The following is a 70,416-nucleotide window of genomic DNA, read 5'->3' as shown; positions in this document are numbered from 1 at the left end:
AAACAAATATATTAAAAATCTATTAATATATCAGGCCAAGTTCAACCCTGATGTGACTCCATTGTCCAGTGGGACAAATGAGGCCCACACTTGGGATAAATTTTACCCATCATGATTCATTATGACCCACACAAAGGTATCATCATCCTGTTTGACAGAGCTGGTCAAAATTTGTTTAATGCAGAGCTCTTTTGTAAAAAAAAAAAAAAGGCTTTTAAAAAAAAATTACCATTGAGCAAAAGAAACCATTAATGTTTTGCTAAAAAAATTTTTTATCCAAAACATTATAAAAAATCTTATTTCAATAACCATTTTGATCACTTTGTTTACCAAATACTTTTCATAAGCAAAAGTCTTTACCAATAGTTTTTGATAAATATTTGTATATGAAAATGTCATGAAAACTTTTAGGAAAAAAGTCCATTTTGACACCTGTAAAGCAGAAAAAAAAAGTTGAAATGTTCGCATTTGTCATTAAAAGAAATAGTGTCATTTTTAGAACAATCTAATACCCGTGTTGTGTATCTAAAATGTTGCTATTTGCAGCCCATGTTGGGACATTCAGTGCAGCATTACATAGCTTGATTTCATGTTTACAATCCTGATTTTGAGACGTCTCCAACTTTGTCAGTTTATGAAGCTGTAAATGTCCAACACTGTTCTAGACTCAAAGGGCTGCCTGATTACATGTCAGTTACTGCACTGCTCGTGGGACCCTGACTGAGCAAGGTACTTAAGTATGTGCTAAACTTGAAACACTGGTCCCACCAGTCACATGCTTAAAGCTAGGGATGTGCTGAAGTTAGATGCTGAATGAGGGAACTAGTTCTTACTACTAACACTGTTTGTATTTCTAATGTCTGCTCTTCAGAGATGAAAAACCTTGGATTTTTGGGCAGCAGCTTGGGGGATGGCAGGCTGATATACTTAGATGACGTCACCAATGTTCTGAGGATAGATGTAAGTACAACATAGAAAATGTCACTGAATTAACTGTGCACAGCTCTGAATTTGCTGTGACCATAGGGGGCGACTTATATGGGCCCGTGGTGCCTGTGCTCCACCAATATTCAGGAACGTGGGCCTGGCTCCACCAATGTTTGGGCTCATATTTAATCACAGCTGTCCCGTCCATAAGACGGACCAGGGCAACCGCCCGGGGCCCTGCAGTTTGTGGGACCCCAGGCTTCAGGGGGACATGGAGTCCGAGGGAGTTGGTGGGGGGGGTTGGTGCTGGCCCGCCCTGCTCGGCCCCCATTCTACTCCTTCTCCCAAGCCCCCACCCCGCTTCTTTCTATCTTCCACCCCCTCCCCGAGTGATGCTGGGAGCTGGTGGAGCGGGTTGGACTATGGCTGGGTTGCTTGCTGCTGCTGGCACCAGGCACCCCTACTAAGCCCCTAGGCCGGCCTGCAGCCCACATCCCCCTGAAGCACGGAGGCCCTCCAAAGCACGGGGCCTGGGGCAGTTGCCCTGGTCCGTCCTATGGACGGGACGGCTCTGATTGGACCCGTTCTGGGCACCACCAAAATTATACAAACCTGGTGCCTATGGCTGTGACAATTCTAGGGGAATGCTGTCACCCCGGGGGCAGCCACGCAAGACCAAAACTGAAGCAGAATCTTCATCATTCCAGGGGAGGGAGGCAGGCAGGTCAAAGTGATGCTGAGCCGGGGATCCCTCTCTTCTCAACTGGGACTGTGCTGAACAACAGTTCTCATTAAACCAGTGCTTCTACAGGAGGGGGCTCACAGCGGGGTAGGAGAGAAGCTGAGATGTGGACAGTGTGTCTACAAACAAAGAGGATCCAGCTGCCAAAAGCTGAGTCTCGAAGGGAGCACATAATGGTCGTTAGGCACTACCACAGGCCTCAGGAGCAATGGCAGAGCTGCTCTGGATCCAGGTTGGGGAGTGTGAGTGGAGGATTCTTAGATTACAGACTCTTTTCTTAGGGTCTGATCTAATGCCCACTGAAGACAATGAGTGTTTTTACATTGACTTCAATGGGCACTGGATCAGGCCCTTCAACTGTAAGCTCCTTCAAGTGGGTATCATATCTTCGTATGTACTTGTATGTACAGCACCTAGCACACTGGGGTCTGGCCTGGGCCTGATTGGTTCCTGTGGGCAGTATCACAGTGCAAAGAATAAATAACAATATTTCTATTGCCCCTAATAGAAGCATATGTCTAGGGCCCTACCAAATTCACGGCCATGAAAAATGCATCACAGACCGTGAAATCTGTTCTCCCACCATGAAATCTGGTCTTTTGTGTGCTTTTACCCTATACTATACAGATTTCACAGGGGAGACCAGCGTTTCTCAAATTGGGGGTCCTGACCCAAAAGGGAGTTTCAGGGGGGTCACAAGGTTATTTTAAGGTGGGGGGGTCATGGTATTGCCACTCTTACTTCTGTGCTGCCTTCAGAACAGGGTGGCCAGAGAGTGGGAGCTGTTGGCCAGGCATCCAGCTCTGAAGGCAGCACCCCACCAGCAGCAGCACAGAAGTGAGGGTGGCAATACCAAACCATGCCACCCTTACTTCTGCATTGCTGCCTTCAGAGCTGGGTGACCGCAGAGCGGCAGCTACTGACTGAGGGCCCAGCTCCGCAGGCAGCAGCGCAGAAATAAGGGTGGAAATACCATACCATCCTCAGCCTTCAGAGCTGGGCTCCTGGCCAGCAGCCGCCACTCTCCGGCAGCCCAGCTCTGAAGGCAGCGCCACCGCTAGCAGCAGCGCAGAAGTAAGGGTAGCAGTACCGTAACCACCCCTACAATAACCTTGTGACCCCCCCACCCCACCTCCTTTTTGGGTCAGGACCCCTACAATTACAACACTGTAAAATGTCAGATATAAATAGCTGAAATCATTAAAATTTGTGATTTTTAAAATCCTATGACCTTGAAATTGACCAAAATGGACTGTGAATTTGGTAGGGCCCTACATATGTCCCCAGTGGAAAATCTCCTTACTCGGTTGGGGGGAGAGAAGTGGAAATTTGGCTCTGTTTGCCAAACTTTGTATAATGTGAAAAAAGCTTGGCAATGGAATAGTCTCCAAGTCTCCAAGTATATACATGGTTTAATCAACTACATGCTACAAGGATTCAGTAAACTGACAGAAAACCTCCCTTGCTCCAAAAATTGAGATATGCCACCTGAGATTGTAGCAGTATTTTCTTTTGCAACAACTGACTTTCCAAATGAAATCTTACAGAAATCCAAGCCACTCTGTAATTAATTCTGTTCAAACCATCCTAATTTGCCCACTGAAAGCTCACTGCCATTATGCAATTTCAGCAGCACCGGCTCCAGGGACCAGCGAAGGAAGCAGGTGCTTGGGGTGGCCAATGAAAAGGGGCGGCATGTCCGGGTCTTCAGCGGCAATTTGGCGGTGGGTACCTCAGTCCCTCTCTTCCTCTTTGAGCTGCCGCCGAATTGCCACCGAAGAGGAAGAGAGGGAGCGAGGGACCCTCCGCCGAATTACCGCCAAATAAGGAAGCGGAGCGATTAAGCTGCCGCCGATCAGCTTTAGCTTTTTTTTCTGCTTCGCCGCTTGGGGTGGCAAAAAAGCTGGAGCTGGCCCTGAATTTCAGTAATGGATAAATAGCATAACCCAAACCATATTTAATATTTCAAAACCTGACCACCTATTGCACTACCAGCTGCTTTTCTAAACTCCTAGTTCCGTTTTTTTGTTTTAGGGTTTTTTCCATATTGTGGTCTTGTACTGCAAAGTCTGGTGGGCTGCACAACTTGTTCTCCCTTGCCAATCTTTGACAGATTCTGCCAACTCCATGCCCACTTTAAAAGAAGGGTGGAGATTTTTAGGCAGCTGATGACATTCATCCTTTGTATATGCAATTTCTTCACCACTGTGTCCGTTGACATATTGTCTTTGGAACCATGTGCATGTATTTTCTATTAGCTGCATGCACAAGAGATAACTCCACATGCAAGGGACCTGAGTGCAAACTTTCATGTGCACAAATACAGGTTACATTTTGAAAATTTGGCTTCCATAATCAGGTTTCACAGCATTCCTGACTGGTTGGTAATGATCAATTATAATTCTTTTTTCCATCTTTAGTGCAAGGATGAATCTGTGTGGAAAAACTGCTATTGTTATGTAAGAGTGCTGGGTGTGGCCACGGAGACCAAAGGTCAGACTCCATCTTGGAAGTTGGGTTCTGGACTGCAGGCTGCACTCAACAGCAAGTTCCAGATTTCTGTTGTGTTCGAGTTATGTAATGACTAAATGCTAACTTAAGCATTAAATACAAGCTCTCCAGGCCTTAATAAGAGAACAACGCCAAATTCTCTGTGATTGGGAGTGACTCCTTATGATGTCCTCAGAGAGGCCTGCCTTGGGCTATCTAGGTGGGAAAGAACTCTTCAGATGGAGCCACAGCTCACCTCAGGTCCTGTTCTATTCAGGTTCTTATACAACACCCATCACCATAGTGTCTGAGTGCCTGTAGACAAATGCTTACATTTTAATAGCCATCATAATAAGAATATTAATAAATGTTTCTAAAAGAAACAAGAAGTTCTGAAACTTGTACATCTTATTAGGTAAAAGGATGGGGTCCTTTTGATTTCATATTTGGTTCCACTCCTCCGGTTGGAAATTCCTACGAACACCCTCCTGGTAAGAGGTGCAGTGAAGTATAAAATGATACATAAATTAACAGTCTGACATAGTTAGATCTTTCCCTGTACTAGAGCTCCTCGTGGTACTGAGGAGACAGGGGCGAGGCAAAAGGTGGCTGTAAAACATTTGTCTATTCCCCTGATTCCCAGGAATGCTGAGATCCAGTTTGGCACCCTGTGTAATTTACAGCAATCTCAAGATTGCTCTGAATTACACAGGCTTGTACCAGCCATCAAGCCACTACCTATGGCAGTGTGGGATTTCACCAACATTGTGCAATCTGACCTCAGCCCTCCATCCTCTGACACTGCCCTATCCAGCAGGCCTTGGGAGGGGAAGGTTAAAGTGAACTTTGCTGGCTATCTGTCAGCTGGAGATTATAGCCCCTTTGTTCTGCTACAGCAGAAAGGATCATTGTGATCATCTAGTCTGATCTCCGGGATAACACAGGCCATAGAACTCTCCCGATATTTGAAGTGACATTTGAGAGTTTCATTAAACTGTATTAAATCTGCTGTATCTCATCACCTATGAAAGGAGAGACGTTTCCTTGGAGACTCCCCTCCTGTGACCGTACAATCTCAACTGTAGAGGTCATATTCAGTCTGGTCCTTATGCAGGCGTGTAGTGGTAGAGGGTGCAGTGAGGAGCCTCCCCCTCTGTAAGGGCCCAGACAGCCCACGCAAGGGCTGGGCAGAAATTCCAGAAAGCACAGGGCTGGGCCATTTCTACCCCCCTAGAGAGCTCCTGGTGCTCCAAACAGAGCAAGGAGCAGCTCTGTCCCTCTACACATTGTCCAGTTGTGGTTACTGGCTTCATAGGAAGGGAATTAGATGATCACAATGGTCCCTTCTGACCTTGAGTCTATCATTATGTAGCACCCCATGAAGGAGGTGCATTCGTGTCCACACTCCCCCTGCACACCATGGAGCTTCAGGAGGCATTCTCCTTTCCTGGGGCTAAATGCCCTGCAGTGCTCCCTCTCAGGCTGGGCAGCTCCGCACTGCCCCTTACTAGGGCCTCCATGCAATGTGCAAGCCTGGCCCTTGGTGACTACAAGGCACATCACTCATTTCCAACTCAAATTTGCCTCTGACCCATGAGGATCCGGGGTCATAAGAACATAAGAATGGCTGTACTGGGTCAGACCAAAGGTCCAACTAGCCCAGTATCTGTCTACCAACAGTGGCCAATGCCAGGTGCCTCAGAGGGGGTGAACCTAACAGGTAATGATCAAGTGATCTCTTTCCTGCCATCCATCTCCACCCTCTGACAAACAGAGTCTAGGGACACCATTCAGACCAATTCAGACCTAGGAGAAGCAAGTGCTTATTCAAGCCAATGGAGTTGCACCTGGTCTGAAGCGGACCTCTAGTGTTGTTATCTGTCCCTCTGCTTACATGCTGCACATTATGGAGATGAGAAATGGTGACTCCTCAAACTGAAGTTATGGAAAACTTTATCCATGTTAAAAAGTAACCTCTCTGGTCTCATTTCAAATTTCCTCCACTGCTCTTTTTGCTGTAGTGATAGAGAGTCTCTTAGCCTCCCTTTTTGAAAGCTGCACTGTCCCACAGTCAGAGCAAGACAGGATGAGAGCCATGTCTCTGCTATTTGGTCCTTTCATTTTTGATGTCACTCTTCCCTTTCCTTTCTCCTCATCCCTTTCACCCCTAGCTTGGTACTTCTATCAATATCACCGCATCCTACAATACGGGAAACCCCCAGAGAGCAGTCAGAGGCCATTCTTCTGGATGTTTGTAGATAATCTGGTGCTGGAAAAAGAAGACAGAGAGACAGCTTCGCGATTCTTTAAGGTACACATAAAATCCAGTCCCTCCCCAGATTGTTTATTCTTCACATCATGTCTCCTTAGTGTTTAGTGACTGGATCCTTTTATAGTGATGTTTTTTGTGTCTTTTGGGAATGGTGTTCTCTGCAGTGCCATACAACAGAACCAGAACTGATTCCTGGTTCTTTAACCTCTCGCTTCCTGAGCTGTTGGTGTACAACAGGGGCAGTTTGTGGAGGAAGCAGAGTTCCTCTGGTCGAAGTGAACATCACTCCTTTTGAGTAAGGAATAGTGAAGACTCACATCATAATGTTTGGATCTGGATCTGAATCTCCCCAAAGTTTGAGGTGGAGGAAGAGAGATGGGGAGGGAATGAAGAGCCTGGGTTCTGATTTAGAGCTGTCTCTAGAGATTAAGCCCACATCATTCAATTTGGATCCAGAGCTGAACTTCCCAAAAATTTGCAGGAAGTTTTATGTGGAGTTCTCTGTTATGGACCAGTGCCAATTGACTTCCAAGTGAGTATACACACAGTATTTGTGCATGCCACAAAATTCAGTCATTCTCTCTGGTTTTGCTGCATTATAACTCACATGTGGACCGGGAAATCGCCCGTAAAGCCATTAGTCAGATGTTAATCAAAATGCTTTATATTTGTCAGGATACAACACTTGTCATCCAAGGATCTCAGAGCTTTTACAAACAATAACTGATCCTGACAACAGTCCTTGAAAACTAGTAACAGCTCTAATATCCAGTATTAAGGGGGCATGGATCAGTGTTCATGTCATGCTCCCCGTCAGTACCCGGCCCAGAACGGAGAAGCTAATAACCCAACCAGCGGACCAAATTCGGTGATGACTCCTGGTCACATGCCACCTGAGACACATTGCGCATACGCCAAAAAGAAGTAGCACTGCCACCTGTCCAATACAAGAAGCCTGACCAATGTCTGATGAGAGATGCACCTACTATTACAGTATTATTTACTGACTAGCAATAATGTATTTAGCATAATATGTACCTAATAGTAAGGCATTGTCCCATCCCCAATGAGTTTAGGTCTTGATTTGCTGAGTGGATGAACGCCCTGAGTTCCCCTTGACTTCAGTGGAAGTTGCAGGTGCTCAGGTCCTCTGCAAAACCAGGAAGCAGAACATACAGTACACCTGTCACACATGGGAAAGTGCAAGTCCAAAGTGGCAGCAATGCCCAATAAAATGATACATCAAAGGGTTCGTGCAATAGGTGTATTTTCTGGAGAGAACTGAAAGATTAATTTTGAAGGAAACTACCATTAGCATTAATTGCTAGATCAACAGTAAACATCTAGCAGCTTCCAACTGATTTCACACCATACATTTTGAGGAATTAATCCTTTAAAGTATGCATTCTTGAAGATACACAATTCTATCCCTTTTCTCTGTGCTGTAATGACCAATATTTAGATCAGTTGGTTTCCATCTAGAGCAGGGGTAGGCAACCTATAGCACGCATGCCAAAGCTGATTTTCAGTGGCACTCACATTGCCCGGGTCCTGGACACTGGTCCAGGGGGCTCTGCATTTTAATTCAATTTTAAATGAAGCTTTGTAAACATTTTAAAAACCTTATTTACTTTACATACAACAATAGTTTAGTTATATATTATAGACTTAGAGAAAGTTACCTTCTAAAAACGTTAAAATGTATTACTGGCACACGAAACCGTAAATTAAAGTGAATAAATGAAGACTTGGCACAGCACTTTTGAAAGGTTGCCGACCCCTGATCTAGAGATACTAGTAATGCTCTTCATACAGTAAGCAATTGTTTGTGCAACACTTACCTGTTGAAGTCAATGGGGCTGCTCGTAGAAGTAAGTGCTCACTAAAGCAGGTTAGAAAAAAAATGTAAATTTACAAGAAAAAAAACCCTCTCTTTTATAATTCAAAAGGAGTTGATCTGCTCTATAATGTTAGAAATATGGAAGCAAGTGTTGAGCTGTTCATAGAAAAATGGGGAACATTTTTTACAAAAGATTTAGCAAAATAATCCATTTTTTATTTTTGAATTTTCAAAATTTGAAATTATGTTTAAATTTCAAAATCTAGAAAATTCTGATCAGCTATTATGCTCTCCAACATGAAGGAGACTTGCCCAATTTACCCCAAAGGAGGGCTACAATCATAAGAGAAAACCAGCTAAGCATGTCATGAATCAGTAGACGTTGTTCTTAAATGTTCTTGGTAACCACCATACAATATAGTATTAACAGTTGGCAGAAGTTGTCTGGCTACTAAGACACTTGCATATTTTTCCCTTTAAAAGATGGAGGCAGTGACTATCCACAGGGAACATGCAGAAACTGTCCAGAATGCTGTGATCTTATGGAGCAACATACCATCTGTTAAGAGGTGATACAACAGTTTACTTTTAGGGTTAATTCTAAGTAATGGCCTGTCTCTGATCCAAGAAGTTGAAAACTAGTTTAGTCAGTAAAGTGGTTTCTAAAGTTCAGTGTCCTCAGACACTACAATGTGTCTGTGTCCCCCAACTACCTCTGGTCCTTTTACTCTATTTCTGTAGTTCTCACACACTCAAGTGATCTCCACTTGACTGGCCAAACTTGCATTCTGAGTTTGGAACTTGCTGGGAGAAGTTAAAATAGGTTCCATTCACACTTAAATAGCCTGATTAGAAGCCATCCTTTAAGACAGGCACTCCTGAAGCCTTACTCAGCCATTTGGGAATGTGAAGGTGGCAAAAGAAGCCTGCAGAATTCCATCTCTTACCCTCCAGTTCATCCCCTGGTTTCTATTATCCTCTCGGCTGCACCCTTTAAGAACAATGTACATTACCATCGGGGTTGAGAACTTGTATGCCATGTTTCAGTCTTGCATTAAGATCCAATCCTGAAATGCACTGAGTACCCATGGAGTACAGGTTTGGGGCTTTAGGGTTTTTCACATCCCAGGTATGAAACTTCTCATCATGGGCTTTATGATGGATACACCAAAGGAACCTCAGTTATATCCATTCATGTGTAAGATGCTGAAAATCAGCTATGCATACACTAGAAAATGCTTACAGGAGGAACACAGATTTCTCACAACCTCTGGACAAGACTTGCCTCACTTTCTGGTTTCCCAGAACATTTGTCTGCTAAATTGGCTTCCAAGAATTTATCATACAATGAATGCATTCCATGATGCAGATACTCACAGGCAGTGTCGTCACAACCGCTGGTTTTGCACACCAAGAAATTTCTGTTAGACAATTTTAAACTCTGAACTCTGTGAATAAGACATAATTTAAAAAAAAAACCCTTTACTGAAAGACATGAGCTTAAGGCTAATTTTTTTGCAATTGAATTATAGGCATATGGCACTAGTTCAATCAGAGAAAGCTCTGAGTTATAGTGCCAGTTATTACAACATCTACAAAGAATCCACTGCTTTAGAATATCCTTACACTTTTTACAACGTCTCAAAATACACTTTTTTCACACCATTAAACGGAGTAATCTCCTATTGATCAAGCTATCTACTAGTATGTTTGAAATTTAGAGCTCAATTCTGCAAACTCTTTCATGGATAAGTAGTCCTTACTCACGTAAATAATCTCATTGACACTGATGGGACTACTCGAGTAAGTAATATTTGCAGGGTAGTTCCCTTGCTGGGAAAAATAAAAGACTCGGTGACTGCCTCCTTCATAAAGGCCAGGGGTTCTCAAACTGGGGGTCAGGGCCCCTCGGGGGGGTCACGAGGTTATTACATGGGGGGTCCCGAGCTGTCAGCCTACACCCCAAACTCCGCTTTACATCCAGCATTTATAATGGTGTTAAATATATAAAAAGTGTTTTTAATTTATAAGGGGGGGGTCACATTCAGAGGTTTGCTATTTGAAAGGGGTCACCAGTACAAAAGTTTGAGAACCACTGATAAAGAGCAATCTGCAGGTAGTGCCTGACCCTGCAAGGTGCTAATCACGCTGGCCCTGATTCAGCAAAATGCTGGAGCACATGCTCAACATTAAGCAGGGTGGAAGGGTCACTGAAACCACGGGGACTCCTAACGTGCTTAAAGTTAAGCATGTACTTGAGTGCTTTACGGGATCAGGGCCAGAGTGCTCAGCACTTAGCAGGACTAAGCCCATACAGAAGAGATATTTTGAAGCACAATTTATGGAAGGAACTTCATGAGCTCTTACTTTTTGTTTGTTTGTTTTTGCAGCAAGTATTCTCCCTCAGACTTGGATCTGGATTTAGACCTCCTGGCAAAGGACATCCTCAAAACAAGACTGTTCTCTCAACGACCAGCCACCCTAGTGAGGAAGTTTTTTCTTCCCTTGAGAGAATATTTTAAATGTTTTTCATAAGAAGTTCTTCCCACTCCAGATCAATGATCTGGATTATCCCAGAATACTGAAAAGAAATTCTGTCACGTAAGGCCTGATCCAAAGCCCATTGAAATCAGTGGAATTCTTTCCGTTGACTTCAATAGTCTTTGTATCAAGCCCATGCTGCGGGATCGGTCTTTCACATTCTATTTCTTGATGTTGTATAACTAGCTCTCTTGTTTTGCCCAAGCATGTTATTTGCTTTCCTCTTGCTATTGGATGGGTTGCCGCACTCTCTTTTATAGATGTGACTCTAGGCTACATAAAGCCAGTATGTACATGCTGTCTTTGATTTGCTAGTTAACAGCTCATTGAGGCCTGGATCATACAAACACTTGGGGATGTGAGTAACTTTACTCATGTGAGTAATCTCATTGAATTCATTGAGATGACTCATTTGCAGAAAGTTACTATTATACCGAATCATTTGGAGGATCAGGATTTAAGGTAGAATTTTATTTAAAGACACCTAATGTTATATACTTTTTACCATAATACTAGAACTAGCAGGAAATGTTTTAATATCTCTTTTACCTAAATACTATAATAATAATAACGTAAGAGAAAATCTTTTAATATTTTATTTTTGCACACTTTTACCTGAATGCTATCTATTTATAATTAAAAACTGATTTGTGTGTTTAAACTTAAAAGAAGTCTGAACAACATAATGAATGTGAGAGATGAGCAAAACTCCTTAATCTAAAACTGTAGCACATTATTTTGTGTCTGAATGGAATGAAGCAAAAAAAAATAAATAAAGATTCAGCATATTGTAAGCATACTTGATAATGCTTTATCTTGTTTTAACAGATGTATATTTAAAATAAACATTGTTTTATTAACATTTCAGTAAAAATGGGAAACAAATAAGAATCAGAAAAATCAATCCAGTTCAGGGTTTACAAGAAATAGAAAATAAAGCAAATATAACAAAGAGCTCCGAGTACAATACTGTTACATGATGAGTGAACTCAACTCACCTTAGCTTCACTGGGAGTTCAGGGTGCTCAGAATCTCCCAGAAAGCGCACATCACCTTGCATTGCAGAATTGGGCTCCAAATGAACAAAAGGAAAACCGAATCTGACCCAGTCAATAGCATGTTAGCTACACTGCCATGTGATCACATGGGAAAGGGTATCCTATCCCACTTACAAAATTAACCTGGGGACCAAAGACCCTCAGAACAGGAAGATATACCGCCCATCCAACTTACTGAAGTTCATAGGCAGACCTGCTAAGTTGTTACTGATAGAGATAATGGAAGATTCTGAAACTTCAGGTTTAGAAACAAAATGAGCAATATTCTCCATCTAACCCCTGCCCGTATAAATGGTTACACACATGCTTAGCTTTACAACCATGACTTGTCCCAATGAGTAGTAAAGTTAGGCACATGAGTAAGTAAGTGTTTGCAGGAAATTGCGGCCTAATAGCATAATTTTCAGGGAGACTATGAAATCACAAAGAACACTGAATAATGACCTTCTTTGCCACTAAAAGTAAAGGCAGAACTACTTTAAGGTCAGAAGGGACCATCGTCATCATCTAATCTAGTCTGACCTCCTTCACATTTCAAGCCACAGAACCTCACCCACCCACTCCTGTAATAGACACCCCAGACTCTGGGTTTCTGAACTCCTTAAATCATGTTTCAAAGTCTTTAAGTTAGAGATAATTCTCCATTTACACTAGTTTAAACCTGCAAGTGACCCATGCCCCATACTGCAGAAGAAGGCAAAAAAAACCCTCAGAGTCCCTGCAGATCTGACTCCAGTGAAAATTCCTTCCTGCCCCCAAATATGGTAATCTGTTGGACCCTGAGCATGTGGGCAAGACCCACCAGCCAGACCCCTGGGAAAGAATTCTCTGTAGTAACTCAGAGCCCTCCCCATCTAGTGTCCCACCACCAGCCATTGGAGATATTTGCTACTAGCTGCCACATATGGGCCTTATGCCATTATAAGCAGTCTCATGATACTATCCCCTCCATAAACTTATCAGGCTCAGTCTTGAAACCAGTTAGGCTTTTTGCTCCCACTGCACCCCTTGGAAGGCTGTTCCAGAACTTCACCCCTCTGATGGTTAGAAACCTTTGCTTAATTTTTAGCCTACATTTGTTGATGGCCAGTTTATATCCATTTGATCTTGTGTCCACATTGGCGCTTAACTTAAATAATTTCTCTTCCTCCCTGGTATTTATCCCTCTGATGTATTTATAGAGAGTGATCATATCTCCTCCAGCCTTCATTTGGTTTAGCTAAACAAGCCAAGTTGTTTGAGTCTCCTCTAGTAAGGTAAGTTTTCCATTCCTCAGATCACCATAGTAGGGTCTTCTCTTCACCTGTTCCAGTCTGAATGAATCAGATGTACGTTTTGGAGATTCAGCAGATACTTGTACCCAGTGGTTCTAACACCACTATTTTGTAACTTCTTAATCGCTGACATTGTATTTGCCTAATAATTTCCATTTTTGTATACAAGTCACTGCTACCCTATTGTAATTTATGTGTGTACGTCTGTTGCAGCTGCTTCTGCTTTTCTGGTTGTGTGGGTGGGTAGTCATGGATGATGCACATGAGTAAGTAAAAGGAAAGTGTGTGAGACAGAGAGAGCGCGCAAGCATGCAGAGGAAGTGAGTATGGAAGCATGCTCCAGTGAGACCTTCCCGAGTGTGTTTCCAGGAAAATCTTCCATGGTCCCAAAGTTGCAGGGACAGATGTTCGACTGATAAACAATAATAGAGCAAGCGGACAATCTTATTGTGTACTTTCTCAGACACCAAACTAGGGTCTGGCTGAGAATTACATAGCACATGCAGAGAATAAAGCAAGAGAAAAAAGGCTCTTGAATTTGGCACTGCTACAGTGATGTGCTGCCAGTAGGTTTCTGCTGTTTCCTCTCTCTGCTTCTCTGCCAACCCCCTGTGTTCCAGGGGTCTGAGTGTTTGCAGAGAGAAGGACTAGGGAATAGAGTAATTCACTGATGTTATGTACACTTGCTGGGCCTATGTACACATTTTCTCCCAATAATATACTGGAAGTATGGACAGCACAGCACAGCACCCAACCTGTGAAATTTGCTCTGGAGTATATGCATGTTAATATCTTGTAGGAGACCAGGGGGTGGGGGGAAATTTGTTCCCTTGGGAAATTTGTTTAACAATGTTTGTCATTTGGTGCAATCTGGTGCATTCTAAAGGCAAAAAAATAATTGTTCTCCAGAGTAGTTTTGTTAGCCCTAAAGAGAACTTGCATTCCTGGCAAGGATGATTTAGCAGTACTCAGAGAAGGAAGTCCATTAGAACCATGAAAATAATCCCAACCCTCTCTTTAGTTTGGTGCAGGGGTGGGCAAACTACAGCCGGCCAGCCGCATCCAGCCCACCAGCCGTTTTAAACCAGCCCTTGAGCTCCCACTGGGGAGCGGGGGTCTGCAGCTTGCCCCGCTCCAGGGCTCTAGCCAGGGAGCAGGATCAAGGGCCACTCGGTGTGGCTCCTGGAAGCAGCGGCATGTCCCCCCTCTGGCTCCTACATGTAGGGGCCACCAGGTGGCTCTGTTCTGCATGCTGCCTCTGCCCCAAGCACTGCCCCCGCAGCTCCCATTGGCCGGGAACCATGGTCAATGGGAGCTGCAGGGGTGGCACCTGTGGACGGGGCTGCATGCAGCAGAGGGCTTGGCCATGCCTCCGTGTAGGAGGAGTCTTTTCTTAATCCTACTTGGTGTAACCCTTATAGAATAAAAGACTTTGGCAAACCGATAGAATACAACTAGAGGAGAAATAGGGTACGTCTACACTACGGGACTATTCCGAATTTGCATAAACCGGTTTTGTAAAACAGATTGTATAAAATCGAGTGCGCGCGGCCACACTAAACACATTAAATCGGTGGTGTGCGTCCACGGTCCGAGGCTAGCATCGACTTCTGGAGCGTTGCACTGTGGGTAGCTATTCCGTAGCTATCCCATAGTTCCCGCAGCCTCCCCCGCGCCTTGGAATTTCCGGGTTGAGATCCCAGTGCCTGATGGGGCAAAAATCATTGTCGCGGGTGGTTCTGGGTAAATGTCGTCAGTCACTCCTTCCTCTGGGAAAGCAACAGCAAACAAGCATTTCGCGGCTTTTTTCCCTGGATTGCCCTGGCAGATGCCATAGCATGGCAATCATGGAGCCTGTTTTGCCTTTTGTGACTGTCACCGTATGTGTACTAGATGCCGCTGACAGAGGCGATTCAGCAGCGCTACACAGCAGCATGCTTTTGCTTTTGCATGACAGCAGAGATGGTTACCAGCCATACTGTACCATCTACCAATCCATAAATTGGTAAAAAGATGATCATGGTTACCAGTCCTTTTGCACTGCACCATCTGTTGCTGTCATAAGTGCCCCTGGCTGCTCTTAGCCAGGGGCGCAAAAGCCAAAATTGGGAATGACTCCCTGAGTCAATCCCTCCTTTTTGGTATCTAAAAATAGAATCAGTCCTGTCTAGAATTTGGGCAAGTGTACTAGAGAACCACTGTATCATAGAACCAGAGAACACAGCTGCTCTGTGTCAGATCCAGCAGAAATTATAAGCTGTATGCTATTCACAGGGGGTGCTCCTGCAGCAACCCCACCTGTTGATTCCATTCTTCCCCCAGCCTTCCTGGGCTACCGTAGCATTGTCCCCCCACTTGTGTGATGAAGTAATAAAGAATGCAGGAATAAGACACAGTGACTTGTTAGTGAGAAATGAGTGGAAGGCAGCCTCCAGCTGCTATGATAGTCCAGACAAGACATTAAGAAGTGTGGAGGAGAGGAGCCCAGCATCGCGCTGCTAGTCCAGGGGCAATTGAATCTTTTCTTTACACATGAAAGGTGGGGGCTGATGGAGCTCAGACCCCTGTTGCTATGATGAGGACAGTTACCAGCCATACTGCACCATCTACCAGGAAAAATTAGGGCCAGGCGCCCTTGATTGACCTAACTGATGCTAGTCGGCATGGTTACCAGTCCTTTTGCACTGCCCCATGTGCCAATAGGCTGATGATGACGATGGGTGTCAGTCATACTGCACCATCAGCCACCCATGGCGGGGGGGGGGGAGCAAGGATGTTGGTGTTGAGTGCTGCACCATCGCGTCTATCTGCAGCATTCAGTAAAGATAGGGTGACATGTAAAAGAGTCAAGAGAGGATTGTTTTCCCTTTCACTTCTGGGGGGGGGGGGTGCGTAAATTGCCGAGCTATGCCCTGACCCACCGCGGACACTGTTTTTGACCCTAGAAGCATTTGGAGCTCAGCCAAGAATGCAAATGCTTTTCGGATACTGCAGGAACTGTGGGATGGCTTGAGTCCTCCAGTCCATGAGCGTCCATTTGATTCTTTGGCTTTCCGTTATGCTTGTCACGCAGCAGTGCTCTGAGTCCCTGCTATGGCGTCTGTCTGGAGATTTTTTAAAAATGATATTGAATTTCGTCTTCTGTAACGGAGCGCTGATAGAACAGATTTGCCTGCCCTTACTGCGATCACATCCGAATGGTCCATGCTGGAGCTCTTTTTTTATTTTGATTTCGGACTGCATCGCCACCCATGCTGATCGGAGCTCCACGCTGGGCAAACAGGAAATATTCAAAAGTTCACGGGGCTTTTCCTGACTACCTGGCCACTGCATCCGAGTTCAGATTGCTGTCCAGAGCAGTCAGTGGTGCACTGTGGGATACCGCCCGGAGGCCAATACTGTCGATTTGCGGCCACACTAAACCTAATCCGATATGGTAATACCGATACTAGCGCTACTCCTCTCGTTAGGGAGGAGTACAGAAACCGGTTTAAAGAGCCCTTTATATCGATATAAAGGGCCTCTCAGTGTGGACGGGTGTGGCGTTAAATCGGTTTTACGCTCCTAAAACCGGTTTAAACGCCTAGTGTAGACCAGGCCATAGAAAAAAGCCATCTTTTATGAGGGTTTACTAAATGGGATCATAACTCTTCCATTCACAACAATGAACAAGTCTATTTACAATAGGAGTAAAAAACTAGGACTGAGTCTCTCAAATAGTAAGGTTGGGATTTTCTCTAGGGAAAATCAAATACTTTAGATGCAGCTTGTGTCTGCTAGGAACTGCAGCAATGAAAGTCCAAGCAAATGTTTTGGCTCGGTGCCTGTTCAGTTTCTGGGTTGACGGCACAGAAACATTTCCTTCCTTTTATTTAGACTTAACCTTAATGAACTGCCACCGAAAAAAATATAGCCCCAGATTAACTAGAACCTACTTATTTAAGGCACGTCTACTCTCATTAATTATTGCCATGATTGCAAAAGTTTAACATTCTATAATGACAAAACACGGAAGCAGGAAATACAGAAGGACATTGGGATCGTTGCAGTCATAATACAAACATACACATGATTTGAGCATGGTGTGAACTTTAAACCTTCTCTCATCTCTTTTTAATGTGCCGGCTCTTATGAGCAAAGAGCAAAGAATTCCATTTATTTGAGTCCATCTAGTCTAAGAGCTGGGATTTTAAGATTGTTGCAGACTTATTTTACCTACCTCCCTTCTCCCCCAACCATAAGGGACATATTGTAAAGCACAAATGTAATTTTTGGAGAAAGGATGATATGTAGTTTGATAGTCACATATGGCTCATTCTTTACGTTTTTATAAAAAATAGTTTTTTATTGATTGAATTTGTAATAGAAAACAGATTAGTGTGGTACAAGAACCACCAAGAAAGAAAAAAAATACCCAAGTGGCTGTCAAATATATATATCAATATTCAAATAATTTCCAACAGAATTATTTCATGGTGCTGCATATATAGAATAAATATATCACTATATGTATGGTCATCAATATCAGACTCCTTGTTAACAGTAATCTACCCCAGAATAAACTCCTAGGAGTAGAGATTACCATCTTTTTGTTATTGTAGAGACAACCATTTAAATAAAAAACATGGCATAAACCAAAATAACGAATTCAAGCTTGGGGCAGGGGCAGCATGTGGAGCAGACCCCCTGGCTGCTCCTATGTGTAGGAGCCGGAGGGGAGACATGCCGCTGCTTCCGGGAGCCGCGTGGAGCAGCCCCCAATCCTGCTCCCCAGCTGGAGCACCGGAGTAGGGCAAGCCCCAGACCCCACTCCCCTCTGGGAGCTCGAGAGCTGGATTAAAACGGCTGGTGGGCCAGATGTGGCCCGTACTTTGCCCACCCCCGGTGTAGAAGTATCTTTATGGGGAGAAAATACTGTGTATTAAAGGGCTCTTTAATCTAGCAGAGAAAGGCAGAAAAAGAACCAATGGTGAGAAACTGAGGCCAGACACATTCAAATAAGAAATTAGAAACAATTTTTTAACACTGAGGATGATTAACCACTGGAATAAACTGCTAAGGGAATTCTCCATGTCTGGATGTCTTCGAATCAAGACTGGATGTCTTTTGGAAGTTATGCTTTTGTCAGACAAACGTTACTGGGCTCAACACAGGGGCAGCTGAGTGCAACTCCTGTGCTATACAGGAGGTCAGAGTACAAGATCTCAGGGTCCCTTCTAGCCTTACACTCTACGAAGGGAAAGGTGGTGGCAGCATACAATGCATTCACAAAGCTCACTCTCGGTTTCTGTTCTCAATGCAGAAAGACTCTTGTGGCCAAAAGAGATTACTCTAGTCTCTAGCAGCTGTGGTTTCGGAAATGCTGAGGAGTACGAAACCCAAGGAACTGAAGGCCAGTCATAAAGTGAAGACGAATGGTCAGAATTTAGCTGCATGGGATATCTTTGGATATTGTCAGACATAGTCCTAAAAGAAATATTTTGTTATAAAGTCAGGGTAAAATACTTGTTTTGAGCTGCCAGTTGTATTTGATAATTAACCAGGTATCTGTGTGCATAAAGTACATACTTAGACTATCAGCTCTTTGGGGCAGCACAGTGTCTCTGTTCTTACACTGCCTAGCACAATGGGGCCCCAATCTCAGTTGGGGCCATGGAGACTCCTATAATTCAAACAGTCATTTTAGAGATAAGGGACCCCCAAGCAGAAGGCTACCAAACTAGGCCCTGGGGCCTCTCCCTGGCTCCAGGAATCCTTGGATGACCTACAGATGGTGCAGCAGCAGCGCTACACCACGTTCTTCCAGCCTCCCAAGCAGCATAGAGCATGCGGCACATCGGAGCATCCTGGCACCCAGGTGATCCCTTAGAAATCCGGTTTTAACAGCAATCACACTTTTTATAAAATAGCCTGCCTGCACCACTGGAAAGATCATGGCTTACTTCCCTTAAGAGAAGCAGGACCTCTCCTCAGTACTCATTGAGATTTCCTCTTCCTGATGACATTTTTTATTCATAGGGTCTTCTATAAATATATCTTACCTATAGATTTCACCTTACAAAGAGGAAGATATACCAGCTCTCTTCCCAGACGCGTATGTTTCTTCTGCTTGAGTTTTTCTTGTCCACCTTGCTTTCTTTCCTGATTACTACCCTATTATGTAGCCTTCGGTGCCAAAAGGTTAGCTTTATGTAATTAGAAATAAATAAAATAAGTAGCAAAATAAGTTTAAAAAGTAAATAATAAGGGCTGCTCAAAAAAAAACCCTAGGAAAAAATATCATTTTTTTTTTCAATTTTTGTACTTTTTTTTCAGCATGTTAAAAAATGTCAACCAGCTCTAAAGCTTGCCCCAGTTTTTTTCCTATTTTAACAGAAAATTAGTTGAAAATTAGAAATTAAGAAAATGTCGACCTAGCTTTTGTTATGTGTAACATAATTGGCCTGTTCCAACTGTAAGTTCAATGATTAATCTAATAGATAGGAGGAGAAAGAACTAATGAAGAGATCTGAGTCTAAATGACATAAGGGAAAGTCTGTGTCAAGGGACAGCGGCAGGCCAGCCAAGTCCAAGTTTCCAAAGCTGACCTGTTGAATTCACAAAACCAATAAAAGCACATGGCTGCTGTACACAGAAAGGGCAAGTTCTGATCACAATTCTGGCAAACACAAATGCTGATTTGTATAAACAAAGGCTTGTACTTGCTGGTGCATCAGATCTGTGAACTTTTGTGGGCATGCCCATTGTATCCAGGTTTGAACATTTGATGCCAAGACAGTAGGGGAAGTTAAGGGGGCCGGGGAGGATTAGCTGGGGACATACAGAGGATAAGCCACATATGTTTTCTTTAAAAGAAAAATGTCAGTCAATTATTTCCTCACTAGTCATAGGTAGGAACAATGTACAATGCTAAAGATGTCACAAGTCGGGAAGATTTTGTACATTGATACACAGAAGCTTGTACACAGTCTGCCACACCAGATTCAGTGATGGAAAAGAGGGAGCATATTTGAGGGGTCTGTGTTGAAACATCTGTTAGAGAGAAGTGTCTAAAATAAAGAACCAGACAAGTCAAAAGGCCAACACTCTCAAAAATATACAGCAGGAGATAGAGCTGGTAATGTTTCCATTACCATTAGTAATATCTTCAGGAATTAAAGTGTTGCAAAACCCCAACATGTATATAACATACAAATGAAAGCACATTCAGCAGATGGATCTGAAAGACATTACAGAGCTGATCAGTCAATCGATATTGCCATTCAATATGGTTCTTGTTTATTCTTTGTAAAAGTAATGGCTAATGCTACATGCCTAATAATATTATTCATTGTACTACACCTGTAGCTGTCAGACAAATCAGCTATTTTAATACGGTAGCTAGTGTAGCTCCCAAGACAATGGACTTCTAGGGGAATTCAACAGAACTAGGAATGTGTTTTATAAATATCATATTTCTAAAAAGATTATGGGCCACATCATAAATTGATCTACACATCACAGTGTCATTGATATCCATGAGAATTGTGTGAATGGCTCAAGGGCATATGTGGCCTCTTACAATCAAAAAATTAGTTCTTGTTGAAATTACTCTTCCAGTAGCAAAAATTAGAACCAAATAATTTTATTGAACATCCCCAGATGCACAGAGTTCAGTTCCTGTTTCTCAGATGTTGGCACACATCTGACATCCTGTTGTATTACATGGTTTCCTATTTCATTGTGCTTTTCATTCAGCGATTACATTAAGATGTTAATCTACCTTCTATTTTTTCGATGTGTGAATAGTAATGTTTTCATAGACTGGAAACACACGTAGTCCTATAACCAGGAAAAATTTGCCAGTTCCCTTAGCCCAGTGCAGATGTCTACAACATTCAGCTGTATATTAGTTTCTATTATTATAGTATCATGATCTTTTCTGCTGCTCTTGATCTTAAAAAGAATTTTGTGTGCAGTCCATTTAGACTGCCAGTTCCCCTAAAATCTCCAGATAACTGATTTTTGGGTCATTAGTAATGTCAATTTCCAAAACATTATTTAATCTATTTTATTAGCTCATCCCAGAACCAATTCACCCAAGATAACTAAAACATTCATAAGTTACAATTAGACCCTTAAGAATTCCAACAATGCCATTCTCTTTTAATCTCACTTTAAAATTCTTGCAGATGTCCACTAAGTTCAAAAAAGAATCTTCTACATAAGCAATATACTGCGTTCATAGCTATGTTCCTTTATTTTAATAATTTTTACCATGAGCCTACACAGCCATTTATTTGTATTTAGATATAATATTAATATTTCATCTCTTGCTAGTGTGGTTCTCAAGGTCTTTGCTCTGCTCCAAACATGCCACTGATCATCCCTCTAATATTTCAAGAATGTTAAAAACTGAGATGGACTTTGACTGCAACACCAGGTCAAAACCCCATTGAATTTTGAGGAAGTTCAGATCTGGACTCAAATGTGATGGGTTCTATACACCAGGGCCGCCCAGAGGATTCTGGGGGCCTGGGGTCTTCGGCGGCGGGGGGCCCTTCCGTTCCGGGACCCGCCGCTGAAGTGCCCCAAAGACCCGCGGCGGGGCCCCCACCCCCGCCGCTGAATTACCGCCGAAGCGGGACCCGCCACCGAAGTGCAGCCCGGTCTTTGGCGGTAATTCGGTGGCGGGGGGGGCCCCCACCGCGGGTCTTCGGGGCACTTCGGCGGCAGGTCCCGGAACGGAAGGGGCCCCCACCGCCGAATTACTGCCGAAGACCGGGCTGCACTTCGGCGGCGGGTCCCGCTTCGGCGGTAATTCGCCAATGGAGGGTCCTTCCACTCCGGGGCGGAAGGACCCCCCCTCCCCCCCCCGCCGGCGAAGACCCGGAGCGGAAGAAGCTCCTGGGCCCGGCCCCGCAAGAGTTTTCCGGGCCCCCCCAGAGCGAGTGAAGGACCCCGCTCCAGGGGCCCCGAAAAACTCTTGTGGGGGCCCCTGTGGGGCCCGGGGCCTGGGGCAAATTGCCCCTCTTGCCCCCCCCCTCTGGGCGGCCCTGCTATACACCCCAACCAGCAGCTGGTAAGAAAACAGTTGGACAATTTTTCAACAATGAAAACACCACATCTGCATGCTTCTTGTGGAGGGTTTGCCTGGGATCCCATCCATGAGGGAAAGTGTCTGGGCCCATTTGTAGAGCATTCTCTTATTTCCCAAAGGTATTTAAAACATGTGTGTTGTGGGGAACCTGGCATTCTGATGTAGTCTGCCTTAGAAGTCAGACCCTTTCTTTGGGAAAGCAGAAACTGTGATTGGATGAAAAAACCTCTTTCATTTGGAACTTTCAGCTGGACAGAGTCATTCTTTCTGTTCCTTGGCTGGAGGTTCCCAGGCCTGATTTATTTTGAGTTTGATCTTCAGCTGTGCATACCCCCTTAGACTGTGAAAAACATTTTTTTCGTTGTTGTTAATGTATGGTTCCAACAGGCATTTTATTTTCCAAGCCAGGAGGAACTGGTCTCCCATTTGCTACATTTCACTTGATCTAGCACATAGGGTGTCAGGGAGTGGGGTTTTGCCACTTGCTCGACAGAGCAAGTCTTACATGGGTTATCCGAAATGAAGATGGATAAAGCAGCTCAAAGGGCAACAGTAATAACAGAGACAGTTCTTGCAAGGAGTGGGAATAGTCAGAAATAAAGCCTTCTTTGTGACATCTGAAAGATGGAGACTCAACCTGACCATGGAAGATCAAGTTGCACATAGATCATTAAAACTTGCCATCGTGCGAAAGATTATACCCAAATGAAGAACATTATTCTTGGTAGAGACTTGGTAGTTCTAGAACTAAGGATTCCAACCTAGAATTCAGCTCCTTGCCATGGGACAGTAACAGTGTTACATAAAAGTTTGGAATGATCCTCTTCACCAGAGCATCAAGTCATATGCCTCTATTAAGAAATATATAGCTGGCAAATCGTTAAGAAATCAACTAGAAAAGGGTATCAGAATGGAAAAACACAAGAGACTAGGAAGGAACCACTCATTTCATGTTATCCCTGCCAACAGTAAACATAAAGAATCATTGAGAAGGAGTTAAAGGACCCCCAGAAGCATTTCTATACATATTGACAAGAGCCTGTCAGTTAAAGTTTTGGCTCTATCGTGTTTCTCCTTCCATGGGAAATTGGATCATTTTGCAAGGGGGCATCCATATGAATACTGATTATTTTTGTGTTTAAACTGCAGAGGGAATCAGGAAGCCCAAAGCCTCATAATCTTCATGGAGTGACTGCAGTGAGAAAATGTTACTCTAGTGCAGAGAGGCTTAGTAATTGTGGCAGTCCCAGAACAATGTAGAGAGCTTATGTACCTATGAGATATTAAACTCTACAACATGGCCAAAATCCAACACACAGGAGTGGCTGCCTTTATAGCAGTGAGTTTAGTGTCCATGACTGTGCTGGGCTGAGCACAGGCTTGGTCCAGTAGTTTATTAAAAGCAAGATGATCAGTGGAATCCACTTGCTCCCAGTGCTATGAGTTAGAGGAGGTGGCGGACCAAAACTTTGGGGAAGGTTTACAGTGATCTAAAATTTGAAACCCAAGTGCTGAAAGGAATACTGACCAGCCAAGGAGAACGGTAACAGGGAAGCCACCTCTCCACCTATCCTGGAGCCCCATAAAAGAATAAATAGGAGCATAAATAAGCTTTCAGTGTCAACTAAGGAGCCCTGAGCCTGTGGCCCTAGAACAGGGGTCGGCAACCGGTGGCTCGCGGCTCGCCAGGGTAAGCACCCTGGCGGGCCGGCCCGGTTTGTTTATCTGCCGCGTCGGCAAGTTCGGCCGATCGTGGCTCCCACTGGCTGAGGTTCGCGGTCCCAGGCCAATGCGGGAGGCAGGAAGCCGCGGCCAGAACATCCCTCGGCTCGCGCCGCTTCCTGCCTCCCGCATTGGCCTGGGACCGTGAACCGCGGCCAGTGGGAGCCGCGATCGGCCGAACTTGCCGACGCGGCAGATAAACAAACCGGGCTGGCCCGCCAGGGTGCTTACCCTGGCGAGCCGCGAGCCACCGGTTGCCGACCCCTGCCCTAGAAGCAACCACAGAGGGACTGCCCATGTTTTCCCCTTGATGTACAAAGCCAGTTTGGCTATTGTGGTGGAGGTTAATATAAAACAGGTAACCCAGTAAACCCACTTTTCACTATAGAAGGATATTTTGTATCAGGTTAGCAGAGAAGTTTGGATGGCCTAGTAAGGTGACAATTGTTTGTCTGTTGCATACTCAACAGATAATTATCAGAGGGGTAGCCGTGTTAGTCTGGATCTGTAAAAGCAGCAAAGAGTCCTGTGGCACCTTATAGACTAACAGACGTTTGGGAGCATGAGCTTTCGTGGGTGAATACCCACTTCGTCGGATGCAACCGACGAAGTGGGTATTCAACAGATAATTAGTTCATCTGGCACGTGCCCTACATAAGATAGGACACTGACAGTGAAAACGAGTTGGTTTGTTGTTGCCACCATTTCTTCAGTGAAGAATACACTAGCAGGCCAAAGCGTATTGTGAATCCTGTGCATGCTGCCAACGGGTAACCACAAAAGCGGCCCAGAAATCTCAGTGCCTTTCATATTGCTACCAACCATCAATCAGGACAATTGCTAGTGGTCCCTTACTAGCAAGGTGCCATACCTTAACAGCAAGAGAGCAAGGCACAGTACAGCTTAATAACCCTGCTCTTCCAGCTCCACCAAAGTCATTATTATCCCAAGACTGTTCCAGGCAAATCAACAACAGCTAAAAGCCGTCACATTCCAATTAATTCTTCCATATTTATCAAATCTCAATACATTGTTATCCCTTAACCATTTTTTCCTACATTCAGTTTCTGAAATTAAAGCATAATGAAAAGGAAAAAGGAGCCTGAGGAAATAGCCATGGTTTTATATCATTGATTTTATTTGAAATTATCATTCTTTGCATAGCCTATGGGTTACACAACTAAGGAAGGACAAAAGAAAATTGAAATGAGGACCTCTGCATTACTAAAACTGTACCACTGAAAGCAAAGGCAGAATTACTAGGTCAAAAATATTTACTATATCCCTAACCAATGACCAGAAGGGAATCTTGGCATTCAGTACTATTCAGTTAGAATAGTACAATAACTTAACAACTAACAATTGTGGCCATGATATTTTTAAAAATGTGTTTAAAGCTAAATTCCTAAAACCATATTTAGACAAATAGCCTGATTTTCAAAAGACCTCCCATGAAGCTCCCATGTCTTCAAATATGACCTAAATATGACCGTAGGAGCTTAACTATAGTCATCCAATTTTTAAAAAACCTTGATCTATATCTACATAGTAATCTCCCCAGTAATGTACAACATCCTTCTATTCAGTGTTTATCAAGCAAACTATGTCAGGCGCAGTGAGCTGTGGTTGTAGCTACTTCTCCTTTTGTGGTTGTATGTAGGTGTGTGTAAATGTGCGTAGGAGTGCTCCAGTGGGACTTGAACGTATCTGAGTGAGTACCTCGTGTAATGCTCCGACAGTGCAAAGGGGCCATAAAGATGACTTCTTAGGGATTGTTACCCCAGCCTCGGTTAGTGAATAGGTGACATAGGATTGAGGGAACAGCCAGTGTGTCCTTGCACTACAACAGTTCTCAATTGGCAGAATGCCCGCTTAGGGCCAGTGCAGATAGGTACAAATTACAGTGGTCCTGAAGCTGTGGTCATGCCAGAATCAGCCCCCAGTTATCCCCAGGATAAAGGCTAGTAGGGATCAGGGCAGTTTCTCCTAGGAAGAGACCCTGCAGACTGAATACCACTACTGCATCACGGATGTGTTTGTAGAGAGATGTCAGATAGATTAAAAAAATAGAACACTGACATTTAAAAATAAATGAATTAAAGTCTAAAAATTCATGTTTAAGGTTCAATACTAAACACTTTCAAGTCAGGAAACTCCCCTCGCTACACAGAGCCTTAATCCTGGCCCTGTACAGTATCCCTTCCAACCATCTACATCTTTTATGATACAGTATCTGAAACATATCAGGAGATTACAAAGATGCAGGTTGTTCAAATCAATAGGTATTTTGGTGGAAGATATAAATTCGGCTCTTTCATTTATAGTGGAATGGTTGCTATGAGATGGCGCTGGTGTATACAGAAGAGTCAAATGTTTCTGTTTCTTGCTGTCAATCTGCAATGTAAATAGTGTTTAGACTGGTGGCCCTTTTATAATGATGATGGGAGTTATTATATAAATCTAGCATGGTAAATTATTGATATTTCCTAGATGAACTGGAGCCAAAATACTGTAACTCTATTACTGAGGTAATCTTATTAACTGTAGTACTTTGTCTTTACACGTTGGTGACCAAGGTCTTGCAATCCATATCAGAAACACGGATGTCATCAGAGGAATTGTATTTGGGACAAAGGGATTGTTGGTTGAGAGCTAGATGATGGCCATTGATATAGGGTCAGAATTAAAGTTGCTTGTGGATCTTTAACTATGACTTGCAAATGTTTGCTTTTTAGGTTAAACTTGAATTTTCATGCACCCAAACATCCTTATAACAACATTCAAACCATGTTGTTTTAATATAATTGCTTTCTATGTCTATCCTTAAATTGTACTGGAAGCTTTGTGAATAAGAATTTATTTAGTTTTTAATAATGCATTTCAAACATTTATGTTTGAAAACTTAATGGATTACAATATTCTGCTTCTTTCTGATGTTCATTAAATGGAAGCATTAGAATTAGTCCTTTTTTCACTTCCTCAAGTTAACAGGTAGGCACTGCATTGGCACACAGCTAATTTTATAAAAGATATTTTCCCATTTAAGAAGACAAAACCATAAATATTTATAAAACTGTATGTCATAAAAGTTAATTTCTGACTGAAAATGGCAGTAAAATTTTAGCATATAAACAATTATTTATTTTAAAATAAATGGAATACAAACAACAGAAGCTCATTGGATGGCCTGGCTATTTGTATTAATTAACATGAAGAAGTACTATGCAGATTTAATAGCCTGGGAACATTTATGCTGTAAAATTTTCTTTGGAGCTAAGTATCTCAAATATAATCTAAATTTTCTTTTAATGCAAGCTAGGAGCCAGAAACAAGAGTATCTAGTACCATGTGACCACCCAGCTCTCTGTAGGCTGCCGTCTGGGAACTTGTTCTTACAAACTATCAGTTATGCCAGGTGAAGATGGTTTTGTAATATAGAGAAAAGTGGGGATTTTAACACAGATTTAAATAAATGTAAGAGCATATAAATATTTGCAATTATAGTATCAAATAGTTGATAGCTGTTTAGAACAGTTTTATCATCTGTCATCTTTATGGGCATTTTTATGAGAGTAACAGGTCATTATCATAACCAGCCTTATTTCAAGTGCATTTTTAATACACACATTTAGACTCAGACTCATAGACTTTAAGGGCAGAAGGGATCATCATGATCTTCTAGTCTGACCTCCGGCACATCGCAGGCCAGAGAACCTCACCCACCCACTCCCGTAATAGACCCCTAACCTCCGGCTGAGTTACTAAAATCCTCAAATCATGGTTCAAAGACTTCAAGTTACAGAGAATCCTCCATTTACTCTAGCTTAAACCTGCAAGTGACCCATGCCCCCTGTTGCAGAAGAAGGCAAAAAACCCTTAGGGTCTCTGCCAATCTAAGCTGGAGGAAAATTCCTTCCCAACCCCAAATATGAAGATCAGTTAGACCCTGAGCATGTGGGCAAGACCCTCCACCCAGACATCTGGGAAAGAATTATCTGTAGTAACTCAGAGCCCTCCCCATCAAGTGTCTCGTCTCCAGTCACTGGAGATATTTGCTGGTTGCAATCACAAACTGGCCACATGCCATTGTAGGCAGTCTCATCATAGCATCCTCTTCATAATCAAGCTCAGTCTTATGGCCAGTTAGGATTTTTGCCCCCACTGCTCCCCGTGAAAGGCTGTTCCAGAACTTCACTCCTCTGATGATTAGAAACTTTCATCTAATTTCAAGCCTAAACTTGTTAATGGCCACAGGAGTGATGCCAGCTTCTTTCAGGTGGGAGAATGGGGGGGCTGAGGTGGGCCAGACAGAAAATTGGGGGGTTGTGCCCCTCTTCAGCATGAGACCCCACCCCCCTCACTGGCCTTGCTGCCACTGTGACTCCACCCCATAGCCAGGTCAGAGGCTGGAAACCAGAGCCAGGCAGTGGGCTGCCTGCAGCTGGTAGGAGCTGCCTGGGCAGGGGGAGCTGGGGCTGGGGCTGAGAGAGCTCTCAGGGAGTAGAGACCACGGGGGTGAGGCCCAGGAGCCTGGGCTGGAGCGGGTCAGTCTGGGCAGCTGGGGGGAGCCCTGACCTTACACCTGCCCTGGATAGAATACCCCGGTAGGTGGGGACATAGACCAAGGCTGCTCTTGGGCCCCCCCGCCTCCTCCCCCGGGATCACCTCCCTGGCTTACTTCTGCTGCCACTGGATCTGGGCCCCCAGCCAGCAGCATCCACTCTCTCTGCTCAGCCTTCAGAGCTAGATGGTTGGAAAGTGGCAGCTGCTACAGGATGGCTAAGGCAAACTTTTGGGGTGGCTATAGCCCCCACAAGCACACACACCCCCAGCGCTGCCCCTGGATGGCCAGTTGTGATATTGTCTAATTAAAATATAACCATGCAAATCATTACTGCTAAAAATCTTATACAAAATATGACTCATGACCAGAAAGGGTTAAACAGCTTGCAGGCTAACTAACTCAAAGCTGACCTTTAAAGACATGTTAGAAATGGTAATTAGGGTCATTCATGCTAAATAGGCTAGACCTCTGAAATGCAAACCTGTATTGTTAGAAGTTAGCAGTGATAGGAATTGTGTGTATCTTGGATGCTACTCATGTAAACAGACAGTTCCTGTCTGTCACTATAGATACTAATTCAGAGATCAAAAGGAAATATTAACATTTAGATGAATCTTGGGTGAAATAATGTCACTGTCTATATGTCCCTTTGAAGTCTGTAATAGACTGCCTAATGAATAAATTGCCCTATGTTAATTTGTGTAACTAATTACTGGCGGTATTCAGAAAACAGAAGGTTACATCAAAAGTGTATTGTTTACCCAGGACTGTATGGTCAAGTGGATGCTAGAACACTGTATAAAAAGATCCTTGGGTCCTGATCCTGTTTATCTCAGATCTGCTTGATGGTTCAAATGCAGGGGAAGCTTAAGCCACAAGATTGGGATCTCAATGTTGACTGGTCCACCCTGAATATGATATTGGACATTAGACTATAACCTATGAACTAAATTCTAAAAGAACTCTTTGCAACTACAAAACTCACCATCTCTGCTATGTACCTGAACCTCAAGAATTGAACTCATATCTGCATGTATATTGATCTTTTAACCTATATTTTCTTTTTTCTTTTTTAATAAATTTTAGTTTAGTTAATAAGAATTGGCTGTACAGTATACGGTTATTCAGGCAAGATCTGGAATATTCAATAACCTGGGAGGTCATGTGTCCAATGCTTTGGAATTGGTAGAACCTTTTCTTTTATATGATGAAATAAGATTTTCAGAAATCTTCATCATATTTGACTTGGGTACCTGGATGGAGGCTTGAGGCTGGGTTACTTCAAGGGGACTGTGTTGTTTGGACTTCTGAATAGCCAGTAAGGTATAACAGAAGCTGTTTAGTGCTGGCTTGGTAAATCTAAGTATTGAATTATCCACCAGCTTTGGGGTTTGTCTGCCCCATTCTTTGCAGTTCACCCTAATTGAGTGACCTCAGCTGGCCCACACTGGGACCCCGGTCACATCAATTTATATCCATTTCAATGTTGTTCTCCTTTAAACATATTTCTTATGTTCTAGGAAATACCAAATCAAGATACAGGATCATATTTCAGTCCATGAATCTATGTTCCATTAAGACTACAGACTACAGACCTTCAGAAAAACATCACAGCACATTAACAGAAAGATGTTTTATTAAAAGGGAGGAAATGGTAAGGGTCCTATCTGATATTCTCCATCATGCATGTACTTTGTGTTGTACATTCTGTGCTGTGCATAGATGCTGGAACTAGGTGTGTGTGTGTGCTCCTGCATCCCGGGTTTGAAGTGGATTCCATCATATACAGGGTTTACAAAGTGTGGTTCAATGGCTCACAGCACCCCCTCTATAAAAATTGTTCCAGCACCCCTGCATGCTGTGATCAATTTTTCAAACAAGTGCCTAAAATTAGGCACCTAAATCCATATTTAGGGCACATAAATAAAAGTGAACTGATTTTCTATGGTGCTGAGCACTCAAAATCAATGGGAATTGTTGGTGCTCAGCACCTCTGAAAATCAGGCCATTTCTGAGGGCGTAACTAGGGATTTAGGTGCCTAACTTTAAACACTTTGATGGTGATTATGGATGTATAGATCACTTGATGATTACCTGTTCTGTTCATTTCCTCTGGGGCACCTGGCATTGGCCACTGTTGGAAGACAGGATTCTGGGCTGGATGGACCATTGGTCTGACCTAGTATGGCCGTTCTTATGACTATTGACTTGCCAAATACAAGTGAGTTTAACATCTATCCAAAGGATATGATCTCTATTAGTGCAACTCCTTTCCCTGTAGTGTTAACCCTAGATGAGACTGACCTCTCAAAGATGGGGCAGATACTTCATTCCATTAATTCAATAGTTGTTGCTCTATATAAGTAACAACATCACCTAATCTATTTAGTGACCAATTTATCGTTGAGTTTAAAAAAAAATTAAGAAATGTTGAGAAACCAAAGTAACTGATCTAGGACTTTCCAATCACAGCAACCTGCAGCCAATGGGGCTTCTATCTGTATCTAAGGCCTTGTCTACATGGCTTCGCAGGGCAAACTAGAGGGGTGTGAATTGCAGAGCACTCCTGTGTTCTGCTCTAACTGCCCCTTGTAGATCCTGCTGGCATGAACTAAAAAGTCACTAAAGCACATGAATGTAGTCCTTTTTTAAAAGAGCCTGCATCAACACGAACTAGGTACCTGTTAGTTTGTGCCAACAGGGTCTACACAGGGCAGTTACAGCACAGCACATTAGAGTGCTCTAGAAATCACTTCTCTCTAGTTTGCACTACAGAGCCATGCAGACAAGACCTATGTGAGAAAGAGGGATTATACGGGTATTTCTCAAAAGATAATGCATCTTATGTGTTATTTTAGGACGCATCACCCTTATGGTCCCCAGGTTAGGGCAGTAGTCTAGGACTTGGGAAATAGAGGCTCAATTCTCTGCTGTGCTACAGACTTTCTGTGTAAAACTGGGCAACCCACTTAGCCTCAGTTCCCCATCTGTAAAATGGAGATGATAATACTTCCCTACCGCATAGGGGTGTGTTGTGAAGCTGATGCATTAAAGATTGTGAAGCACATTGAGATCTGCTGATGGAAAGTTTAAGAGCTAAGGATTGACTACTCATGCCTCCTCCTATAGCAGTGGTTTTCAAACTGTGGGTCATGACCCAATACTGGGTCGGGAACGTAAGGTACTGGGTCGCGGTGGCTCTGGTCAGCAATACCGACTGGGCCTTTAAAAGTCCCATCGGCGGTGCTGCCCAGCTAAGGCAGGCTAGTCCCTACCTGTTCTAACACCGCACTGTGCCCCAGAAGTAGCCAGCAGGTCCGGCTCCTGGACAGGTGGCCCAGAGTGCTCTACGCACTGCCCCTGCCTCAAGCACCGGCTCTGCACTCCCATTGGTCAGAAACTGGCCAATGGGAGCTGGGGGAGGGGCAGTGCCTGCAGGTGAGAGTCCTGCAGAGTCAGACCTGCTGCTGGCTGCTTCTGGGGTGCAGGGCGGTCCGCGGTGCCAGGGCAGGCAGGAAGCCTGCCTTAGCACCCCTGCTGCGCCTCTAACCAGGAGCTGCCTGAGGTAAGTCAATGTCCCAATCCCCTGCCCTGAGCCCCGCCAAATCCCAGAGCCCCTTCCTGCACCCTGGACCCCGCATCCCTGACCCCATCCTAGAGCCTGAGCTCCTTCCGCACCCCTAACCCAGCCCAGAGCCCCCTCCCCCACTGAACCCCTCATTCCTTGCCCCAGCCTGCACCCCAGCCCCCTGCCCCAGCCCTGAGCCCCTCCCACTCCCCAACCCCTCATCCCCAGCTCCATTGGGTCGCAGGCATCAACAATTTTCTGCAACTGGGCCGCCAGAAGAAAAGTTAGACAACCACTGCCCTATAGTTCCAGACTCAGCGCCAGGGTGACTGTTCGCTATTGTGTAATCAACAGGTTCGCCTTGTAAAAAGGAGAAGACTCGCTTGTGTGGTGTAGCTGAAACTTACCAGGGAGCATGTGATTAGTTTCCATTCACAAACTTGTTATGCAGCGCCTGGCGTGAAGCCGAGTGAATGGTGCTGGAAGCCTGGGAGAAGCTCCCCGGGACAGAAGTGTGGCGAGTTTATAGTGCCGGGTGTTAGCCCTACTGGGTGACCAACCCCGAGGAGATGGTAGGGCCGGTGCATTATCTATAGGCGGGGTGTTGCAGCGGCTCGTTTCAGGGCATTGACGGGACACGACACCCCTTTGCCCGGGCTGGAGTCAGAGCCAAGCGCTCGGGCCCGGGGGCTCGCTGGCTGGGCTGCATTCCCGGGCCGGGCCGGGCTGGGCTCTGCTCGTCGCCGCGGCCGGGGAGCTGCAGGGGGCAGCAGAGGAAGGGGCCCGCCCGCCCGCCTGCCCGCAGCCGCGTGGGACGGGAGAAGGGACCAGCCGCGGAAATCCCCGGCCTGCACGACGTAGGGCAGGAGGGAGGAGCTGGCTCAGCCCGGGCACGGCTCAGCGGCTGTTCCACCGCTTCTGCTCCTGCCACTGGCCGCGGGACAGTGCCTGCGCCTCCCGCCGAGTCCGCCCGAGCAGCGCCCCGCGCCGCGATGGAGCCGAGAAGGTGAGTCCGGCGGGGGGGGGGGCACCCAGAGACTCGCCCTGGGTTCACACGCCTGGTCTCCGTCCTGCCCCGACCCCCTCCCCGCGCCCCCCACGTGCCTGCTGGCGCTGGGTAACTGCGGGGGCTCCGGGTCGGAGCACCCCCCCCCCGCGACTGGGCCATCGCACTAGAGACCTGTGTCGCTCTGCTCCGAGCACGCCCGAAAGACAAACACTCAGCAGGGCTGCCAGCCCAGCGGCAGCCGGCCAAGTCAGCTCATTTCCTTGGCAGTGGACAATCAGTGACCCTGCTCCTACCCCCCGGGAGCCAAGCGGCAAACGGGGAGTGGGGGGGTCAATCAATGCTATGCTGAGGGGGAGCATGGTCCTGGTTTTCTTGCTGCAATAGGAGCATCTACATTTGCTCTCTTTTCAGATTGGGGGGTTGGCATCAAAAACTGGGTGGCGCTCTCTGGATCCAGGTGAGGTCTTGGGTGCTTGTGCTGCAGGAGGGGTTTTGGTGCGCTAGGAACAGCTAAACTTGCTCTCAATTTTGTCAGTACCATTGGTGAGTGGGGAGGGGGCCTGGCTACAAAAATGACCAGGCTCCAGGAAGGTCCAGCTTTTCCTGCCAACTCTTCCCACTGACTGGTGTGTGTGTCTACCTGTAGGTTGAAAGAACAGGAGTACTTGTGGCACCTTAGAGACTAACACATTTATTTCAGCATAAGCTTTTGTGGGCTACAGCCCATTTCATCGGATGCATAGAATGGAACACACGGTAAGAAGATATATATACATACAGAGAACATGAAAAGGTGGGAGTATGTAGAAATATTTTCTTACTGTGTGTTCCGTTGTATGCATCCGATGAAGTGGGCTATAGCCCACGAAAGCTTATGCTCAAATAAATGTTAGTCTCTAAGGTGCCACAAGTACTCCTGCTCTTTTTGCTGATACAGACTAACACAGTTGCTACTGATACCTGTAGGTTGATTCATTCCCACCTCCAATCCATTTGGTGTGTGTGTTGTGGCTGTCAGGGTAAGGCTGAGGCTGCTCATAATTTAATCTTCTTTTATCAAGAAGTCAGTAGTTTCTGCTGCTTGTGGGGAAGGAATGTACAACCTCAGCTAAATCTCCCCTTGACACTGACTGGAATTCATAGCAGGAAAGGCAGAAAATGCTATTGGGATTGTTATGGCAGGGGAAGGCTACTTTGCTGTTGAATAGTAGTGGTACTTTATTATTGAACTAAAAACACAAGGGGCAAGTTTTACAGCCCCCCTCTCACTCCACCCCACCCCACCCCTACACACATCAGAGTAAATCTGAAAACTGGCCTTTGTGGTTCTAAGTAGCTTAATATAAAGGTGCTTTCTTTATCCTCAGATTAAGAATTAGCACTTAGATCCTGCACTACCAGAGCCAAATTCTGCCCAAAGTCTGTGCAGAGACTTCAACACCCACTGAATTAGATGTACAAATTTTCCCCCCTATAACTCTAATTAAGACTCACTCAGACTCTAGCAGGAGCCTAGGGTTTACCTCAAACTCCTAATTTGCATGAAAACTACAAGTGCCTTGTCTCACTAGGATTTTACCTTATGATAGTTCTTACTACAGGTGGTCTGAAAAATTCAGACAAAACCTTTTTGGTTGACATTTGCCGATTCATTGAAATCAAAACATTCTGCAGAGACGGTTTGATTTTGACAAAGTTCCTCCAGAAACCAGGCAGAGTTCTTCTAATGGAAACCAGCCTGGTTTCCTGGCTCCTCGGCAGCCCACCTGGCAAGCTGCTGGAGACCTCAGACCCTGAGACAGCACATGCGGTAGACTGCCCCAGAGCTGGGGCTCCATCCCTTTGCATGGAGAACTTGAAATTTTTGGTTTTCATTCTGAATCAGAACAAAATCCATTCTGGAAATAGCAAAATCCTCCACAAAACATTTCTCTGCCTAGCTCTCATTACCATGTGATAGAGGTACACACCCCTTTTCCTAGGGAAGACAAGCCCTTGAGTAAATGCTTCATCTGAGAACTCGCAGCGCAATAAGGCTAAACTTTCTTGCTTCATTTACAAGTTGATTAATCCCCAAGGCCAATTGCTTATCTTGTTCCTTTCAATGGGGGATATTCCCCAACAACACATTTTTACCATGCACTACAGCAAAGGAGATGGACTACATTTGTTTGTTATGCCTCCAATGAGATGTGATGTCAGTGTGTCACACTGAACAAGTAGGACTTCTCTTTATCATTCCCACCTGAGTCCCATCCTCTCCCCTTGAGTACAGTAGGAGTTGTGGGAGCTCAGCACCTCTCAGGATTAGGGATACAAAGACAATCAAGGTCAGTAAAATTACTTGCACTGTGGGTTTTGTGATCAACCCCAACACTGGGCTCTGCATGACTGATTCTGTGCTGAAAAACCACAGCAGTGCACTCAACTGTTTCATGTAGGTGGTTACTGATGTTTATTTGTGAGGCGCACTGTAAGAATCTCTTTAAAAAGAGAAGTAGAGAGAATGTCACTGCAGACAGACTTCCTTTTGGTTAAGGTGTGAACAATAGAAAGATCTAAAGAAACACATGTTTTATATTATCTGGAAAACTATGGTTATGGAAAAATGCCATGAAACAGATAAAGATTTAGGGCAACTGAATTCTGCATAACTCAGCTAAGAGAAGTATAACATTGATGAGGCACAAAGAGCTGTTCTTGATACAGTTTAGGACATAGTCAAGGTTTATATTTGATTTAAATGTGAAACAAAACAGCCAGTTGTTGCACCGTGAACAGCATCATATTTATTGATGTGCTCAGAAAAGCAAAAACACACCAAAAATACATTGCAATTTTCAACTGCATAAAAACAGTTCTCGTGAGAAGAAGACAAATTGTACATGTAAATATGCAGATGAGAGTGGGAATTATAATCTCACTGGGCCACAGTGAGAATGAGGAAGTGAAACTTTCTCCTGTCTCACGGAAAGTTTTTAAAAATAGGAGTGGTGGGGGGGAATAAATGGAGAAAAACAAACCCATTTAAAAAGAGACTAAGGGACTGATCCAGTTTCCATTAAAGTCAGTGGAAATCATTCCCACTCCAGCTGGTGCAGGAATTAATCCCAAACAGGCATGACACAGAGGAATTCCTCTGGTTTCAAGGAAAGAAGGAATCCTCTCACCTGCTCAGGTTGGTGCTCAGTAACTGAGCTGCTCTGCAAGCACTGTGGACTGCAGCAGCATTAACATCCACTTAGGAGGGAGGATGGTCAGCAGGGCCGGCTCCAGACCCCAGCGCGCCAAGCGTGCGCTTGGGGCGACATTTTGCCGGGAGGGCGGCAGGCAGCTCCGGCAGACCTCCCGCAGGCATGACTGCGGAGGGTCCGCTGGTCTGCGGCTCCGGTGGAGCATCCACAGGCATGCCTGCGGGAGGTCCACCAGAGCTGCGGGACCAGCAGACCCTCCGCAGGCACGTCTGCAAGAGGTCCCCCAGAGCCATGGGACCGGCGACCGCCAGAGCGCCCCCTGCGGCGTGCCGCCCTGCTTGGGGCAGCGGAATTCCTAGAGCCGCCCCTGATGGTCAGCCCCCGGATCTGTCTTGTCTAAACTCTGGACTGAAATATTAAGATCCTAATCCAATAACACCTTTATATTGACACCAGTTATGCATTTTGGCTACATAGCACAGACAGCCCCACTTACACTTGTTACTTTCTCATTGGCACCAGCAATACCTCTTAAGGGGAATTCCCTGAAAGGTCCCATGAAAGACAAGCATTGCTGTCTCTTTGGTTCAATAGGAAACTAGACCCGGTGGCGGATTAGCCAGTGGGGCCCATGTCCAGCTGCCACAGCCAAGTGGGGGGGGTCTGGAAGAATGGGCGCCTCCGCACCCCGACCCTGCTCCCCAGTTGGAGCACCGGGGGGGGAGGGGCAGAGTAAGGCAAGCCCCGACCCCATTTCCCAGGCAGGATCGCCAGGAGGGCAGAGTGGGGCAACCCCACACCATGAGCCTGCTCCCTGGCTGGAGGCAGGGGGACTCTGGGCAGAAGGGGTGGGGAGGGGCCGCCACTTGCTCTGGCCCAGAGGCCCCACAAACCCTAATCCGCCCATGATTAGACCCATTGTTTAAGAAGAAAAACAAACAAAACCACAGGATTTAAAAATAGTACCAAGGTGATTTTTTTAAGGACGGTATTCCAGAGCCATATGTTATATAGAAACACACACATACATATACATGGATCATGCACCATCCCCTCACAGCTCCTAGCACTAACCAGACTGCACGTGCCCCATCTCCACACAGTGACTGAGCATGCTGCCTCCAGCCCAGAGCTACAGGAGGGGAGCTGGATTTTCGCTGTAGTGGTAGCTCCCAGCTGCCTTGGGCTCAGATAGGCCCAAGCACTGGAACGGAGTGCAGGGAGCCCGATGTCCTCTCAATGCCCCCCTGCTGGCACCCAGCATGTGTGGAGGAGGAAGCAGTTTGATTTGAATGCAGAGGGGCCAAAACTGGACTAGGGAGAAGGAATGGAGTAGGTTGGGAGACAGAATCTGGTGAGACTGGGACTGGTCAGGGAAATTCAGGGGATGACTAGGAGCCAGCTGGTTGGGGGGAACACTGAGCTCAGATGTAGGGTTACGGTACAGAGGGAGAACTGGGACTGGCTGGGCAAAGGGACTGGGACAAGGAGCCAAGGTGGAAGGGAGATTGAGGCAAGGAGCTAAAATGTGGATGGTTTACACTGGGACTGGATGAGAAGCCCAGGAATTGGCACTGGCTAGGTGCGGGCGGGGTGAGTTAGGGACTCAACCAGCAAGTCCAGAGGGGAATCCTAGGACTGGCTGGGCAAAGAGCAGGGGACTAGGATGAAGAACCCAAGGAATGGAGACTGGGATTAAGTAGGCAAGGAGAGACAAGAGTCAGGGTGGGAAAGAGACAGCACTGGGACAGCAACAAGTTGTAGGCGATGGGGCAGAAAGGTTCAAGCTTGGGGAACAAGACTCCGTGCTCATTGCAGCAAATTCCCCTCCAGAGCCTGGAATAGAACCCAAGATTCCTGAGTCTCACCATTCCTCGCTGTCACCATACATCTGCCAATGGGTTTCATAATGTGTGTCTCATCTCCATCTAGTGCTGGTCCATAGAGGATAACAACCTACTATTCTTATCAGTTACTCCATTACTCAAGTGGTAGAGGTCTCTGCAGTGGGTCTGAAAGTTCCAGTCCTGCTGATGACCCAAGCAGTTGTCCACATGATCCCATGTGATGCAATTTCTTTTTTCAGTTTGCTTTTTTAAAAGCATAGGGAATTACACACACACACAAAACTATTTTAAAAGAACATTAGTAAGGTTGCAAAGTCAAACAAGGGGGCTGTGAGAATAAATTACAGTTTGTGAAGCATTCAAATACCATAGCAATGAGCTCCATAAAAAAGTCCATGAGGAAATTAATAATTCTGTCTTCAGAGCAGAGTGTGCCACAAAGAAGAGATGGGCCATTCATTGAATGAGGAGAAAATATAATATGAAATAACTACTTATTCAGTGAGCACCATCCAGTCTGTGCACAGAATGAGGCAGCTGTCCGGTGAAAAAAATATGTGATCTGCAATTAAGATTATATCATAATGCATACACACAAGGGGGGTAAAGTACGATTGTACAGGCCGCCTTAATTCTGAGATTCTCTAACTTTTGAATGCTTGACTTTTCTACCTTAATAATGTACTTTTAACACAGTTTTTGTGTGTGTAATATACAAGTATGAAGCGGTAATAAGTTACACAGTGCACAATTCCCATTTGTTCCTTGAAAAACTTCTCAGTAATAAAGAAATGAATTTATTTTAAGCTGCATCATCAGCCCACTGAGACTTATTTAACATTCCAAACCCTGAGCAGCTTCACACAGCTACATTTGTTTTTATCAAACAGCCAGAATAATGTGACCACCCCCTCCCCCCAAAATTAACCCTATCTGAGGCCCACGATGGGCAAGATTCAATCTCAGCCAAAAGAGCTTTGCTAGACATAAAAGTGTTATGGCTTTTAAGTCTGATTTCTTACATCTTTGAAGAGCTAGTAGTGGGGGTTTTATACCAATGGGAAAGGGCAATTAGTCCAAACGTCAGAGTTGTGGCATTGTTATGTATAGAGATTCTATTTTCAGACTGTTTTGGAAAGTGTGTGTTGTATTTATTGGTTTTCATTTTTATCTCTCTCCCTCCCAAGTTCTGAACAATGAGACTTACAACAGTGAAGGCACCTGGACTTTATGGGTGGAGGGTTTCATATGGGGGGATATGATAGAGGTATAAATAGATAAAATCATGAGCGCTGTGGAGAAAGTGAATAAGGAAAAGTTATTTACTTGTTCCCATAAAATAAGAACTAGGGGCCACCAAATAAAATTAATGGGCAGCAGGTTTAAAACAAATAAAAGGAAGTTCTTCTTCACACAGAGCACAGTCAACCTGTGAAACTCCTTACCTGAGGAGGTTGTGAAGGCTAGGACTATAACAGGGTTTAAAAGAGAACTAGATAAATGCATGGAGGTTAAGTCCATTAATGGCTATTAGCCAGGATAGGTAAGGAATAGTGTCCCTAGCCCCTGTTTGTCAAAGGGTGGTGATGGACGGCAGGAGAGAGATCACTTGATGATTACCTGTTAGGTTCACTCCCTCTGGGACACCTGGCATTGGCCACTGTCGGTAGACAGGATACTGGGCTAAATGGACTTTTGGTCTGACCCAGTATGGCTGTTCTTATATTCTACAAACATAGCTTTAAAAAAATATTGGGACTTTCTAAAACATTCATAAAATAGTTTTTTCCTGTAACATATGACATATACAAAATACTTATTTGAGATGACTGGAATGATCTGCATAACCCACTTGTGGCTTTGCCACTTGGGAATGATGCAGCCATCCCAGAGTCATGCCAGTGAGGCCTTTATACCACTCAACACCATGACGTATTCCCTATATACATTTTTATCTATGTATATATTCCCATACACCCAAGAAGGTGATCTGCATAGTCAGCTATTTTTTCAGTAGTCACATCAACATGTTTCATTGACATGCCACAGATGGATCCAGTCAACTGTTAATCAGAAAGGTAGATAGCATTGGTTTCAAGCCCAGTATAGTGTATTATCCTTCATTTATTGCCTTTTCCCACAGAGTGATAATTTTAAAGTGACATTTTCTAGCTGTCAAAAATGTGGATACTTATTCTGAGTCTCTATTATAGATACTGCTACCCATATGTTGTTGCTAAGCTATGCTACTACTATTGTATTTAAAATGGTGAACAGTACGTATGCACTTATGATTGCATTATCATCATTGAGCTTTTATCTTTGTTTTTTTTTAGCTCTGGACTTTGGTTACTGTTTCTTTGTGCTCTGGGATGCGGTAAGTTAAGAGAAAGTTATTTTCATTATAATCACTTTTAATACAAGCATTTGTTTGAATATGCAGAGTATGTATGTGCACAACATAAATCAGAAATCTAAACAGTACTTTTGAACAGGAATCATAAAGATTCTTTAGTATGAGACTTTCTGTAATTTGCCTAAAGAATGTCAAATGTCCTTGTGATTTTATTAAGGACACTGAGACTACCTGGGTACCTTTTTTCGGACTGAATAATACCTTACTGCCAGAGTACTCCCACTGACGTCAATGAGAATACTCATGAAACACAGTGCTATGCAGAATGAGTTATCAGAATCTGGCTTTGAGTTAGTTAACATGAAAAAGGAGCAAGACAGTGCTGTGTGCAAATGCACTAGCCTTAACCTCTGGAAAGAGAAATTAACATTTGCAGCACAGTTTTGAAAGCCCTTCCTGCACAGAACCTAGTGATCACAGCATAATCAACACATCTGCCAAGAGGAGGCTTCTCAAATAGAACATTAAGACTTGTACAGATCGAAATTGAGATGCCCTGACAAAGCAGATACCAGTAATACAACTAGCACCATACATTACTGGTAAGCCCCAAACATTTCTCACACTCTTGATTCCTAAAAGCTCCCTAATTTACCCCCAAATAAAGTGTGGGTACAGGGATAGAGAGACTATCTAATGAGATTTAAAGTATTTTTGCTGTTTCATAGATGAATTAAGAGTTGCCCCATTCTTCTTAGACACAGAATCATCTACTGGTGGCTGAGTCACATTTAGTGTTTGTTAAAACCGTACATGCCTAGTCACGCCGCACTCTACCTTGGCATGGGGAAGGGTGTTTGTTGAGAATGTGACCCTACCACACCAGCAGTAAATGTATTGCAGGATACCATGACCTTTCCATTTAGGGCCACAATCTGCCACTCTTATTCATAGCAAGTAGTACCTTTGTTCACGGGACTGAGGCCTCTTAGGGTACCTCTACACTGGAATTAAAGCTCCACAGCATGACTGCAGATGGCCCGGATCAAACTGACTTGAGTTCCTGGGCTCAGCCTGCAAGACTGAAAATTGCTGTGTAGACATTTGGGCTTGGGCTTGGGCTCTGCCCTCTCTCCTTCTCCCTCCCTCCCCCCATTGCGGGGTCCCACAGCTTGGGCTCCAGCCCGAGCCCAAATGTCTACACAGCAGTTTTGCAGCCCCACACCCGGAGCCCTGCAAGTCCGAGTCAACTGACCCAGGCCAGCCGGGGGTGTTTAATTGATGTGTAGACATACCCTTAGGCTATGTCTGCACTGCAGCTGGGAGGTGTGATTCCCAGCATGGGTAGACAGACTCGCGCTAGCTCTGCTTGAGCTTGTGTACTAAAAATAGCAGTGTGGCATAGGTGTCGTGGCACTGACAGCAGCTTGGGCTAGCTACACTAGTCCAAGCCTGCCCAACCTTCTAGGTCAGAGCCTGGGGTGGCTAGCTGAAGCCATTGCCAGTGCCACAACATTCACACTGCTAGTTTTAGCATGCTAGCTCAAGCAGAGCTAGTGCAAGTCTGGTGATTCCCTCAGGCTGGGAATGGCACGTTCTAGCTGCAATGCAGGCATACTCTTATACGTTTAAGGTATTGCCAAAACTTGAGATTTTATCATGATTCTTACAATATTTGGTGTTCTCCCTCCAAGCCCCAGGTCCTAATCAAAAGCATATGGAAGTCAATGGAAAGGCTCCCATTGACTTCAGTTGGCTTTGGCTCAGACCCTTTGAGTCCTGTCATTTTGTGAGAATCTAGCGTTTATTTGAAGAGGGGATTAAAGTAGGTTTCTAGCCCCCATAATTGTGGAGAAAAACTTGAAGTAACATAAATGTGTCGAGAAACTAGAAGGCAAAGGAATAGAATCCAACGTTTAAAAAAAAAATCTTGTGATTTTTAAATGAATCCCATGATATTGTGAGGCCTGACTCATGTTTTTTGTATGCTTGGGATTGGCGTAACTGCATTACGCACATTACTAGTTGCATTGGACTTTCATGTACATCAAGTTAAACGTGTGCGTAAGTAGTCACAGACACAGAGCCTAAAACATGATTCCTGGGCTTCCCTGTTAACAGTGATGATGCTGATGCACAAACGAGGAAGTAACTAAGAGGGTTTCATGAGGTCCTAATAAACCCTTTGGAACACAAACAGTTTGCCAAAATGAAAAGGACTGAATGGTGAAGTAGAATGAATAGCAGCCTTTTTAACCCTTCCACAATTCATTCCCTGGGCTGAGCACAGCTCCTCTGCTGGCTCTTGGGTACAGGTGCCATCTCACACTGATCTCTAGCTACCATGTCTAGACAACTGAAAGATTATCCAGCCCTCCCTCCAGAGAGGATGGCTGTCGTGGATATGAGATATCCGAGGGCATGGAAGAAGTGAAAATGTAGGGAAGGGAAACCTGAAGAATCCCTGGGAGAGAGATGGGCACTGTTTAAGAAGATTTATTTTATATTAATAGAGTGGAATCTTTTAAGTTTCAATCCTGCAAGGGGCAATGTGCTGAGTGGGGCTTTGTGTGAGCGCATGGGTCAACTGCACACACTGCTCCTCCCAGCATCATTGCCTGGCAGTCCAAGAGTTACTTTCATTTGCACTCATCATTAGTACAGTAAAAGTTATTATTGATTTTAATGTAGGTTCAGTGTCTAGAGCCCTTCACTTAAAACTTAGCAGCATATCTCCATATAGTGCCATAATCTGTCACCCTTCCTCACAGTGTATATTACTTCCTCATGGGTGTAGTTAGGGACGGCTTTAGGGGAAGGCGACCCAGGTGACCGCCTGGGGCGCCGGGCTTGAGGGGCACTGGGTTTGGGGTGCTGTAAGGTATTCAAAAGTTTAACAAATGGGGGGGCACCAAAGATGCTCCCCACGTGGGGTGCCGTTTGGTCTAGGGCCAGCCGTGGGTCTAGTCCCATTGATTTAAACAGGTCCACCCATGTACACAGGTTCCAGTCAGCCTGCCTGAGTGTCTGAATTTTGCCCATGGAAAATATCTTCTCAAAACCAATATTTTATTTCTTTGTGTTTTAAGGAGTTGCTGTTCTTTACTTCAATTTTGCTATTTGTTGTCCGTTTAACATGGGGACCATATTATGTTTGTTTAGCGATTCCAAGGCCAGAAAGGACCATTGTGATCATCTAGTCTGATCACCTGGATAACACAGGCCACAGACCTTCCCCAAAAGAGTGCCTAACGCACATCTTTTAGAAAAAAAAACATCCCATCTTGATTTAAAGATTGTCAGAGATGGAGAATCCATCAGAACCCTTGGTAAATTGTTACAAATGGATACATAATGCTACATGTGATCTTTAAGGATCAGTAATAGCAGTGCAAGCAAGGAGTAGGACAAGTGGAGTCACAGTTACTTTGTTTCTATTGTAGGTACTTGTATGCCTCTCACCTCTTTACTTGAGCACCTCACAGTCTTTAATGTATTTGTTCTCACAACACCCTGGTGAGGTGGGGAAGTGCTGTTGTCTCCATTTTAATCCCCATTTTACAGATGGAGAATTGAGAAGCAGAGAGATTAAGTGGCTTGCTCAAGGTCACACACAAAGTTGGTGGCGGAGAAGAGAACTTTGAACCTGTGTCCTTATCACTGGATCATACTTTCTCCCTTCTTTGGTGGCAATGAGATCAGAACTTGGCCCTAGGCAATTATTTTTCTTTACAAACAAGTGAATATTGATATTCTTGTTTTGAAAATATAAGTACTCCTTTTCAAACCAGCTGGTAAGTAGGATTGTGACAAGTATATTAACCTGCTTTTCGTCAGATTGATTTTCTCTTTGTTCCCCTTTTTATCTTTGTAGTTACTGCCAAGGAAGATAAGAAAGTTATCAGCACAATAGGCAGCACTGCTGAACTGAGCTGCATTTATCCTCAAGAGAAAAAATTCATTTTAAGTAAGCTACGGGTCTTTTGGCAAATAGCGGATGGTTCAAAACCGTGTTCAGTGGTACACACCTTTAATTCTGGTCACGAGAACCAAAGCGATCAGTGTGCAGACTTCAGAAACAGGACTCGATTATTTCAGGATGAGCTGGAAAATGGCATTTTTTCTCTGCTGCTGCTAAACGTCAGCCTGAGAGATGAACACACGTACCAGTGCATAGTACAGAAGAAGGACGTAGTTTTCAGGGTTATTCACAGTGCAGATGTGGCCCTCAAGGTAGCAGGTAAGCCCTTATATTCCATATAAAACCAATACTAAAGAGCAGTTTGCCACCCTAGATCTCTGTGGATGCTGCAGAAGGGGCATTTGTCACACAATAGGCTAAGGGCGGAGGATTTCCCCATGCCCCAAATGGAGGTGGTGCCACCACACTAATTTGCTTCCCTTAGACCAGGGGTCGGCAACCGGTGGCTCGCGGCTCACCAGGGTAAGCACCCTGGCGGGCCGGCCCAGTTTGTTTATCTGCCGCGTCGGCAAGTTCGGCCGATCGCGGCTCCCACTGGCCGCGGTTCGCGGTCCCAGGCCAATGCGGGAGGCAGGAAGCGGCACGAGCCAAGGGATGTTCTGGCCGCGGCTTCCTGCCTCCCGCATTGGCCTGGGACCGCGAACTGCGGCCAGTGGGAGCCGCGATCGGCCGAACTTGCCGGCGCGGCAGATAAACAAACCGGGCTGGCCTGCCAGGGTGCTTACCCTGGCGAGCCGCGAGCCACCGGTTGCCGACCCCTGCCTTAGACAATCCAAGCTTTTAACTCGGTCAAGGACAGTATCACAATAAAGAATTCAAAACCATCTAGTCCTCCAATTTTTGAAGCACAAACTGTTTGGCTTACCCTTCCCTCAGCTGTTCAGGGAGGGACAGGGGCAAGGGGTGAGGGAACACTTATGTTTACTGAGCGGGTAGTTAAACAAGGCAGTTTCAGGCAGGACTGTACCCAAATTCTGACTCAGATAGATACTTGGCCAAATCTCAGTGATAGTTTTGCTATTTGTCTTCAGATGACTATTTTCTTTAATGACCTTCCAAAGCCCAGTGATACCTGTGGCGTAACTGGCTCTGCTGCTTCCCCTGCCCCTCTCCCGAGAGCCAGATGTGATATGAACCCAACTCAGGTTGGGGGTAGAGAGTAAAAGTAATTTTTTTTTCAGACTCAGGTGCCAAAGTGGAAAACAAGCTTTAATTAGGACAAAGAGTGAGAGAAATCCCAAAGTGCACATAATGGAACCACAAGTAATGTTCCATTTGCAGTGCAGTGTTATCAATATATTTTGTAATGGCAATAGGTTAGTAACCAAATGCAATAGAAAGAGTAATATATATTGTGCCATAGTTTGGGAGGCTGATTTACGGTTGGTGTTGATTCTCATTACAAACATTCAGCTGTAATGATCCACTTTAATATATTTATACTTCATTATTCAGTAACTAAATAGCTATTTGGCTTCACCCATATAATAATTCCATCTAGTCAGATTAGCTCAGCGTCAGCAACACACTTAAACATGTTAACGTTATGGATGTGCTTACGTGCCTGGCTGAACCAAGGACTATTTAGGACAGGGACTAACTTTTGTCCCATTTGTATAGTGCTAGCACAACAGGGTATATAATACAAATAATAAAAGTGATGATTAGATATTTGGTACACTCTTAATTTTTGGCTCTCTTCCAGCAGTTGTTCTGGTCCCCATTCCCCCCCCCCCCCATTTCTTTTTGCTTGGAAGGATGAAGTGATCTATTTTATTTTTGCCAGTATAGGTTTCATAACCTCTGAGCTCCTCTGCCTTATTGCATTTATTCACACCATCCCCATCCTAATAAAATCCAAGACAGTGACTCTGAAGCTGCGGATAGCAATTACAACTCTGCTTAACTGACTCTTCATTTCTGGCTGTCGTAAACAGTTCAGCTTGGAGCAAATGTTACTGTGCAGTTCCCACGGTCACAGATGTGAGGAAGGCATTAGCCTCACTTTGGCCAGAATCTGATCTTAAAAAAAAAAAGTTAGTCCCTAATCCTCCCATCTGATGATCACGAGCCAATGCCTACATCTGGGCAACACCGTATTGAAGGTATTGGGTGAATCTGACTGTAGGATCACAGCCTTAGGCAGTAAACTGAAAATAAGAGTAGATCCTTTTTTGGGCTTCCTGCCACTCTCAGAATTAAAGCCCTGTCCCTTGTGAAAAGCATCCATGTCCTCTGAAAGTTTATTTATCCAGATGGAAAATTATTTAATGAAAACAATATTTTGTAAGCAAGCTGGGAATTTATGTTGTAAGGAGTTGTTTGTGGTGTAAAGCAGTACTTCATTTGTTAATCTGATCTGCCTTCATATACCACTCTTTGTTCCTTTGTGATATTTTGGAAGACTGACAGAGACAAAGTCAGTTAGCCCCAAATAGCTTTAAAATAGTACGGTACGCAAAGGAAGGCCTGGATTGTGCCTCTTAGATCCATGCATGGATCGCATTCCTCCATGTGGAAATAGGGAGATCAGCCAGTTCCTTACAACCATACACCCACTCCTGTCACCTGCAGAAGTCTCTCTGTGTGATCCAGGGTTCCTTATTTGTGTAATGCAGGGATCAGCAACCTTTCAGAAGTGGTGTGCCAAGTCTTCATTTATTCACTCTAATTTAAGGTTTCACGTGCCAGTAATACATGTTAACATTTTTAGAAGGTCTCTTTCTATAAGTCTATAATATATAACTAAACTATTGTATGTAAAGTAAACAAGGTTTTCAAAATCTTTAAGAAGCATCATTTAAAATTACATTAAAATGCTGATCTTACGCCGCCAGCCTGCTCAGCTCACTGCCAGTCTGGGGTTCTGTTCACCTAGACCAGCAGCAGGCTGAGCAGGACCTGCGGCTGGGACCCCAGACCTGGGGGGAGGGGCTTCAGGGGTCAGGGCAGAGGGCTGGGGGAGGGGGATCAGGACAGAGGGCTGGGGTGGGGGAGGTGTAGGGCAGAGGGCTGGGGGTGGGGGGAGTTCAAGGGTCAGGGCAGAAGGCTGAGTGTATGTGTAGGGGGGTGCAGGGCAGAAGGCTGTGTGTGTAGGGGGGTCAGGGCAGAGGGATGGGGCTGTGGGGGTGCAGGACAAAGGGATGGGTGTGGGGGGGTGCAGGGCAGAGGGCTGGAGGTGTGGGGGGGCGTCCAAGGGTCAGGGCAGAAGGCTGAGTGTGGGGGGGGGTGCAGGGCAGAAGGATGGGTGTGGGGGGGGGTGCAGGGCAGAAGGTTGAGTATGTGTGGGGTCAGGGCAGAGGGCTGGGACTGTGGGGGTTCACGGCAGAAGGCTGGGTGTATGTTGGTGTGTGGGGGCATGCAGGGCAGAGGGCTGAAGGTGTGTGGGGGCATCCAAGGGTCAGGGCAGAAGGCTGAGTGTGGGGGAGGTGCAGGGCAGAAGGCTGTGTGTGTAGGGGGGTCAGGGCAGAGGGATGGGGCTGTGGGGGTGCAGGACAAAGGGATGGGTGTGTGTGGGGGGGGTGCAGGACAAAGGGATGGGTGTGTGTGGGGGGGTGCAGGGCAGAAGGCTGGGTGTGTGGGGGAGTTCAAGGGTCAGGGCAGAAGGCTGAGTGTGTGTGTGGGGGGTCAGGGCAGAGGGCTGGGACTGTGGGGGTTCACGGCAGAAGGCTGGGTGTATGTTGGGGTGGGGGGGTTCAGGGCAGAGGGCTGGGGGTGCAGGGAAGAAGGCTGGGTGTGGGCGGGTTCAAGGGAGCAAGGCAGAGGGCTGGGTGTGTGGGGGAATGCAGGGCAGAGGGCTGGGACTGTGGGGATGCAGGGCAGAAGGCTGGCTGTGTGTTGGGGTGAGGGGGTTCAGGGCTGGAGGTGTGGGGGGTGCAAGGCAGAAGGCTGAGTGTGGGGGGGGGTCAGGGCAGAGGACTGGGGTGCTCGGCTCGTAAGGGTGTTCCCAGCCCCCTGCCCTAAGCAGCTCATGGCAGGGGGCTGGAAGGGATGTGCCCTGTTCCACCCCCTTCCCCCAGGCTCCGTCCCTACCTCTCTCTGTCTCCTCTACGAGCTGTGTACGCGCGCGTCCGCTCTTCCCTCTCCCCCTTGCTAGGGCCATCAGCTGACTGGCGCAGGGAAGGAGAGGGGGCGGGGCAGGAAAGCACCACGCTGGGGGAAGAAGCAGGGGAGGGGGAAGCTTGGCTGCTGCAGGACCAAGCTTCTGCCTCCTGCCCCCCCGCAGGGGAGAGCGGTGGGGTTGAGTTAGGCTGGGGGCCGGGACCACAGCAGGCAGCTGCGTGCCGCTCAAAATCGGCTCGTGTGCCGTAGGTTGCCGACCCCTGGCATAATGGAAATGTGTTGCCAGGGAAAGAACCTGCTAAAGCCAGTGCAGAGGACATAGGATCTCAATGTGGATGGCCCTAGCCGCATGCAGTTCTGCCAGGCCTGGAGGCAGGGCTTCCTCTGTGCAACTGTGTGTGTATCCCCATCTACCCTGATGGGCATTATGGGGGATCTCTACCAGGAGAACAGTTGGGAGAGCTCTGCTCTCCGATACGTCTCCTCCAACCTCTTCCATGGTGGGGCCTTGTCTGAGTTAGTTCAGAACCTTCTTGCAAAATGCTACTGAAGTGAGTTTAAGACCCTTTTCCCTTTGGTTTGGCCTTCTGCCTCCTTCAGTAAATCACTGAAGTAACTGGCCTAATGTCCATGCAGGCTGATATTTAAGTCTGAGCTATGAGTCTATAAACCCCAGAACCTGTACTCTATAATCTGAGTCATTCCTTAATCTTTTAAGGAATGATTATGATTTTTTTCCTTTTCCAGCCAATAACAGCCTGCCAGTACTAAGTGAACCTAGAGGGAACCGCCGAAATATTGGAGAAGAGGTGACATTAAGTTGCAGCTATAGCCAAGGATACCCAGAGCCAAACATTTACTGGATAAATAGAACAGACAACAGCTCCCTCCGTCCATCATCATTAAAGATCATCCAAGACAATGATGGCACATACAGTGTTTTCAGCACACTGAAGATTGAAGCAAATTCTGATATAAAAGTAGGATGCATCATAGAAAATGAACTACTACAGCAAAATCTAACTGTCCTCTGTAAGTTGGTTAATATTTGGCAAATAACAGGGGTGTGTGTGTGTGTGTGTCTACATGTACATCTCTGATGAGTAGCAGCCTAATTAACAGCATGATAGTCCAGTGACCTACTGAAATTAGTTTTTATTTTTAAAGCCTATATAAATTTAGGCCACAGTGTTTATATTTAAATGTGACTTTTTTCAAATGAAGCTAAACACCCTCTTAAGCCTCCTAGATCTGCACACAAATCACCGTTCCTCTGTGTGGAAGTAAGAAGCACCATCCTGATCACAGAAGTACTCTCCCACTCCCCTGCAACAGTTTTGGAATCACTATGATTCAGGAATGCCCAGAGGATTCAGGGAGTCTGGGGCAAAGCAATTTCAGGGACCCCTTCCATAAAAAAAAGTTGCAATACTATATTCTCATGGGGGACCCTCTGGGGCCCGGGGAAAAATTGCCCCACTTGGCTCCCCCCCCCAACCCCCCGGGCAGCCCTGTTGTGATTCCCCCTTCGGCTCCCGTGGGAACCACACTAGGCCTAGCTTGGTGCTGAAGGATTACTTGTAAAGGAAAGACATTTTAATATGTGGTGGATCCATGACTCCTTAAGTCCCACCACATTGGTTGACAACCACTCTCTTAGCGATGCTGCTTCTGTGGGTAGTTTTAAAGTTCTGTTTTCAGTCTCCAAAGCTGCTTTAAAGACAGAGACACTGTTGAAACTAGGTTTGTACCAAATGTCTAATTGGATTATTCAGCCAAGCACCAAATAACGAAATGGTATTAGGCCAAAGCATTCAAAACAATCAATGAGAGACACATGGATGATAGACCATTTATTGCTGATGGAAGTTATTAGTAATAAAAACCAAGACTTAGCCTCTCAAATTCACAAAACAGAGAACTTTTCCTGTTCTGTTCCAATCCAATTTTACATGCTGTAGCACCCGTAGCATGATAGATGCCTAACAGACAAGCATAAAGACAAGATAAAGCCTTGCTCCCGACAGTGCAATCTTAGGCCCCGATGCTGCAAGCAGCACTTTGTGGGTAGACCCCTGCACCTTTGCAGAGCCAGCTGCAGGGTCAGAGCTAAAGGGATCTATCTTGCAAACTCAGTGAAGTAATACCAATGAAATCAATGTGATTACTAGCGTGAGCAAAGATCACACATACATGAGTACAGATTGCAAGATAAGGGGCAGTTGGTAGCTTGCTAGTGCCAACATTCCACCCTGTAGAAAATAGGAATAACCTGTTCACTGTTATCTTCCTAGAGACATTTTGTCACATTCATTCTGAAAAGAATTATTTTACCTTTTATAAGGTTTATTAACTTTCCCAGAATACATTGCTCTACTGTTTTTAGAAGCAAGCAAGCAAACAAACAAAAAAAACATAACCCCACTGAAGTCAATGGGAATTTTGCCATTGACTCCAATAGGGCCATGATTTCACCCATTATTCTGAATGCACATGTGCTGATTTTATTGCTTATTTACAGCAGATATTAAAAAAAAATACAAGTCTATAGGCAACAGCTCAAACCTACTGTCTGCCATGGTTGCTGAATGGAAGGGGAATCTGGAACCAGGAAAAGAGGAGGAGAAGTGGTGAATGTCTCCTGAATCAGGGCAGAAGAAGAGTGGGCTATGGGGTTAAGAGTATGATATGAGCTGGCCCTGAGAAGGTGGGGAGAGGACGCAACTTGTGTTGTGGGCAGGGACCATAAGATATCGGAGCTTTCTTATCGCCTCTCTTGTCCCTTACTGGGGCATCATCCCTGCTAGCCAGCAGCACAACCAAACTAGCAAGTGCCACGAGGAAAGGGTGGGGCTTCTTATGTAGGGTTGCCAGTTGTGGTTGGATGTATTCCTGGGGATTTCATCACATGACAATCTTTAATTAAAGATTAATCTTTAATTCCTGGAGACTCCAGGCCAATCTTGGAGGGTTGGCAACCCTATTCTTATGGCACATGTGAACAATTATTCTGCCAGAGATTTTTGCCCACATACAGCAGAATACTTATTAGAAGCCACATTTTCATAGAAATCTAGTTCCAGTAGGTTTTTGGAGTAGGAAACAAAGTTTTAAAATGGCTGTAGGGGATTTTCTCCACTAAAGGAACGATGTCACGATGGCAGCTGAGTCAAATCCTGTACTTGGTCCAGTGAGGCAGCAACAGTTTTAAAGTAATATCATTGTGTATCTGTGGGTTGGTAATATATAAGTAAATATACAGGCACAACAATATGTACACCACACTACATAACAATATGTAGTGTGGTGACCTGCAGGATGAACTGCAGGGTCTCATGACAATTGCCAAACATGGCTGCCATTTTGGGTTGTCCCCTTAGGGAATCCTCATGGTCATTGGTGAGGCTTTGAAAGCTTTGAGATCAGATATCCAGGGGGTTACAACCAGGGCCAGCTTTAGGCCAATTCGCCCAATTCCCTGGAACCGGGCCCCATGCCTAAGAGGGCCCTGTGCCTTAGGCGCCTTTTTAATTTTTTTTTTTACTCACCCGGCAGCAGTCCACTCCAGGGTCTTCGGTGGCATTTCGGCTGCAGGGGGTCCATTCCGGGGGGTCCTTCGGTGCTGCAGAAGACCTGGAGCAGACCCCCCGCTGCCGAAGTGCCGCCAAAGCCCTGGACCACCACCAGGTATTCGAATCGGGCCCTGCAGTTAATAAAGCCAGCCCTGGTTACAACTTACACCAGCTAAGGATCTGGCCCTCATTCTTGTTTGAAAACAAGTCTAATTTTGAGTACACAAATCACTCAAAAACTAATCTTCGAAAGCTGTTCAGTAGATTCCTTTCTCAGAAGAGCATATCCAAAATGACAGCCAGCTTTGGATTGGGCAGGACTTTGTCACTTGAACACACGTAGTGCTGTCATTTTTAAGAGAAGTTGTGTTACTAAATCCTTCCACAGGAGGAAAACGTATGCCTAAAAAGTGTGTGTAATAATGATTAATAATTAAAAACCATGTAGGTAGAACATTGGCCTTGTTCAGAAAATATTGGTGGTGGTGGGATAAAAGTTATTTGTATAGGAGGGATACAGAAGCCTATAGACTTGTGTGAATCTCATGTCTATAAAATGCAGTTGAACACTCATCTGGAATGAAGTTTGAGACCATAGATCTCCTTTTCTTTATTCCTCTTCAGACTCGAAAGACGTCACAAACCCTAACTCGACCAGCAGCAGTCGGTTAGATCTAAATAAACCGGGAGCTCAGGCTGGAAGTGTCCTTGCCGTTGCCATTGTGTTAGCTGGTCTAGCTGTTTTAACCTGCTGGCTGTGGAAAAGGAAATCCCCTCACCGGAAATCGTATGCAGGTAATTAAACCATTTACGCTTGTTGGTCAGAGAGAGAGATATATATATATACACATACTAGTTCATCTCATTTTTCCAAAATATTTCATATTCTACAATTTGTCATACGTAGTTGTGAATTCTCTACATTATAACTGAAACTAGAGCATGTGACAAGTGCTGAATTGACAACAGTGGGGGCCATACTCCTAATTAGCTAAAAAACTGGTACATCATGAGAAGTAGCAGTGTAAACTTTTTCATGGTGTTATCCCAATGTACCTCACACCTGAGGAACCATTCCTTTGAATACAATTCGTAGTTTGAGCTCCACATCTATTCAGTCTTTGGCTTCTCTGCCAAGACTATCCACGAAAGGAGTGTAATGATAAGGAGGGGTTTGTGCAATATGGACAGCTTTCCATTAAGAACTGGACTGAGATCACACACACAGTTCATATAGACCAAACCAAAACCGGATGATAATCACTTGGGATTATCACCTGTTTTGAGAAGATTAGAATCAATGATTTACAGAATCATAGAAGTTTAGGGCTGGAAGGGACCTTGAGAGGTCACCAAGTCTAGCCCCTGGATGAAAGGCTCCAGATCCTATTACAAATTCCCTACTCTACCAGTTTTCTACAATTTCTCAAGTGAGAAACAATTATCTCTTACTATAATTCCATGTAACAAACAAGCAAACAAATCCCCATTTACGAATGGGATTGCTTGCATGTCTGCAGCTGCTCACACAGAAATATAGATAAAACAAGATAAAACAAAAGAGAGCGCCAATAGATGTCTCAAGAACAAGACTGAAGATATACTAGAGCTGAGGGGATGGGGAGGGGAAACTGCTGTCCCATATGGTGAAAATTTGAGATGGGGGGGGGGGGAAAGTTCCATTCCGCATCAGAATGAAACAGACACCTGATGAATATTTTTGCAAAAAAAGACAGAGAGAATCACCCCAGAATAACCAATATCCTAGTGGTTAAGGCACTCACCTGGGATGTGGGAGCCCTGGGCAGGGATTTGAACCTAGGGTCTCCCACCTCCTAAATGAGTGCCCTGATCACTGGACTATTGGCTATTTGGAGGTGGGTCTTTCTCTGATCCTTCCTCCCCACCCCCTCAAAAAATATTCCAACCTGAACCTGAGAAACTCTCCAGACTAACGTTTCGTCCAAACCGACCCTTTCCCATGGGAAGTGTCAGTTTTAACAAAGCAGCATTTTCCAGGGGGGGGGAAAAAGTTTAATCAGAAAATTCCCAGCCAGCTCTAATATTTACCCATGTATGTGCGCGCTCATTGTGGGGCAAATTGCAGAGATGCCAGGGAGAGCATGTAAGACGGGGGGAGGGGGGGAACACAAAGAACTTTCCCTCTTCAACCCCATGCAGGGGCTAGCCACATTCAAGGGTTGCTACTGGCTAGCAGCACTAGGCACTCCCAAAGGGGTGGTGAGAAAGCAGGGACCTGCCCCCTTCTGCATCAGCTGTGCTCACTTGGGGCTTTGCGCTTCCCTGAGGCACAATACCTCTCCGAAGTGCCACAGGGTGGTGCAAAGCCACTCCAACCCAATGCAGGGCTGTGATTTAAAGCCATAGTCTCAGCATCCAAACTAGGTAATATCAAGGTAACTAAGTTATGCAGTGTAGTTGTAACCATGTCAGACTCAGGATAACATAATTAAGTGTAAGATGAATTGCTAGACAAGAAGGTCACTTGGCCCAACAAACCTAAGGCTTGTAAGTTTTTCTCATGAAGATTAATGTTGTTGTGTAGAGCCAAGTTGGAATTATTCATAAAGGCCTGGAAATTTACAAAACCTTAATTTGCATCTTTAGACTGTTCTAATGTTTTCATCCTTATAAAGCTAGACAGGTAGTGAGCAAAGATATTTGCTAACTGTACAATGATTTGCCTGCTTTCCTGTTGCCTCATCCTCTTCCTCCATTTGTGGATTTCATCCACCTATTGCCTCTTATCATAACTACACTGTAAGCTCTTGGAGGCAGGGACTGTTTTTCTACTGTTTGCATAATGCCTAGCACAATGGAGCTTTGATTCTTTATTGATGCTCCGTGGGGCTACTGTAAAGAAGAGATAATAATCACCTCACATATTTAAAATGCTGCATTTCTTTTAACAGATGTTCAGCAAGATGAAGATGGAGCACAGCACAATAGTAAGTAGTGAAAGATTAGACACACACTTACCATAAGCGTCTTAGGAGCGACATAACTTCAGGGTTCCTGTGCTACAACTCTCTACAAAATATTTGATTTGTTTTTAAACTGCCCAATATTAACCATTTCTGACTTCATACAAATTCAGTATATGCCTCAGAAGTGCTGCTCTCTTCCTTTCTGTGTACCACCTCTTAGGGGAACAAATCGTCCCCGTGTTCAAATCCAGGGAGCTCCATTGACTTCAGTGGATCTATGCCTGTTTACACCACCTTAAAATCTGGCCCATATCTTTAGAACATGTGTTGTGTACTCTCCTTTCCTTAACAAAGAAATACAATCTAAACCTACAGTCTGTTAACATTTTAATGGCCAAGAGTACAAGATTTAATGTGGCAAGCCAGTTTAGAAGGGCAGTACCCATTCGTAATAAAAGAAAACAAGGCATGATTTAAAAACAAACTCAGATCTAATGAAAACAGACAGAGATAGGATTGTCTGGATGACTACTTGATATTATTTATTGTGACAAGTGTTAACCATATCCTGTGCTGCATCTGCAAAATTAGCTATACAGTGGATCTGTGTGGAATTACTTATAAAAGTCCAGAAAATACACTGCTTTAAAAGCATCTAAACAGCTCTATAACAAACTGCGCTGCACAAATACGACTTAAAATATCGAATGCAAGCAAGCATCCTTCACATCAAAAAAATGCTGAGCTTTTCGTTTGATATGTAAACTGGCTTAATAAATAGTTGTTTTACACACTCCCCAGGCCATTCTGGGCTGATTCAACACAGTTGTTCCCATTTTAAAATCAACAGGCAATAAACCATTTCCTGCTTAATGACCTTTTATAAACAATGGCTTTTCTTCTCCAGACAGCAGAAGTCTGTTTACATGGTACAAACAGTTTATTTAACGTCTCCTCTTGACTCATATTGAGTGCTTCTTGGCCAGACCCCAGGACCTGGCCCACAAACGTAGTTAAGTGAATAACTCCTTGTGCCACATTAATATTGGTAGTAGTAAATATCTGTTTTATGGTGGAGCCCCATGGTGCTGGGCACCGTATGGACACATTAAAAAAAGACAACGCCTCCCCTGCAGGTTGGGGTTCTCTCAGTTCAGGGTCGGACCCCTAAAGACTAACCTGGTTTGCTTTGGCTAACAACAGAACGTAGGAGCAAGCCAGGCCCGCTCTCCCTTTCCCCCAGGCACAGCCCAGTACCAGCCATGGGAAGGGGAGGTGGTTCAGGACTCACTGCAGGGATGGGTCCCCTATACTAGACTGATCCTCCTGCATCTACTAGTTTTAGAACCATTTTGTGCTAAGGGAGCAGTGCAAAGCTTCCCTAATGCGCCAGAGGATCTGGCCCTATGTCATTTTAGCTTTTCAGTCTAGTGGTGCAGGATGCAGTTAGCCCCGTGTGAAACAACACCCTGGGCAGATTGAAGTGGCCATTCCACTTTTTAGTATTAAAGCAAAAAATTCTTCTGCTTTAGCAATTTAATTTTCATCTTACGGAAGGTCAGATCATTTATTGGGAAATCCTCACTGATATGAAAATAAGAGGGTCAACTGAGGCTTGGTTATATTGCTACAATACAGGAATTTTTAAAGTCAATGCCTCTTTATTCTAGTGGCAGCTGAAACTAAGCAATGTTAAAGTAGGCCTCTGTTTCAGGGAGAGGGGGCATTTCTTGCATTTGCAGGGTGAGATGCACCTGAAGATTAAGGCCTAGACCCTACAACTAGATCTGCACTGGTGGACTCCAGGGCCTGACTGGAGTCCCATTAAAATCATGGTGCTCTGTGCAGGTGCAGAGATCAACCCATGACGATTCAATGGGCCTGGTCTAATGGGCCTTTCCTATCTTTCTCTGTTTATTGATTGTCAGTTAAGCACATTAGTATTTTTTGTCTATAATACTAATTATTTTGTCTTTACAGCACACGTTTAAATGGGAAATTCTCAGAGAATTTGGGCAGCTGGTGATATACCAAGAGAATGCTGAAGCTATGGATGCTATGTTGAAGCCAAGGACAGCAGCATTATCTGCAACATGAATGACATAGTGTTTCCAGAGCGTGGGCCAGGACAAATGGCAAAAACCTTCTCTGACAGAGGAGAGAGCAAAATCCACCTGCTTTGGTCTGCTACTTCTAATCAGCCCTTGTGCTGGTTTCAAAACACCTGTATGAGTGAAAGGTACAGTTGTACCCGGATGCTGAAGCATTGCTTCAGGAATGAAAGACTGCCAACTGTTATTTTATCAGTCTAAGAATTCCCTACTAGGAGATAAGCAACTGTGTTTCAGCAGTGCTGACAATTCTCTCTGCCTTTCAGACTTTTCATAACGATTACTGAACATGAAAAATGGCAGCTAGGCAAGTGAAAACTGCAAGACTTTGTGTAGAGCAAACTTTGTTGCCTGTTTTACTTCTTTCCCTTCCTCCATGCATTCTTTCACTGTTTCTGGGCAGCCTCAATGGCAACACAAAAATATCCTGAAGCTTCCAACTTAGACATGCAGAGGTACCGGTGCCTGTAGCCAAACAAAACTTTTGAATATGAACATTAGGAAGCCTTCTTTTATTTCAGTTTAAGTGTGCATTCTACATTTTACAGAGTACTCGATCAAAAAGGGAGTGTCCATCAGTTGACAGAGCACAGAAATTACCTGGAATCCTAGGAAGTGCATAGCACTACCTTAGCACTGTCTGTGCTGAATTCAGATCAGCAGTTGCCTGTGTGCATATACTTTGGAGACTGGACAAAAAAACCATAGTGTTGTTATCCTCATTTTGGCATGACAAGCGTCAACCGCTCCCTGTTGGGTTCCAGGATACTGGAGATTTGAAATACAATCTTCCTGCACTCCCTTCCCCTCTCCCACCCATAAAAACAGCTGTGTAGCATATACAGTCACATTTGCCCTTGATACAGCAAGAACATCATTAACAGACAAAGTAAATGTGTGGTGAAATCAGGGCCGTCCTTAGGATTTATGGGGCCCTATGCAGTATTATTAAACTGGTGCCCCTATACCTGATGGCAGCCCGGGCTCGCATGTGTATTTTAGATAAGGGTGGTCTTTTGAAGGATTTATTTAAAAAACTATATGTCTGGAGATCCAAGCATTTAAGGCTAAAGATGAATACTCAGATTGTGTATCTAAAAATCTATGCAAGGATTTTTTAGAGATGTGATTTTATAATCTTCAGCAACTCACTAATGACATATTTTTAAAGCAATTTTTAAACTAAGGTCCTGTAGTGTAGACGAACACGTTCTGAGTAAATATTACAGTCATGCACAACTGGTTTTGTCAGTAAATTCAGAAACTGACAGTATATACCTGGGGGTTGGCAAATGCCTGTTAAATGGCTTCATTACCCCTTGAATGGCTCTTTAACAGTTTCAATGTTGTGCTAATACGTCTGGCAGGCTCCAAGGCTTTTTCACTTTTAAGTACTAGATCCCCTCCGGAGGAAGAGTCACCCAGGCTGCAGCAGCCAGCTGTGGTGGGAGCTGCAGGAAGGGTCAGATAAGAACAGGGATAGGAAGAGGTGGGAGGGTGGACCCGAAGACCCAGGGTGCTCCAAATTTTCAGGTGCCCTATGCCTTGTATGCTACATATGCCTAAGGACAGCACTGGGTGAAATAAAAAGATGCCATGGCCAGGGGTCCTGCGAGTGAAAGATGTAAAAATCAAAGCAACTAATTTTTCCCAACGCGCAGGGTTTTGAAGGAGGATTAATTTGTTTGCTTCGGGCACTTTACTCCCTCTATATCCAGGGCCGGCTCCAGACCCCAGCGCGCCAAGCAGGCGCGTGGGGCGGCATTGTCGTGGCAGGGCGGCATTTAGCTCCGGCGGACCTTCCGCAGTCATGCCTGCGGGAGATCCACCGGAGCCCCGGGAGGAGCGGACCTGCCGCAGGCATGACTGCGGAGGGTCCCCTCTTCCCGCGGCTCCGCTTGAGCTCCCGCAGGCATGACTGCGGCGGGCGCGCTGGTCCCGCGGCTTGGACGGAGCTCCCGCAGGCATGCCTGCGGATGCTCCACCGGAGCCGCGAACCAGCGCACCCGCCGCAGACACTTCTGCCCTGGCCGCGGGACCGGGGAAGGGCGGCGCACCGCGCCGCCATGCTTGGGGCGCCGTAATTTATAGAGCTGCCCCTGTCTATATCCATCACCATTCTGAATTGTACCACCTTTATGCCATCTGAATGAAAGAATCATAACCTTGCTTTTCCAAACTATGCTGTGGATATGGCACTGGGTGGCAAAGCTGGGTTAGTGCCCTGGCTTTTCATCTTCAAATCCTAGTTAAATTAAAATCAATTTGGTGGTCACATTCCATCATTGTGCATATTACAAAACCACCCAATGATCTGATCTGGGTAGGAGTGTCTGCTGAAGCAATAGTCATGACTAGGCTAACAATGCAGTAACTTAAGAACAAGTTAGATGAACCCGTCAGGAATCCTGCCTCAACACAGGGGGATGGAATAGATTCCTCTTGAGGTCCCTTCCAGCCCTACACTTCTATTATTCTACCAGCAGGTTACAACACTGACCCAATTTTTTGTAGGAAGATTGCACAGACTCAGTCTGCTCTGGGTCTAGCGCAAGCCCCAATTAGCACTCACTCTAAGGCAAACTAGATTTGCTCTCAGATTTTAACAGGGTGGGGAATCTTTGGCAAGCACACCGTGCTGTAAGCAATATGGGAAGAACAGAGGCATTTAAATACTTTGATTTTTAAATTGATTTGTCCATGAGCTTTAAAAAGAGAGTGATAGATGTGTGCTCATTGTGAGCAAGAGAGAAGCCTGATATATTTATGACTACAATAAAATCTCAGAGTTATGAACACCAGAGTTATGAACTGACCAGTCAACACACACCTCATTTGGAACCAGAAGTACGCAGTCAGGCAGCAGTAGAGACCAAAAACAAATGCAGCACAGTACTGTGTTAAACAAACTACTAAAAAAAATAAAGGGAAAGTAGCATTTTTCTTCTGTGCATAGTAAAGTTTCAAAGCTGTATGAAGTCATTGTTCAGTTGTAAACTTTTGAAAGAACAACCATAATGTTTTGTTCAGAGTTACGAACAACCTCCATTCCCGAGGTGTTCATAACTCTGAGGTTCCACTGTAGTTTAAAGAATATGAATTTCATGTTGCTACTGTGTTGTCTGCCTGTTGTCTGTGTTAACAGTGTAAAAGAAGGCATGTGGAGGCAACAGATGGCACAAGAAACTGTTATATAGGTTGAGATTTTGTTGGTTGGTTTTGGTTATGAAACAAGAGGATTTGATGGACAAAATACGCAATGCTTGGTCTCTAAGGTCTCTGGGAGAAATTCTGAGTTATGCTGAACTCTGTTCTTTGAGGGTTTTGGTTAGTCTAGCTTCAGCCTGAACACATTGCACAATGACGTCTTTAACCGGAGCTGTTCCCCAGCTGCAAGCTTGAGGAGTTTCACAATATTTTGCAGGCAAGATTAGAAGGGCGCCATAAACTACTTCCAGTAGCCTTTTTCTTCCTTGACTTAGACATTGGATCTTCTCAGCAGTCCAAAGTCTGTCTGTATTTTGTTTTTACTGACATCTGGAGATATATTGATCAAAAGCTATAGTGTTGAACTAGATACCCTACAAATGTGAACGAAAGCTGTAAATGTGTCCATTCCTGAATGGTCCAATACAGTGTCCTGCAGATGTTTTGTTATTATCTGTCAGATCAGATATGTTGGCTTTACCAGCCCCTATGCCGCTATTATGCCTTACACATACGTACCTTTTCTAAAAGCACCTTTCTTCCTTTAGAAAAGGCCACACCTATTATCTGGAGATGTAAGAAATGAATGTAGCAATTCTTCTTAATAGTCTTGTTAAGTTAATTATTTTATTTGATTAGATTACTGTACAGTGTGTAGCAAGTACTGAATGGTGACAGCTTGCTTTTGCTAGTTTGATATATTTGTTTGGGTTATGTCTTCTCTTTTTGGCGGCAAATCCTAGGTTACTATTTTGTTACCATCAGAAGGACCAGGATACAAGACTGAGTTGTTTATTCGGTTTTTTTGTCCTCATTAGTTACCATATTTATGTTTCCAATAAAACAAGCCCTGATTTTGCTTGTCATGTTTAGTCAAATATATCTGTCTCGGGCATGGATCCCTGTTACCGAAGGGAAAGTCTCACCTACTTCTCATTTCAAACCCCTTCATGAAGCACTGTAATGCTGCTCTAGAAAGTCGGACGGAGGGATCAAGGCAATTCAGCCACAGATAAGGCCTGTTCTAAATTGTCTTCAGGGCAAGCTGCTTCTTCCTTCATTAAAAATATTATTTTAATTCCATGTTCTGATCTGGCATATGTCTGATGTTGAAATTGTTTGGCTGGATGGAAGAGAGACACATACAAATCCCCATCAATGTAGCTCTTAAGGCAGATTCTAAGAAATACATTCATGTTCACAGGAGAGTGAAAGGAGTGCATGGCATGACTAGTAAAACCACAGTTTGAAAGCCCCAAGGCAGAACACATTGTTACTAAGTGATCGAAATCCATCCTCCTCCTAGTCAAATGCTATTAAATGTTTACCTATGAAATGTATTCCTTTCTATCTCAAAATACTTTCCCTCTTTCCACTCCAATAACTAAAACTCCCAATGCTCTCTCATTTCAACGGCCATTTGCACTGTGTCAAAGGGATTTTATTAGAACTTGTTTTTCCATTATTAATAGTCATCGTCTTTTATTCACGTGGTGGCTGATCTTGTGCCATTTAAGCCATTGGGAGCGTTAGCACTGATTTCATTGGGTGCACAATCAAACCCTGATACACCATCTTCCATCAGAGGACCTCAAAAGCGCTTTACAAGGATTCTCAGAGTTTAATGTTCTCCCAATTTGCGTAATAAATAACCTATAACTACATGTGTGAAGTTGAACATCATATCTAACAGAGGGAATTTAAATAACAGCCACAAGCTATTAGCTTCTTTATCGATAAACTTCCAAGTGATCCTTCTGTAGAACACCTCTTCAAATGCTTCTATGCCTTACATAGTGTTTTGAAACTTACCATAAACAATGCTGGAGCAGAGCCTAAGGCTATGTCTACACTACCCTAGAGTTCAGACTATGGAGGAGTGAGTAGCAGTGCACACCAAAGTGCTGTGCTGTAACTCCCCATGTGGATGCTGCAGGTGCAAACTTAAAGGGCCTTAATTCACACTAATGTAGTCCTCTTTGAAGAGCACGTTAGTGCAAACTTGGGACCTTTACATTCACACCTTCAGTCTCCACACAGAGTTACAGCATAGCACTTCGGTCTGCACTGAGGGGCTGTGTAGACATGCCCTTAGTTCTCCTGATTTAGGCTGCAGACCAGCACCTACTTCTGCAGAAGCAGACCCTCGTGTCTGCACAAAGCCCCATTGAACTTGTAACGATGCTGGCTTTGGTGGGACCCAACTGAGAGTATCAATTCAGGACAAATTGCTTAGATCAGGGCAGTTGCAGCCCAAGGCTGAGGTTCCTTTGCACACCAAGGCAAACCAAACTAGCCAAACAAAGAAGACTTCGGTTTTACCCCACTGACTAACCATAAGTCATACAAGCAATTCCCTTAGACACTCCAGTTTCCCAGTATCACCACCAGTGCCGCTCATTATGGGGGCAGATGGTTATGAAAACCAATACCCCAGTAAAAGAAAAAAAGTTCTCCCAATCCCAAAGGACCAAGCCCCAGACACAGATCAATATACAAATCAGATCTTACCCACAAATCACGCTGTTGCCAATCCTTTAGAATCTAAAAGCTAAAGGTTTATTCATAAAAGGAAAAAAGATATAGATGAGAGCTAAAATTGGTTAAATGGAATCAATTACATACAGTAATGGCAAAGTTCTTGGTTCAGGCTTGTAGCAGTGATGGAATAAGCTGCAGGTTCAAATCAAGTCTCTGGAGTACATCCCCAGCTGGGATGGGTCATTCAGTCCCTTGTTCAGAGCTTCAGTTTGTAGCAAGGTTCTTCCAGAAGTAAGAAGCAGGATTGCAGACAAAATGGAGGAGTTTTCAGGGCCTTTTATATCCTCTGCCCAGTGGAAGATCACAGCAGCAAGATGGAGTTTGGAGTCACATGGGCAAGTCACATGTCCCTGCATGACTCAGTTCTTTATAGGCCGACGCCATTGTTTACATGCTAGTTTGAACGTTCCCAGGAAAGCTCAGATGTGGATTGGTGTCTCCCAAAGTCCATTGTCAGTTAAGTGTTTCTTGATTGGGCACTTATTGAGAATAGTTCTTTCTCAAGGACCTGACCAAATGCTTCACTGAGGCTTCTTAGACTCAAAACACATTGAGGTACAAGTACATAGCCAATAATCACAACTTTAACTACAAAAATGATACACACATACATGTAACCCTTCTGCCCCTCTGAGTTGGCAGCAACAAGGGCCGGGTTCAGAATCCAGGGGTTCCTTTTCAATAACGCAATGCAAAACCGGCTCGAGCCCCCACCTAGTGACCTGGGACAATTACATACCACCACCACCCCTGGGTGCCTCTAGGAGGCAATACTTCCCCTCTCGCAAGCACAGAGGGCTTGGCTACACTTGCAGATGTGCAGCGCTGGGAGTTACAGCTGTCTTCGTACAGCTGTGTAGGGAAAGCTCTGGAGTGTGGCCACACTGACAGCTACCAGCGCTGCAGTGTGGCCACATTTGCAGCGCTGTTGGGAGTGGTGCATTATGGGCAGCTATCCCACAGAGCACCTCGTCCCATTTTGGCACCGTGGGTTGTGGGAAGGGGACGGAAGGGTGCGGGTCATTCCGCTTCCTGTCCCAACGCCCCGTGATGCATCGCTTCACATCCCAGCAGTCACTGTTTTTCCATCCACGTTTGGCGCCATTGTGACTCTCCCAACGGTTTCTGTGCAGCGCGATTTCTGTGGGAAATGGAGCCCGAGCTGCTGAGGAATATGCTGATGAGTCTCGCCAGCACATCACGTTTGGCAGTTGAGCTATTCCTTCAGCTCCAAAGTGACAGTGAGGAGTCCGACGATGATGATATCAAGTCGCCTGACGCGTATGACACTAAATTGCTTGTGGCATTCACGGAAATGCTCAGCACTGTGGAACGCCGCTTTTGGGCTCAGGAAACAAGCACTGAGTGGTGGGATCACATCGTCATGGAAGTCTGGGATGACGAGCAGTGGCTGCAGAGCTTTCAGATGAGAAAAGCCACTTTCATGGGACTGTGTGCTGAGCTTGCCCCCACCCTGTGGCGCAAGGACATGAGATTGAGAGCTGCCCTGCCAGTGGAGAAGTGGATGGCTATTGCAATCTGGAAGCTGGCAACTCCAGACAGCTACCGATCGGTCGGGAACCAGTTTGGAGTGGGAAAGTCGACCGTTGGAATCGTGTTGATGCAAGTTTGCAGGGCCATTAATCGCATCCTGCTAAGAAGAACCGTGACTCTGGGGAACGTGCAGGACATTGTGGATGGCTTTTCACAAATGGGTTTCCCTAACTGTGGAGGGGCGATAGATGGGACGCATATTCCTATTCTGGCACCACCCCACCTAGCATCCGAGTATGTTAATCGGAAGGGGTATTTCTCTATGGTTCTCCAGGCGCTTGTGGATCACCGTGGGCGTTTCATTGACATTAACACAGGCTGGCCTGGAAAGGTGCATGATGCATGCATCTTTCAGAACAGTGGCCTGTTCAGGAAGATGCAGGCCAGGACTTTTTTCCCAGACCGGAAGATCACAGTAGGGGACGTCAAAATGCCCAGTGTGATCCTTGGAGACCCCGCTTACCCGTTAATGCCTTGGCTCATGAAACCGTCTACAGGGAAGCTTGATAGGAGCAAAGACTGGTTCAACTACAGGTTGAGCCGGTGCCAAATGACTGTGGAGTGTGCTTCTGGCCGTTTAAAAGGGCGCTGGCGAGCTCTGTATGGGAAGCTAGACTTGGGGGAAAGCAGCGTCTCTGCGGTTATATCCGTGTGCTGTACCCTCCATAATATCTGTGAAGGGAAGGGTGAAAGATTCAGTCAGGCATGGACCGCCGAGGTTCAACGCCTGGAGGCTGAATTTGCACAGCCAGAGAGCAGAACTACTAGAGAGGCCCAGCACAGGGCTTCAAGGATTAGGGATGCCTTGAGGGAGGAATTTGAGGCTGAAAGCCAACAGTAATGTTTGTTGCCTTGCAAGGGAGTGAAGTGCAGTGGTTACAATGTTAGTAGGAATCTGTTTTTCCTTAAATGATTTGCAGTGCCTGTTTCTTTCCTGGGCTACGGTATCTTTCAATTTCTGCAACAATAAAGACTGTTTTCAAAGCCAAGAATTCATTTATTGAAAAGAAAATAACTTTCTTGACAGACACACAACATTTTGGGAACCTAAAAGGGCAGGGGGGTGGGGTGGTGAACTGTACAGTCACAGATTTGAATATGTCCTGTCTGGAGTGCTGTGCAATGAGTGCTGCACTTCAGGGTGCATATACTGCATGGTGATGGGGGTTGAGTGCAGAGGGTAAGGGTCGTAGTTCTCAGGGCTGGTTGGTGAACGTACAGGTGTTGGGGGCAGCTGGTGGTGGTGGTAAGAACCTGGATGCTGGGGGAGGGGGTTTGGAGCTGACATTGGGGCACAAGGGAAAGAGCTTTGGGACGGGGTGGGCAGCATGGTAGTGCTCTGCCTGCATGGCTACGAGTGACTGGATAGAGTCCACTTGGCGCGCCAGGATGCTTATCAGCTGCTTTGTGCTTTTCTTCTTAGCCGCTGCGTTTCTCTGGCGGATCCTGCTTTCCCTTTCCCTCCAGTCCTGCAGTTTTTTACTCTCTCTGGCAGACTGATCCATAACTGCTTTCAGCATGTCTTCTTTGCTTTCTCGCGGCTTCTTCCTGAGGTTTTGTAGCCTCTGAGCAGTTGATGATACAGGCAGTCCCATAGTCAAGGACACTTTTCGAAAGGCAAAAATGGCAACAGTTAACAGAGGCAGCATTGTTTATAATCTCATCCAGACAGTTATTCCCACACAGTGAAGGAGTTTACAGTCTTCACTTTAGCATACTTTTCCCATCCCAAACAGAGCGCACATAACCCACAGGAGCCACGAAATGATGAGTAAGGGGGACTGATTGCTTCAGGGCTGTGCAGGGGTTTCTGTGCGTTGGGGACAGCAAACAGCTACAAAGGCATCTGCACTGAACACTCTCCCAACATTTTCCACAGGAGTTAATCCTGGCAGGTATCTCGCTGCTGCGGGTCACCTGGGAAGAGCGGGAGGGTCTTCTACAGCAATGCGGATTCTGCCCTTGCCTCTATGCAGCTTGCCTGTGTGCAGCAATGGTCCCCCCACCCCTCGCGGCACAGTGGCACAGACGCATTAGCCTGACTGGTACAAGGACCACAGTGGCTCTCCCTATAAACTTGTGCAAGCGCATTGCCCATGCTCTGGCTGAACCTTTTGAAGAGATTACCGAGGCCGATTACCGTGACGTGATAGACCACATCAATGGGCTATTCCACATCTAGGCATGCATGCATGCAGCCCTAACCCCCTCTCCTCTCCCGAAATATTTCCATCCTGAAAATAAAAGCCGCTTACCGGTAACCCGCTCCTCTGCTTGTCCTTCACCAAGTACCGGCTGCTGCGACTGGCTACCTTCCTCCTGGCTTGAGAAGAGCTCCTGGCTGCATGCCTCCTGGGCAGGGGCGGCTCTACCTTTTTGGCCGCCCCAAGCAGTCATGCGCGGGAGGCGCCCCGGAGCCGCGGGAGCAGCGGACCTCCCGCGGGCATGACTGCGGAGGGTCCGCTGGTTGCGCGGCTCGGCTGGACCTCCCGCAGCTGCGGACGGTTCGCAGGTCCGGCGGCTCTGCTTGAGCTGCCGCAGGCATGCCTGCGGGAGGTCCAGCCGAGCCGCGGGACCAGCGAACCGTCCGCAGTCATGCCTGCGGGAGGTCCACTGGAGCCGCGGGACGAGCGCCCCCTCCACAGTCATGCCTGCGGCAGGTCCGGTCGTCCCGGGGCTCCGGTGGACCTCCCGCAGGCATGACTGCGGCAGGTCCGCCGGCCCAGCCTGCCGCCCCCCCGGGAAAGGGCCGCCCCACGCGCGTGCTTGCCGCACTAGGGTCTGGAGCCGGCCCTGCTCCTGGGACTCCGGCGTGTCTTCCCCCACCCCAGTACCCTCACTCTCGGTTTCCTCCCCCCCCCCCCCGCTCTGAAGTGTCCATTGTAGTGGTCGGATTGGCAGTGGGGTCACCCCCAAGTATCGCATCCAGCTCCTTGTAAAAACGGCAGGTCGTGGGGGCAGCACCGGAGCGGCGGTTTCCCTCGCAGGCTTTGCAGTAGGCACTCCGCAGCTCCTTCACTTTAACCCTGCACTGCAGCGCGTCCCAGTCATGGCCTCTTTCCAGCATGGCCCTTGATATCTGCCCATAGGTATCGTAATTCCTACAGCTGGAGCGCAGCTGGGACTGCACAGCTTCCTCCCCCCAAACACTAATGAGGTCCAGCAACTCGCCATTGCTCCATGCTGGGGCTTGTTTGGCGCATGGAGCCATGGTCACCTGGAAAGATTCACTGATTGCACTCCACACCTGGCTGAGCAAACAGGAAGGGGATTTTTAAAATTCCTGGGGCATTTAAAGGGCGGGTCACCTGAGGCTAGGGCAGTAGAGTGCAAACTGATGAGCAGAGTGGCTGAACAGGCATTCTGGGATACCTCCGAATACTTCTGGAGGCCAATTACAGCACTTTTGGTGGCCACAATGGCGGAGCAGCAGCGCTGCAATCCTTATACCTGAAGCAGAGCAGGAGTACAGCCAGCGCTGCAGCCAGGGAGATGCAGTGCTGTATGTGCCTTGCAAGTGTGGACGGTGAGTAAGTTGTAGCGCTGTAAACCCACCACCAGCGCTGCAACTCTCCGGTATAGCCAAGCCCAGAGTCTGAGTGTAGCAAAATCCTTTTAATAAAGGAGGGAAGCAATGTGGCATCATATTGGGGAAACACCACAAACAGGATTCTTAACATAAGCCATGAGCAAAAGACCCACCAAGTAAGTTTTGACAGTGTCCTTTTCCCCTTAGGGTCTTAAGTCCAATCACTCCAAAGTCCAACAACCCCACAGTCTCTGTCCGTGAGTTCAAAAAGTTTATCTGCAGAGTTTTACCCCCCCCAGCCTGGGTGGAAATGGGGGGGGGGCCCACAGGGTGTTAAGGGGCACCTTACGTGGGACAGGGCCGACTGCCCTGCCTCTCCATGGAGTTCTGCTGTAGCCTTCACCATGACCAGCTCCACTCCACCAGCTGCGCCGCTCCTCCAGCCATCCCCACAAACCACTCCACTTCGCTCACTCACTGTTCCGTGGGCCACTCCCACAAATTGCTCAGCTCTGCATTCCGTGGGCTGCTCCAACCATGCTGCAAACTGCTCCACTAGCTGCTTAGCGATAGATCTTCAGGCTCCCCCACTAGTTAAGACAGCACTCAGTGAGCTCAGCTCAGTAAGTTTAGCTCTTTTTTGTGATTTCAGCTTATAGTAGGGGAGCCCCAGTGCTGGTGCACCATTGGTTCAAAGTGAAATCAGCTCAGCAGTCTCTAGATGGATTCTTAATGGAATCAAAATTAGTTCTGCTCTTCAACAGTGGAGAGAGGAGGAGGTGCAATTGGTGTTCCAGACCCTCAAAGGGGACCCATACCATCAGGTACACACACCAGTCCCCAACCTCTTTTAATTCACTGGGTTTTGGAACCCATGTCCCTTGTCTAGCGAGTGCTACTTAGTTGATGGTGAGATCCTCTGTCATAAAACAGGTTCATACTCTGATTATGTGAATGAGGGACTAACAACACTTTATTCCTCCTGCCCCAATAACAGAGAAATTGAGGCTCCTACAGCTGTCAAAGTGACCATTTTAGGCTGCCGTGGGCTATGCTAGGCGGGGTGGGTGTGCCTATGCAAACAAGATCAGCCCCTGAAATTCTTTTCCACACTCGCCATAATTCACCAGATGTCAGGGTAGAGCTCATCCTGACTCTGCTTACATACAGATAGCATAATCACAACCAGCAAATCATAACCTTACCATAGACACATTACTGGACCTCCTTTGTATAAGATTTGGTGCAACTGTAGGACCTTGGTTGCAACAATGATCTATACGGTCATAGTTTATGTCAGTAACATCACAGAACTCCATTGGTATCTTAAGCTATGGCTACACTACAGATCTTACAGTGGCACATATATTTAATCTGCCTACTGTGCTACTACCCCCATTTTACAGATGGAAAACTGAGGCACACTGAGATATTTAGGCTCCTAACGTCCATTGATTTCAAATTAGGACCCTAAATACCTTTGTGGATCTGGGCCAGAGAGACTACATGAGTTGCCCAGTGTCACAAAGGAAGTCTGTGGCAGAGCAGAGAGTTAAATCCAGGTCTCCAAAGACAAAAGCTAGAGCCCTAACCACTGGCCCATCCTTCCACTCCATCTAGATCGGTAAGTCTTCTGTTTCCAGTGTTTTCTTCACTCACCAGAAACCACAAGTCAACACAGGATTGCCAAGCTAGCCAATATATTTTTTAAAAAACATGCATTTTGTTACAGGCTGCCAACAGAACTATGCTGCCATCTTTGTGTTGTACTAAACATTGTTTGGTAAAAGAAGATTCAGACAGTGGTTTAACTGTAGTGCACGTTTTTCTCAGTCTTAAAGTCATATTCAGAGTTTAAGGCCAGCAAGGACCATGAGATCATCCAGGCTGACCTCCTGTATATCAACACTTCATGCCATTATCTAGTTACCTCTGTACTGAGCCCAGTCACTTGTGTTTGGCTAAAGCATACCTTCCAGAAAGGCATCTAGTCTGGAGCTGAAGACATCCAAACATGGAGAATCCACCATTTCCCTTGATAGTTTGTTCCAACTGTTGATCACCATGACACTTAAAAATTTGCGCTTAATTTCTCATTTTAAATTTTTCTGGCTTCAGCTTCCAGACATCGGTTCTTGTTCTGCCTTTGTCTGCTAGATTAACGAGTCCGTGAGAACTCCATATTCTCTTCCCATGAAGGCACTTGTACACTGTAATCAAGTTCCTCTTGATCTTTCTGATAAGCCAAACAAATTAAGCTCTTTATGTCTCTTACTAAAAGGCTTCGTCTCCAGCCCTCAAATCATTTTTGTGGCTGTCCAATTTTTCTGCTATCTTTTTAAAATGTGGACACCAGAACTGTATGCAATATTTCAGTATTGGCGTCAACAGCGCCATATACAGAGATTAAATCACCTCCCTCCTCGT

The 70,416-nt window shown here is 45.4% G+C and overlaps 2 protein-coding genes across 2 annotated transcripts in view; both read left to right on the top strand.

Moving 5' to 3' along the window:
* The window catches only part of DNMT3L (DNA methyltransferase 3 like), a 20,195-nt gene extending 8,543 nt beyond the window's left edge, over positions 1-11,652 (top strand). The window contains exons 8-13 of the mRNA XM_044998114.1: positions 872-960; positions 4,575-4,650; positions 6,331-6,470; positions 8,755-8,840; positions 10,662-10,755; positions 11,641-11,652. Of these exons, the coding sequence (XP_044854049.1) occupies positions 872-960; positions 4,575-4,650; positions 6,331-6,470; positions 8,755-8,840; positions 10,662-10,755; positions 11,641-11,652 (497 nt within the window). The remainder of the gene's footprint in view (positions 1-871; positions 961-4,574; positions 4,651-6,330; positions 6,471-8,754; positions 8,841-10,661; positions 10,756-11,640) is intronic.
* Positions 11,653-32,977: 21,325 nt separating this feature from the next.
* Positions 32,978-58,214, top strand: ICOSLG (inducible T cell costimulator ligand). Its single transcript, XM_044981555.1, has 7 exons — positions 32,978-33,083; positions 40,464-40,504; positions 44,358-44,723; positions 49,275-49,559; positions 52,724-52,894; positions 55,033-55,068; positions 57,028-58,214. The coding sequence occupies exons 1-7, from the start codon at positions 33,070-33,072 to the stop codon at positions 57,036-57,038; spliced, it is 924 nt and encodes a 307-aa protein (XP_044837490.1). The 5' UTR covers positions 32,978-33,069; the 3' UTR covers positions 57,039-58,214.
* The last annotated feature ends 12,202 nt before the right edge of the window (positions 58,215-70,416 follow it).

This window comes from Mauremys mutica, chromosome 1 (genome assembly GCF_020497125.1).
Source record: "Mauremys mutica isolate MM-2020 ecotype Southern chromosome 1, ASM2049712v1, whole genome shotgun sequence".
NCBI lineage: Eukaryota > Metazoa > Chordata > Testudines > Geoemydidae > Mauremys > Mauremys mutica.
This window is presented reverse-complemented; position numbering and strand designations above follow the sequence as displayed.

Bases quoted from the DNA above. Each gene is read 5' to 3' on its own strand.
- ICOSLG (XM_044981555.1), top strand. The intron at 40,505-44,357 runs GTAAGTTAAGAG...TTATCTTTGTAG, and splicing joins TCTTTGTGCTCTGGGATGCG to TTACTGCCAAGGAAGATAAG. The intron at 49,560-52,723 runs GTAAGTTGGTTA...ATTCCTCTTCAG, and splicing joins GCAAAATCTAACTGTCCTCT to ACTCGAAAGACGTCACAAAC.